The following is a 56,811-nucleotide window of genomic DNA, read 5'->3' as shown; positions in this document are numbered from 1 at the left end:
AGTACCTTGTACTCCACACGTTTGTTATCATTATCATCAAGTACTTCTAGTTATCACGTCTCGTCTCTCTCGCTGAGCTCCTGTGTGATTGTGTGTGCATGTGTGTCTGATTGAGTGTGAGAAGCATCTTCTCCCTCATCCAACGTTGGTATGAGAGCAGTGTGAGGAGCATCTTCTCCCTCACCCAATGTTGGTATGAGAGCAATGTTCTCAATGTTTGGGTTCAGTGTGCCTAGGTCTCGGAGCCTAGTTAGAGCTTCTTTTAAGTGCCAACAGCTCTATGCCGTCATTCTCTGATGTGGCTCATTCATTTTATGGGTAAGCTCTTGCACCTCATAGATCTAGGGTTTCTACCTTATTCTGTACATTGCTAGTGTCGTCATTCGTCGCTGTCGTACATCTTGGGTATGCCCTCGCACCTCACAATTTTAGGATTTTTATCTCCTTCTGTACATTCGTGTCTGTCATACATTGTGGGCATTCTGTCATATACTCAGGGCGTCCCCTCACACTACACTCAGCTCAAGCTGTCAGATGTTTTCGACATCAGATTCTAGTATCTGCCAAGTTCTTTTGTTTCTATTATTCCTGTTGCTGTCTGACGACTAGCTTTCACCTTACTCGATCAGCCATTTAGCTGCATTCGTTAGCTTGGCCTGGTCTCAGTAGATCAGCCTTTAGCTTTCCTCATTCAGCATTTAGCTTCAGCACACACATTTAGCACTCAGCTTCAATTTTTCTCAATCAGCCATTTAGCTACATCTATCGATTCTACCGAGTCAACAATTCAACCTTCACCTTTAAGCTATCAGCATTGGTCTTCTACATCTGTCAGTTGCATTCATAAGCTTTGCCTAGTCAAACATTTAGCCATTCGGCTTCAGGCTTTCTGCATTTAGCCATTCGGCTTCAGGCTTTCTGCATTTAGCCATTCGGCTTCAGGTTTTCTGCATTTAGCCATTCCGCATCAAGCTTTCAAAGTCAGTGCTCAGCTTGCTCAACTTTCCCCTTTCAACATTCGACTTTAGGCTTTCAGGAGCAATTAGCTTTTCAATGCTTGGCTTTCTGCATTCAGCTTTCAGCCCCATCAGCATTCGGTAATTGATTGTTGTGCCTTTCGTGTCAGCAGCTCGACTTTCACTCTTCAGCTCTATTCGCATTCAGTAGTTGCCCATGTTTACTTCATTGGCCAGGTTTACCGTCAGTTGGTTCAGCGCCCATTCGTTATCTGATTCAGCATCCGTCCGTTAGTTGGTTCAGCGTCTGTGCATCAACTAGTTCCGTGTCCATTAGTTAGCTGATTCTGACCTCACGACTCTGCCTTCAGCTTCGAATCTATTAATTCCATGCTAGCTTTCGACCTGCTTACTCCATGCCAGCTTCCAACCTACTAATTCCACGCTAGCTTTTGACTTGTTGGTTCCATGCCAGCTTCCAACCTACTAATGCCACATCAGCTTCTAACCTGCTCTACTGGCACATCAGCTTATGACCAGCTGATTACACGTCAACTTTCAACGTGCTGACTCTATGTTAGCTCCTAATTCCACCTGTCGATTCTGATGTCTGTAGCTTTTGACCTGTAGATTGCTAATTTGGTAAGTTTACACATGCATTGAGCAGACATTTGAGGTACTCTGAGTCACTTGAAGCTACTGCTTGTGTAAATAAAATTACAAGATTTTTTCATATTATGAAAACCACCTATGAGATGTTGAGCACAAGAAACAATACAAGAAAGCATTTGAGACCTTATAATACTATTGGGCCTCAACTATCATCTTTAACTACTTCGACTACCCCAAATTCGCAATGAAGGTGCCAACTTCTCCTTGAAGAAGAGCCTCTTTTTCCTCTTCAATAATGCCAAAGGATCTCCGCATCCCAATGGTTGTTGCTGTCACCTCTAGCATGTTCTTTATCTACACGGTCTACCACCTTCTCTATTGTGAGCTTCTTGTAGAGCTCCTGCACTTTTGAGGTGGTTGTCCATGCCTCTAAAAGGGCATCCAATCTTGGTTCTTTTTCTTTGAGGTACATGAAATATGCAAGAGCTTTAATTAAGATACTTGCAAATGTCATATTATTAGAGGGATTGGTGGATGAAGCCATGAAAATAGAGTGTATTCCCAATCTATGCCAATATATAGAAATAAGGGGTGGGTGGGTTGGGATGTATCCCTCAAATAAGAGTAGTGGAAAAACTCTATTCTATTTATAGGTTTCAAAAATATCATATAAAAAATAACTTTTGAAAGCATATAAAAATATCGAATGTCTATGAGGATGACTTATGGCACACAAAGACAACAACACAATCTCCCTCTCACTCTCTCTCTCTCTCTCTCTCTCTCTCTATATATATATATATATATATATATATTGTTAACTCAACTAACTACAATGTCATAGTAACTTCAACTACAATATCATAGAACCAAGTTAAGTGTATAAAAGTGCAACAAAATATGGTGAAAATCAACAATTTTTAGGCATTACAAGAGATGGATTACATCAAAGAGGGTGCCACAACTGATGATGGAAGTAAGGTGGCTGCATATGGGGAGCTCTACCAAATGGTGCAGGTAAGAATAGCGACCTTGCTAGTTCGAGACGTTGTGCCCATGATGAGGGCATCATATGAGGAAGCATGGGGGACATATGAGGCATTACAGGTCAAAATGGGGTGTAAAGATGGCGATGACCAAAACAGAGGTGTACGTGCACACACATGTAACTACGTTAGGGAATTCATGATGGTTCACTTATATCTAAAATGAGTACGATCCACTCTTTCACTCATTCTCATCCATCTTCAGAACAGATGCATGAACAAAGTCCTATGTAATGTTAAATTGCAGCTTTCTACCTCTCGCATTGCAATCCCCAAGTGCTTTATACATAAAATACATACCATAGTGCCGTTAGCATGTAGAAACTCTACTATAAGTATAAAGGCTGACTCCACAAGCACCTCCCTAAACACATTCCATTGGGGAACTACATGCTCCGACATGGAGAAAGCAAGATTTGTAAGATAATCTACCCACACCAAGTGTAGGCCTCCAAGGGTGTCATAGGCGTCCATGGTTCCCATCCTCGTCAACAATCCCATGAATCATTGCAATAGTGCAAGATTCCTGGAACACCATAACATATAAGCTTTTTGCACTATTTAAACTTGATAAATGGGTTGAGTAATTGGCACGGGGGAGCGATCATATTTGTGTTTTTTCTTTTCCAAAAGACCATAACATATAAGCTTTTTTGCACTATTTAACCTCGATAAATGGGTTGAGTAACTGGCATGGGAGAGCGATCATATCTGTGTTTTTTCTTTTCCAAAAGTGCAAGACGAAGGTGATCAATGTTGGAGTTCAGAACCAAGTGGAGAGGATCCACCATCAATGTTGGAGTTCAGAACCAAGTGGAGAGGATCCACCACTTTTGAATTGAAGTCTGCATTTCGACAAGAAGAAGCACAAAATGTTATTTCCAATATTTAAATAATGAACTTGTGCTGAAACAAAAAGATTTTGAGTACACTTACTGAATCCTAATAGGTCTATTTCGTCTTCCTTTGGACTCTCAGCTCTTCGCTCTCACCTTCTAGGATTATCTCTTCATCACCCCCTGCATGGGACTACCGTCGATCAATGCTCTCATCATCATCATCAGGGGAGCTCTCCTCATCATCATCTTCCCCTTCCTAGTATGGTTGTGTCCTCTTTTTGGGTGTTATGGCTACAGGATGATGGAGATGTGTTTATGGCCAACTTCTTGCCCTTGTTTGTTCCTGCATCAAACCCATATAGCAACTATACACTCCCAATATAGGAACTTCAAAGTTCATATAGAAATGCTACCATATACAATGTTAATTACTCTGAAACTCCTTAGCTTCGATTAAGGAAACTCTCCCTTAGGGTAGTCTAGCCACCATGGGCAAGATGTCCATGTCTCCTTGCCTCGTAGCTCATCGATCCAATCCTCAGGGTACAAGCCTATCTTCTCTCTCTCAGACTGCACCCGTGCATCCGACAGGTGCTTAGGAATACATACCTGATGGCACACATAATTTCTACACCACCTAATACAAAAACATTCAAATACTCTTTTGTTAAGAGATATTAACAATAAAATGAGGCCCACACTATCGATTATGCTACTACATACCTGTACAACACTTGTCGTGTTGTGGACGGCTAGTGTGGTTGGTGGTCAGTATTAGGGGTGGCTTGCATTTTCCCTTTCCACCTTAGGAATGCCTTTACAAAGTGCATCTTCTTAAAAGCTTTCAGAGCATCCATGATACCCACCTCGGATTCGCGTGTAGCTCTCTCATACATGCTTGCTATGGCAGAGGTCAGTTCTTCTCCACCTTTGTATAGAGTTGTAGCATGTACTCCATCAATTGGAGCCAATACACATGTGTATCCAAAGAAGGAATCTAGGTGTCTCTCATTGGGAAATCTCCACCCCCCCAATATATCCATGAGCCTACATTTCTTGCATTGTGAACCCACTTTATGTGTCATCACATATTAAAAAAGTTTAATGCGTCGAGAGAAAATGTGTGATCTTACTCTGTGTTTGGAATATGCACACAAGTGATCTCTGCTAGCTTAGGAGTAGTGAATCGACCAGCCTTGTCACCCCAACAATGGTAAGAGGACCTTCTTGAATAATTCTTTACCGCAGTCGGGGTTGGCTATTTGTGTCAGCTTATGTCCTCTCTTTGTAAATAGCACCTCTGTCTCGTTAAGGGCATCTCTGTAATTCTTTTCAAACATGTTTGCATTCTGATTGTACTCTCTACTCCCTCACACACATACACTCAACCATAATGAAGCCTAGCACTAAGGAAACAACAATAACAAATCTAAAGAATTATTACAACAAAAAGGTAGATGATATGGCATACACACACACACACTTTGTTTTTAGTAATGATATATTACTAGTGGGAAACCTCAGTGCGAGGTGAAAAACCATGTAGAAATATGCACTATACAATGGCAAGTCCCAAAAGGATCCATACTAGAGTTCCTCAAAAACAGTCAAAGAAAAGTGAGAAAGTCTACAAATCAACATCCTGGCTCGCGTAACAACAGTGTAGTCTATCAGAGAGCCTGAAGGAGGAGAAGGTGTCTGACATATATGTTTTCCAAACATGAATCGGTTCTGGCTACTCCAAATTGTCCACATAGCCCAGAACCGTACCCAAGAGAAAAATGTAGCATAAGGCTGGGGCATAATTTTCAACACTACAAATATCCATAACTTTTTCCCAAAAGAGTGTGTGAGAAATCTAATGTGCAAGCAAAGGAGCAGTCTAGAATGTGGAGAGGTCCAAAGAAGATGCGACACCATCTCCTGCTGTACACAGCGGTGGCATGACGAGGCACAAATACACCGCGAGTGCAAGAGCACACCCACTAGGATAAATCCAAGCATACATCTCCAGAGGAACATATGTTTTTTCAATGGCAAGACTCTTTTCTAAATCCCTCTTAAACATTTCCTCCACCATAGTAGTGGTTTTTGCAAGCTAGCAACCAATTGCAGCAGCACACAACATGAGGATATAGGCTAGCTCATCATGACCTAGATGCAACCATACTCCCCTCATAAAAGTAGAACACCAGAATGATAGAGAAGATATAACAACGGGAGAGCTCTTGCATAAGGAGACATCTCATGAGCCTTAATTGAATATGGAGAGCTTTCATAGCTCTCTTAAGGAGAGGTTATGCATAAGAAGAGCCATTAATGAATATGGAGTTCTCTCATAGCTCTCTTAAGGAGAGTTTATGCATAAGAAGAGCCATTAATGAATATGGAGAGCTCTCATAAACTCTCTTAAGGAGAGTTTATGCATATGAAGAGCTCTCATAGGCTTTCTTATGCATACCATGATGCGTTAGAGCTTTCTCTGCCCACTTACTTGTTTATAATCTTAAGTTGGCAAAGTAGAATGATCACATGTAAGTTGTTTGTTCATTTTAATCACATTAACAAGATACAAGTCCACTTACTTATTTATCATATGTAGAACCATTAGGAACTCTGCTTCCTAGCCCTGTGTTGTCATCTTGCTCGAGTACCATATCAAACTCCCCGGACAGTGATAGTTATGGGCCAACTTTACTCCAATGATCGAATGGAATGGGCTCTTGGCCTAGGAAACTCTCCAAGATAATGAACACCGCCACTATCATCTGGTTGGTGTTCTCTTCCGTGCTTTTTATCAACCCTTCGATGCAATCCTCATTTGTGCAGATTGCAAGGTTTGCGAGGAGGTGACATAGAGGCACTCTAGGAAGGTTGTGTTGATCATCGACCAAGTGATCCTTCACCCAATTAGTAGAGATGTGTTGATCAACCACTTGGCCAAGACTATCCTTTATGGAATCCTCTTCTTCGATAATTGTGGCACTGCTGGTGAAATGATTATTGTCAGGTGTTCTTAGAGCAACCCTAGCTAGAACTTCTAATGCCGATGTATTGGTCATGTTACTTAATGTGGCGAGACTTACAAATTGATTACATCTTGAGATAGTGCAATGTCCTATGAATTATCGGTGAGACCCTTAGATTGTAGTCGAGTGCAAAGAGGCATATTGCTACTTTGTTGTTGTACCAAAAAGAGAGATGCAAGAGATATGCAGGATGGCTAGATGGGGAGGGAGAGGGTGTCAGAGATAGATAGAGAGAGATAGAGAGAGGGTGTGAGAAAGAGAGAGAGTACAGGAAAGGGTGAGAGAGAGAGAGAGAGAGAGAGAGAGAGAGAGAGAGAGCCATTGATTATAGGGTGCCTACCACATTGGCATGTGCCACATGTATTATACCTGAGCACAGGCAATACACGTGGCAATTGCCACATGTATTGCAAGCGAGACTACCATGTGTATTGCCCGTGCTTGGGCATGCCACATGTATTGCTCAACCATTGACAGTACACATGGCAATTGTCATATGGTGCCACATGTATTGCCCGAGCTCGGCATTACAAGTGGCACACCACGTGTAATACCCGCGCGGACATTACACGTGGCATGCCAACAATCAAGCAATACACATGGCTCACCACGCGTACTATATATATATGTGTGTGTGTGTGTGTATTTATATTTATATTTATATATTTATATATAGATACACACACACACACACACACACACACATATTAATATATACATATACATGTAATTTATAATCTATATTATAAATTATATAGTATTATAATTTATGCATATACGCAAATCATCAAGGCCAATTTCTACTGAATCTGAGAGTTATTAGCAGATCAGTAGAAGGTTGAATGCCTGGTTTGTAACCCAATTATCATATTCCAATGCATCAAAAGGAGAAAGAGGCTCCTCATTTAATGTGAAAGCAAAATAAGATGCATGTCCGAGAGAGGCAGCGTGTGTCCGACCTGACATGGTGTCAGAGCAGGGAACTTAATGCCTATATCCTCTTCAACTACTAATGCATCACTCATGTCCGAGAGAGGCAGTGTGTGTCTGACCTGACATGGTGTCAGAGCAGGGAACTTAATGCCTATATCCTCTTCAACTACTAATGCATCACTCATGGCATCTTGTGATCAAAGTGTAGATGACCTAGAGCAATATGGGAAAGTTGGGCTGTTAAATTTATGAAAGCAGCTGAAGATTGATTTGGAGCCAAAGGAGGCTCAATGGATTTAGCATCAGTACTAATTAAATAGTATAAAGATATAAGCAATTTCCAATAGTAATGTATATATCAAAGATTACTGAATGCTAATACATCAACAAAGGAACCTTAGTCAATGGTCAAGCTGATAAGGTGGAATCAGCAATGGAAATGGGGGCTGATATAACAATCTGTCAAGTGGGGGTAGTAAGGCATACATCCAACCAATAGTATGCAATTATAAGTCATCCTCTCAATATGGCAAAATAAAAGAGATATGTAATCCCATACAGATTGATGTAAAGGAATTCCTAGAATCATGCATAGTGACAAGGCAACCAAGCTGAAGACAATGTAACATTCTGACACTATTAGCATCCATAAATACATCTAAGGAAGTAAACATTAGATCCTTGACATGGGTCAGAAATGCATCCATAGATTCACCCTTAGTCAGATGCTCAAAGTTTAGCTTTTTTCGTAGTAGGCAACTCGAGCTTCATTGCAGATCTGATAATACAAAGGGCAAGTTTATCCCATGCACTTTTAGAAGAAGTATATGGTCTAATATGAGGCATGACTTGCCATTTATAGGAGAGAAATCAAGGCATGGGCTTGCGCATATTTAGCATCACATCTGAGTTGTTCTACTGCAAGAGGAGCATGTATAGGCAGTACATTGTCACTTGAACTAGCCGTAGTGGTTCCGATAGTGGATCCACCTGACATGCTGACAGCAGATGCGGGGCTAGCAGGCCTTAAATCAACTAGAGACATACACCCACACAAGTTCTTTGCCACTAGTACATGCCTCATCATGTATGCCCACATGGGATAGTTGGTGCCATCCAACTTATCCTTAATGGACAGCATGCCAAGCAAATCACTGGTGTTTTCGGACATTTTACACAGCAAAGAAACATGCAAACTGAAGTATATCTTGGGAATATAATGGAAGTTTCATCTTTCTATAGTGTCCTTTTACAAGAGTTACTCTATGAAATTGTAGTAAATTGAGAGAGAGAGAGAGAGAGAGAGAGAGAGAGAGAGAGAGAGAGAGAGAGAGAGAGAGATTGCTCGGTCGCTAAAAATTCCTTGTCATAAAAATATACTCGTTTTAGGATATGGCTTCTATAGACTTAGCTCTATGCCAACAAGTAGGAGGCATGAGCTAATAGACCACACTACACTTAACGAGATAGAAAGGAGTGGACACCTTGTCCTCGAGTTATTAGGCCTAAATAAAAACCCAGATGACGTATGATGGTGAGCATGGAGCCTATGTTATAACTTGTGGTTAAATATTATCTTAATCAGGTTATGTAGCCAATTAGGTCCACCTAGACCAGCTAGGGTGACTTAGGTCAAACTATGATACGATCAATCCTTTATACATAGGTTTGGCACCCTTCCTTGTCATATTTTTTAGATAATTAGCTGAGATTTATCATTAAGGCATTATGCATCCTTACAAGTGTATGATATCCTGAATCTTAAAGCCTACCTAAATCGCCATCAAAGCTCCTTGTTGTTGAAGTGCATGGATGGGTAGATATCATCAATTTTGTGGTTTGTTGTTTTGCACCAAGGGTTCAATATTATCTCTTACTCTGTTTTACTCTTGCATTTCTTTCTATCTCTTATGGAAGATTCTACGATTTGTATGGATGCATAAGCCATATTTTCTTACATGGTATTAGAGCACACAAGGATTGTTGGCAAGTGGATCTTTGGTAGAAGACATAGAGAAATGGTTCAACTTGAAAATAATGTAGGTGGCTTTTGACCCTATCATTCATCAGATGGGACCCTAGTAGTTTAGGATCTTGTGGATCCAACACAATGCTAGATCAAGATCTTGTTCTTCCATGGGAGGATAAGGGATGTATATATTGTATATTTCATTATTACCATCGTTAGTGATTTTGTTATGAATTTGATTTAGACATGACTACCATAGAGGCATGGGTGGTTCAAGGAAACCAATTTGAGATAGCCAATTTGACAAGGATACATAACCTTGAGAATCAAGTAGCATCAAAGAATCTCTAATGAAAAAGGAGTATAGAAATTCATTATACGGATCAAGAATCTTTAAGATTAAATGGAAAACATTGGGATCAACAAATCAGGTGAAGGTCTAGCACACGTGAATCTGGATCTTCCCCCATAAATATGATGGTTTGGCCACTTCTTTGAACACTCAGGTGAGGAATCCTCCTTTAGCTTTTGAGGAGGATATTGATATCCTCAAGGAGATGTGTTAAGGCTAGAGATGGTGGTGACTCCTATTCTCAGCAAGAAGGACTTCTCAACAAGGAGATGTGTTATGCTTTTCAAGGAGATGTGTTAAGGTTAGAGATGGTGGTGATTCATGTTCTCAACGAGAACAAAGAAAGGTAATGAGAAGGACTTCGATAACCCCTCTTATTTGTCTAAAAGGAAGAAGAAGAAGACAATGAAATGCTTCTACTATGATAAACTTGGACATATTTAAGTAGTGTAGAAATAAGAAAGTGGATGAGAAGAATACACAACTTGAAGTCCACTAATAAAAAGGAGTCTAGTAATAATGCTGGAGATCTTTGTAGAAATCAAAGAAATTTGTGCAAAGGTAAACTATTATTTAGTCCTTGATGGTTCTTAGATAATTGATAGTGGAGCATCTTGACATATGACCATCCATAAGGACTAGTATTTGTCTCTATAGCTAGTAGAAGATGCCATCCTAGTAGCAGTCATCATGAATGATGCCAAATATCGAGAAAAGGGAACAAGTATTAGTTCTTTTATATATCAAGAAATGGTGATACTAAAATGTTACTAGTCATCCTCTATATATAAGTGGAATCTACTCTCCATTAGCGCAACCTATTAATGGCAAGGCCGTTGAAGCATGGACTAATCCACATTGTTTGTAGTGTTTGGTCCCCTTTCTTTGCTAAGATCATGCTTAGCATTGAGGGAGGGATTGCTTGGAATTATGGTCAATCCTTATCATGGAATTTTTTTGATGGTTTTGAACTTAGGATGGTGATAGAAAATCACATATGGTATCACTTCTAACATCGTTACATGGACATATGGCATGGATATGTGTCAGATTGGTGGAACTTTATCTTTGCATGTAGTTTCCTTCAAAAGGCTGACTTTTCTTAATGAAAATGATTCTCCCCCAACACTTTCAAATTTGTGAATGGAAAGTCTTAAACCAAAGAAATATATGTGAACATGTGAGATTTGTTAGTGTAAGAATTGATGTTAGCACCCTAATACATCCTTGACCAAAATGCACTAAGTAGTATACGCAAGTATGGCTAGGGTACACATGCTCGTGAGGGTAGACTAGTTGCACACTCTAACTATACATTAAGGACTAAATTTCACATTCAAAATTGTATGTACTAGTATATGCAAACATATCATTCATAATTGAATGTACTACATATCATTTATAATTGAATTTATGTGATCATCATTGGTTGCATTAGAAGGAAGAAGAAATATACTAGACAAATTATGATCCTCAAATGTAACCAAGAGAGGATGTGAAGCAATAGCAACACCAAAGGTCTTAGTGAAAAACTTTGTCTCATAGATTTTCCAAGCTAGTGTCAATAAAATTATTTTGGCAATCTTCTTAGAGAAGATTATTAGTGTGACAAACCTCCAAGAAATAGTAGCCTTTCTAAATCTAATTGAGCCATAACAAATTTGAATGATTCCCTAATTCAAGAAGAGTTTGAGAGGCCACAAGTTACACCAACTTAGCCAAACACACCCAAATGCAAGCCATTTTTTCAATGGAAAATGGAATAGCCTTCTGCAATGGAGTAAGCCTTAAAAAACAAGGAGGTGATCCTGAACAACGGCAACAACAATGCTAGTTGATTTTTAGCTTTAATTAAGGGATTTAATAACCTTACCTTCATGCTGCAATGTAATAACTCATGAACACAACCAAAGAGGGATTCTTCGTCGAGACCTTGAGTCCAATGTCTGCACACTAAAGAACCCTAATTCAAAATCTATAGATGGCATCTAGACCTGCTGCCATGTTGAAGATAGCAAGGAGCTATTCAAAGCTCTTCCTATCCATCTTGACAAGGCTCAAAACAAAGCACAAAAAGAGAATGGAGACTTGCACTAAACCATCACCCATTCACTTTGCAGCTTGGTTATCTCTTCCTTAATGCTAACCTTCACCCATTCACTTTGCAGTTTAACCTAGTGATAACCTATGTGAGACTTCCTCATTCACCACCATGATGGTTTCTTATCTCGTTTTAGATATACATCCACACACACACACACACACACACACACACACACACACACACACACACACACGTGTATGTATCTCTATTTACTAGTACTTGACCTGCTATGCATAGGCCGCTCTACTACTGTGGCTTATGCACTGCCCTCTTGGTACTACACTGCTGCCATACACTGCTGCCATGTGGCATGTGGAGAGGAGCTCTCAGACCTGCCACATGGTAGATATGGGATTAGTTTTCCACATTACTACTCTAGTAGGTGCTACATATAGTGCTTATATGTGGTAGCTCTCCCCTTGTCTTGCCACACAAGCACCCCCACACCGTGCTTCCCTATTGCCATGTGGTAGAAGAGAGAGCATGTGGTAGGAGAGAGCATGCAAGTCATGGACCCATGTGTAGAAACAAAGCTCAGCTAAACCACCTCGAAGTAATATTTCAATTACACAATGTACCAACTTGTGACCTTATATTTGAATGTGTAACTGTATGTGTGAATACACTCATAGTGTGAGATGTGCATATGTTATGGGAATATATTTTAAGCCCTCTTAAAAATATTATTCTACCCTCTTAAATAATTAGAGGACGCTTGGATTATCTTTGTGTCAAACCAAATCGTGTTAATATCATGGGTGATACCATTATAAATATTAATACGTTTGGTGTATATTGATGTATGGTTGAGGCCTTCAATGTTTGTTTCAGTTAGTTTGTATAGAAGGGTGATTCATGGGTTACTTACGCCTAGCAAACATGTGTGTAGTTATGGTTTATATACTTATGAAATATTTGTTTTACCAATTTATTGTTGGTTATTTTATAAGTGAAGAGGATTCTAAAGATTGAGGAGAATTAGCACATAATTATTACTTTGGCACACATTTTTGTAAAGACTATTTGTATATACATGTGCTAGCTTGTGCACATTTTGATTTATTTGGAAAGCCTTAGTTTATCAGGCATAGAATTGAACTTTAACGTTTTGTAAAGCGTGATATGCTTTAAATCCTAGCCTGATTTATGCATGTTTATGCATAAAATTTATCTAGAGAGATCTTAGGGTTTTAACAGTGGTATCAGAGCAATCTCTAGATAATTGTTGTTAATTTTTCTTTCTTATTGTAATTTTTAACATTTTTTGAAGTAAATTTTAATATTTATTAATAAAAATATTATTTTATTGATTTGTGTTGATGATTTACACGTGGATCATCGATATGGCGATTGGCATGCGTGTTACTACTATTCAATGGATGAATCGACGTTGCGGGGGAATTCTGTGAGTTTAATGCTATTTTTTTCTATTTTTTATGGTTTAAAATAAGCATTAATGGAAATTTTTACAAACATACCACATATTTTATTATGGATATTTTTTGTAGAATTTTTTTGTAGAATGGATTCCCTAAATGTCGAATTTTAAGGAATTTTTCCCTAATTTTTTTGGTTACAAATATATTTTTATACATTTTTATGGGTTTTTTCGCGGGTATGCGATCAAATTTCTACCGATTTGTTGAAATGCAGTAGGGGCCAGCATGTTGATGCATTGAATGCTCTCCCGTGTGCGTGGGACCCTCTTCGTCTCTCAATTTCGATTTTTCCTTCTATTTTTCTCTCATGAGTATAAACACCTCTTAAAAAAGCACTTTTTTTAAATTAATGTTAATTATAATTAGTATTTAATTATGATTAAAAGATTAATTAAAAGTTAATCTCTCTGTTAACACAGAGAGAAGGAGGGGGGTGAAGAGAGAAATGAATGGAGAAGAAGGAGAGGAGAGAGGGGAGAAGAGAGAGGGAGTCCCTCTCACCCTCTCCCTTTGGTTTTTGCGCACGTAGGGGGGGTTCGCTCTGCAGAGCAGAGCAGGCGGGCGCCACCCCCCCTAAAACATCATTTTTAAGCTTTATAAAAAAGCTTAGTAAAGTTTTATATATATATATATATATATATATATATATATATATACTTTAAAAAAAACTTTTGAAAATTTTTCAAAAAAAGCTTGAAAAAAAGCCTAAAAATTATGAGAAAATATGGGATTTGAGAAAAAGAATTCTATGGATTTTTTTGAAATTATTTTCTTGAAATCTCTTGGCTTTCTGCATTCCCTAGAAACCTTTTGGCTTTCCGAATTCCGGAAAATCTTTTGACCTTTCGGATTCCGAAAACTTTTGACCTTTCACATTCCGATTTTTTTGTCTTTTTATTTTCTCGAAACTTTTGGCTTTCCGTATTCCAGAAAAACCATAGGGATTCCGAAAATTTTTGACCGTTTGTATTCTAATGCATTCGGGGTAAATAAATTTTTTTTAAAAAATTCTTGAAAATTAGTGGAAAACTAGTGAAAAATTAGACAAAGTTTCTAGAAAATGTGGGGTTTGTGTTTGGCATGTGGTGTGTCCATTCGGGCACTCGTGACCATTCAAATTTATTTAAAATATATATTTTTTGACCCAAAAAATAATAAAATACATTAAAATTATAAATTTTCATTGGATTTGAGAATTACTGGGCGGAATTGGAAATTTTGTGAATGATGGGATTCTCAGGAAAAATTAGGAATTTTTTAGAAACTATTTTTAGAAATCCTAAAAATTGATATTTTTAAAATATCAATGGTATTTTGGCAAAATCATTTGCTAATTTTTTTTTGGAAAAATATAGGTTTGGAATGCCATAAGATAGGTTTGGTGGAATTCAAAGTTATCATATTTTGAAGCCCTATAAAATTAAGAAAAAATAGAAAAAAATCATGATATTTTTTTTCTCGAGAACTTAATATTTTTGAGGCTTATTTAATGTTGAAGTACGTTTTCTCGTGCTGACATTAGATAGATGCGGGTTATTCGCATATTATTAATACAGTTGTTCCTCATATTAGTAGTTATTTTTGTTTGGATTAATTCTAAATGATGTTTTCATGATTTTTTTACCATTGTTTAGCCATTCTTTTTGGACATGTTTTATACTTTTGATGGCTAGAATCTGCGTTCAAAGTGTGTCTCACTTTTGATATTTTTTCATGATAATTTGTTTTGCACTTATTTAAGTGTGGTTTGTGCTTAATTTCTTAAGCCTAAGATAAATTCTATCACGGGTTAGTTGATCGGTTTGTTTTGGTAGATTTTATTGGATGTTTTCCAAGTTTTATATGGACTCATCAAGTTCTACCTAGATCACTTGTATCTAGGGGTTTTTTATTTGAGTGCTACATACATGTGTTTTAGATGAGTATGAGGATGTCGAATGAGGCATCGTACTTGTGTGAGGGTCATGTCATGTGCATGGGCGTTTACATCGAATGCTTCTTTTGGCATGATTAATGACCATTAGATGGCATGCATTGATTTTTATGATCAACTAGTTTTTTACATAAAATTTTGGAGTATATTGCTTGTACTCTTGTACATATTCCAACTTGGATACCTAGTTGCTTATGTATCTAGGTGAGTTATTTTTCTACCCTAACTTTATTGTGTTTTGGGTAGTTATCATTAGAAAGGCACCAATAATTCAAAATTCTTTTCTAATGATGTACTCGGAAAGAGTTATTCCTTGATGTGGTCTCAGGAATATAGAGACATATTTTAGTATGTGGAAGTCTGGGATAAGGCCATCTTATTCCTTTTATACAAGATTTTATTCACATTTCCTAGACGGCATACTAGGGAGTTTCAAATTGTTAAGGTATGTATGGGTGGTATCATGGTGGTATGAGATGTTAGTGATCCCTCACATATATTATCTTATGGAATAATTTAGGCTCAAGATTGTTGCTTTGCTTACATCACTTAGCATGTTGACCTCAACATTCAAAGACAATCTCATTTTCTAAATTCACTAGAAGTTATTATGTGGGCATTCTCTAGATAAACTTCTTTTATCTATAGCCTACATGTATTGATGATGAGTGTAATCTCGTCGGCATTTTCACTTGTTGAAATCTCTTTCTTTAGAGTTCAACGAGTTTATCTTGTTGTGTTTGGATTAAGGAAATTTGGATTTTTCCTTTGTTGGCATTTCTTTCTCTAGTTCCATACTTTTGGTGATTTATACAGTCAACCTGATAGGTTTATGGATGAACATATGTGACTCAGCGCGAAACGTTGATGACTCTCTACGGGATGTCGATAATTCCATGTGCAGATGTGGGTACGTCGGGGTGCCGATGAATCTCTGGTTCCTACTGCTATAATGCCATGTTTTTCTACTTTATTCCGAATGGTTTACAACGAGGAAATTACTTTGAGTATGCATTCCTCTGATCATCCGCAGTCTGATGGTGGGCAAATAGAGTGTATGAATCAAATTGTAGAGGATATGCTTCGTGCATATGTCTCTGGAAAAGCATCAAATTGGAAAAAATATCTTCCAATGATGGAATTCGCCTATAACAGTTTTAAACATATACGGCTATTGGTTTTAGTCCGTGCATACTTATGTGTGGGTATCAACCCAGGGCACCTATTGATGTCGGTCTTAAGGACATCAAGCTTGACGAGGGATTTCTTGCGTGATATACAAGAAATGCTAAGACCAAAGCTCAGGATTCTATCAGGAGTGCTCAGGAGTAGGGCATGGTTCTATTCTGATAGAGGATGCTCAATTTGGCCTTTTGAACCAGGAGCATTGGTTTATTTAAAAGTTCCTAAAGATTTTCAGACTTTATCAAAAAGAAAATGCTCAAATTTATCTCCTAGATATTGTGGTCTATTTTGATTTATACATCGAATTGGCATAGTTGCGTATGGACTTAAACTACCTCCAATTGTTAGAGTTCATCCAGTCTTTCATATCGATAGATTGAAAGGGAAACTAGGAGGTGAGGATAACACAGTTACTCCTCAAGAACTCGATGAAGTTGAAGATTTATCCTATGTTCCACATGAACCTGATAAGGTACTTGAATTCAGGGAAAGGAAACTTTGTAGTTGACTATCCCTGAGGTTAAAATTAGGTGGAAAGATAGGGAAATAGAGGATTCGACTTGGGAGTTGGTTGATATTATTCAGTGCAGTTCTCCTTCTTTTCATTGCAAGAGTGCAATGTTTTGAGAGAGGGGAAGTATGTTATATGCACATTATGTGTGCATATACTAGGAGGCTAACCCACATTATGTGTGCATATACTAGGAGGCTAACCCACATTATGTGTGCATATACTAGGAGGCTAACCCACATTAGGCTTGTGAGCATGGGAGCATGGGAACAAGCTCTAGTGGTCCTCTTATATAATAGGGGTATGGGGCACACTCAAGGGGGACTTGAGGGCGTGAGGCTTGGTTATGTTATACTCTCTTGTGTGTAGAAGATCATAACTACTCACCTACCATTTCACACTTTAGCTACATGCTATTGGATTGGAGTTATACCTCTTGATGGTATGGGACATCAAGGTAGAGGTATGATGTATTTCATTTATAATTCATGTGTGTATCCCTTGGGCTCGGGGGTGGTTGGGTGGATGAGTTTATGCCTGATTATGCATAACAATTATCTAGAGAGATCTTAGGGTTTTAACACTATGGCCTAATTTGGAATAATAAAGTATTGCGTAAATACTCATGTGTGGGGAGAGGCCACACACATGAGGGGGGATGTTGCACCCAATCTTGGAGTCGTCATTTATGAGCTAAGTATTATTGGTTATTCACTCAAATATTGAACATGTGGTTTTTGATAAATTATGTGGTTTGATTTAATCAAATTCTTGCATAATCACTTGATTGAAAGTGCTGCTTTATGGTGGAATGTGATCAAGGAGGGTAAACTTTGACCTTCAACATGGAAAGAGTTCCACAAACTCTTAAAGAAGCACTTTCTACCATCTCAGGTAGTACAAGGCTAAAGTGCATCAATGATGGGATACTCTATGCCAGGTCAAGAAAGAAAATGTCCAAAAGCCTACATAGACAAATTTTGGGACATTATGTTATAGGTTCAAGTAATTGAAAAAGTCAAGGAAAAAGAGCAACGAAAAAAATTCATTGCTGGACTTAAGTCTACCATTAAGGCTGACGTTAATATGTTTTATCCACATGATCTTAGTTCTGCCATGGATCTTGTCTCAAATTTTGAACGTAAAACATCTATTTTTAGAGATTTCAGGATGTAGGATAAGTCTTTTATAAAGTCTACTAAACCTTCTTTCCCTTAAAGTACTTTTAATAAATCCAGGATGCATAAGGGTAAAGATGTAATTAAAAAAAATGATCGGAAGGACAATAACAACAAACCCTCAAATGGTCAGTCGAAGAATTGAGTCTTGAAGTGTTACAAACGTCACAATAGGAAGGACACCTTGCGCAAGACTCTCCTGAGAAGAAGAAGAACTCTGTATCTATGGCTCAACTCAATGTTATTGAAGAAGCTAACAATGATTCTTTTAAGCAAGAGGGTAACTCTGATCGAGATTATTCGGATGCAGGTAAGTTTTCAATTCATGCTTTATTGAAAATTCAAGGCAAAATAAAAGGAACATCAATTTCTATATTACATGATGATGGTAGCTCACATGATTTCATTTTTAAAAAAGCATTGAAAGCACTTAGCCTAGATGCATCGTACTCTAGTCAAAGTAAAAGTTGCATTTCAAGGTACTAAGTACAACTGCACAAAAGAGGTTAAGGATTTAGATTTGGAAATGGGTTCACTAAAAGAAACGAGAACATTCCTAGTGGCTCCTTTGCAAGGAGTGGATGTTATCTTAGGTATGCCATGGAGACATGAGCATAACCCCCAGATTGACTTTGAAACTCATACCATGTGGTTAATAAAAGATAACAAAGAAATTTGTCTCCAATGTCAGACCAAGGATGACTTAGGTCCATTTTTGACTCATACCCAAGAAAAAAGAGCTGTATGGAAAAAGGAGAAGATATTTTTTATTTTTTTCAACCAGCTTACTGCTCAGGATGATTCCAAATCACAAATGTTTCTCATGATCCTTTCATCTCTAAGTTCTCTAACTACTTCATGGATAACTTACCTCTTCGCTTAAGTCCAGAAGACCATAGAATCGAAATAATTCTTGGTAGCTCATCGCCATGTAAAGCTCCTTGTCGAGTCAACATGCTTGAGAAAAAAGAGATCCAAAGGCAAGTTGAAGAACTATTAAAGAAAGGATTGATTAGAATTAGTAGTTCTCCATTTGGTGCTCTAGTTCTTCTCATTACAAAGAAGAATAGAACATATCGATTATCATGCACTAAACAAGATTACTGTCAAGAATCGATATCTGATACCTTGAGTGGATGACTTGCTATATAAGCTTAAGGAAGCCCAAGTCTTTAGCAAGATTGATATCTTCAAGACTGCTTTTAGAACCCAAACTGGTTATTATGAGTTTTTAGTTATGCCATTTGGTTTGACTAATGCTACGGCTACTTTCAACAGAATGATGATAGAATATTTTGGAAATATCAAAATTTTGTTGAAGTGTTTTTTGATGATATCTTAATTTTTAGTAAGAATCGTCAAGAACACGAACAACATTTAGAAAAAGTGTTCTCACTTCTTCAAGAGAATCAGCTCTATGTAGATTCTCAAAAGAGAAAATTCTTCCAAAAAGAAATTGAATATCTAGGGCACATTGTTTCTGTTGATGGTATTCGAGTAGATCCCAAAAAGATTGAAAGCATTGCTAATTGGCCTAGACCATGTGATATTCACGAACTCCGATCTTTCCTTGGATTATGTAGTTACTATAGGAAGTTGGTTGCATACATTGCACATCCTCCTATGAGAGAATCCTCTGATATGGTCCCAAATTTTGCTGATGTTTGGATTAAACTTAGAGACAATAATTAGAACTCTATTGGTGATTATTCATGCCATGATGGTTATCTTTTCTTCCAAAAGAGATTGTATATTACACAACCTTTTAGACAATTCATATTGGAGGAAATGCATCAACCACCATAAATGGGTCATTGAGGTGTTTCAACTACTCTACAATTAGTCTCTAAAGAATTCTTTTGCCTTATCTTAAACAAGATGTAGCAAAATTTGTGGCTGAATGTTCTGTTTGTCAGAAAATCAAAAGCTACAAAGGTAAGACCATATCATAGGATTCTCTCATAGGAGGATGTGCAATGTATGCAACCAAATAATAAGACCATATCATAGGATTCTCTCATAAGACCCAAGGAATTCTTACTTCTCTACCAATACCTAATGAAACTTTGGGAACAAATATCTATGGACTTCATTACAGGTTTACCTACTACGTGGAGTCATAATAATGATATGATTTGGACTATAGTTGAACGTTTAAGTAAGCAAGCATATTTCTTACCTTGTAAGCAAAACTTGTAAGCAAACTTTGACGTCTCATCAAGCTGTGATTATGTTTTTATCAAACAAATCTTTGTACATCATGGATTGCCAAAAGTCATTGTTTCTGACAGAGACTCAAGATTGTGTAGTAACTTTTGGATCACTCTTTTCTCCAAGGTAGATTTTTTCACAACTTTCCATCCGAAAACGAATGGACAAAGTGACATTACTAATAGTACTATCTTGGATCTACTCAAAGCCTATGTTGCCCAACAACCTAATTCGTGGGATAAGTACATTCATCTTCTCTAGTTTTCTTACAATAATACTCCCCTACTGGTCGAGCACCTTTCAAAAATGTGTATGGAAAACCTTTGCCTATTTCGGCAACTAGACTTTCCCACAAAATCAAAGTTGCTAACCAATTCACTACTATCGATTTTAGTAGCATTTTGAATGATGTAAACATTCTATTACTCATGCTCAAGAATAACATGTTAAGAAAGCAAATCGTAAATGTAAAGCAAGATCTTTTGAAATTGGAGATTATGTACTTTTGAGAATTGAAAAGCATCGACTTAAGAGTGTTAAAAAATTTCCATCCTGGTAAGCTTGCTCTAAGATTTTATGGACCTTTTAAGGTGATTCACAAAATTAATGATGTTGCATATAAACTTGAATTACCTTCTCATTGGCAAATTCATAACTTATTTCATGTCAGTTTGTTAAAACCTTTCAAGGGATCACTTCCTACTCACCTTGTGTATGAGGAACCACCTCTTATTTAAGGTGAAGAAGAACTTTTGCTTCCGGATACTATCATTGATCATCAGATTATATCAACTCATATTGGAAATCAATATATTAAATATTTAGTGACTTTTCAAAATCATCCTTGTGAAAGATGCAAGATGGGTGCTTGAGAAATATTTTCATGCCTTCCCTAAGATCCTCCAATCTTTTCAGCAAACCCGCAATTAAGGGCAATTGCAAACTCAAGAAAGAGGGAATGTTATGGGAATATATTTTAAGCCCTCTTAAAAATATTATTCTACCCTCTTAGATAATTCGGGGATGCTTGGATTATATTTGCGTCAAACGAAATCATGTTAATATCATGGGGTGATACCATTATAAATATTAATATGTTTGGTGTATATTGACATATGGTGGGGTCTCCAATGTTTGGTGATACCATTATAAATATTAATACGTTTGGTGTATATTGACATATGGTGGGGTCTCCAATGTTTGTTTTAGTTGGTTTGTATGGAAGGGTGATTCCTAGGTTACTTATGCCTGGCAAAATAATGTGTGTGTGGTTATGGTTTGTATACTTATGAAATATTTATTTTACCAATTTATTGTTGGTTATTTTATAGGTGAAGAGGATTCCAAAGATTGAGGAGAATTCGTACATTATTATTACTTAGCACACATTTTTATAAACAAGCTTTGTATATACATGTGTTAGCTTGTGCACATTTTGATTTATTTGGAAAGCTTTAGTTTATCAAGCATAGAATTGAACTTTAATATTTTGTAAAGCGTGATATGCTTTAAACCCTGGCCTTAATTTATGGACACTTTATTTTGAGAATAAGAGAGTGTCGTGTAATAAAATGACCTTTTTGTATTTTTGGAGGCTATGGCCTAATTTGGAATAAAGTATTACATAAATACCCATGTGTGGGGAGAGGCCACACACATGAGGGGACACACACAAAGAGAGAGAGAGAGAGAGAGAGAGAGAGACGTGTGAAGGTTCACACATCTCTCTCTCTCTCTCTCTCTGTCTCACACACACACACACACACACACAAACATAGAGGCACACACACACCACACACATGTATGCACTTGGACATGCACCCTCTCACACATGCACACTCTCTCATGCTACTATAGGTATAGAACCTTGTGCTTAGATAATGTACATGTGTGTGTGTATGCACGCGGACATATATGTATGTATACATGTATGTGTATGTCAACTGTGTGCATGGCAAATTTGTACGTGTACATGCACTGCCAGTGTATGCGCCTTTATGTGTTGATAGTGTGTGCCCACGTGTTTATGTAAGTGAACCATCATATAGTAATGCCTTAATGAAGGCACGCTACCCTCATGCTCATACTGTGTGTGTATCGACTATGTGTGTGTGGCTGGCTATATATGTCAACTCTGTGTACACATGCATGCAATTATGAATATTACTGTGTGTGTGTGTGTACATGTGATGATGTGTATGCATGTGTATGTCTACATGTATATGTGCATCTATGTGCTTGTGTGTGTGGATGCATGTGTGTATGTACATACATATGTGTGTACATGTGTGCACATGCATGAACACTTGTGTGTGCATGTGTGTATGCATATATGCACATGTGTGAATATGTGTTTGCACACTCCAGTGTGTGCATGTATGTGTATGTCTGTGTGTGTTGTACGTGGTGTGCAAGTATGTGTGTTGTACGTGGTGTGCAAGTATGTGTGTTTGTGTGTGTGTAAGTGTATGTATACATGTGTGCATTTATGTGTATACGCATCATGTGCATATTTGTGTGCATGTATGTGGGTGTGTGTGCATGCACACACATGCATATGTCGATTCTATATGCACGTATAGGTGTGTGTGATTATGCATATGTCCATTATGTGTGTTTATGTAACATGGAAGTGCATGTGTGTGTCGAGTGTGTGCACATCAATTCTATGTGTGCATGTGTATGCATGAGTGCATGTGCCTTTATATGTCGATAATGTGTGTGTGAACACGTCTATGTGAGTGCATCTTTATGTATTAAAGCCTTAATGCAGGTGACTCTCATGTTACCCTCATGCTAAGATTGTGTATATCGACTCTATATGCGCACACGTATGATTGTGTGTGTGTCGATAAAATTTCATGTGTGCATGCAGCACTGCATATGCACTTGTGTGTGCATGCACTTATATGTATGCACATGTATATGTCTTTATGTGCACGTATGCAAGAGAGTATCTGTGTGCATCTGTGTGCTTGTGCGGATATACATGTGTATATACGTACATATGTGTGTATGTGTGTATGTGTGTGCATGTGCTTATGTGTGCATATATATGTGCACATGTGTGTGTGCACATGCACGTGCATTTTCATGTGTATGTCTCTCTATGTGTTGTACATGTGTACAAGTGTGTGTGTGTATAAGCATGTGAGTGTGTGTATGTACATCATGTACACGTATGGGTGTGTGTCAATTTTGTGTGCACACATGAGTGTGTGTGTGTGTGTGTGTGCCTATATGTATGCACGATTATATCTCTATGTGCATGTGTGCAAGAGAGTGTGGATTGCATCCATGTGTGTAGATGTACATATATATATATATATGTGCACTTGTGTGTGCATATGTGTCTCGAGGGATTCACAAGCCATATCTTATGGTATCACGTGAGTGTAAAGGGAGGGAGGTTTTTGGAAGAGGGCTTAAGCTTATAAGCTAGGGGATAAGGGGGAATTATGGTGGTCCGGGGGGGGGGGGGATAAGGGAGCAGGGGAGAATGAAAGTAGGAGTTTTATTTCTTCTTGTAGTTTATAATATGTGATCTAGTGGTGTAGTTTAAAAATTTGCTTAGTTTACTACTCTTTTAAGCTAACCACACATGGAGCAATTTTTGGAGAGTACATGTAGGTCTTTGTGCTTCTAGCACTTATATCCATGCTACTTACATGAGATGCAACTTGTCACATGTATAACATCAATTTCTGCTATTTGATTTTTAAACCTTAAATATAGGGGTACTTGAATTTCATAACTGGGACTCATATGATTAGAAAGGGATATAATTTATTTTTTAGAGAAACTTTAATAGGGGGTTTCATGCACGTAGGTGACGTCCCCTTTCATAACTGGGACTCATATGATTAGAAAGGGGTATAATTTATTTTTTAGAGAAACTTTAATAGGGGGCTTTTATGAGTTTCATGCACGTAGGTGACGTCCCCTTTCTATGAAAATTGAATTCCCTGAGATATGTGCATGTGTATGTTGTGTGTTGTATGCAAGTGTCTATGTGTGTACGCACACAAGTGTGTGCCTGCAAGCATACACGAGTGTATGTATACGTGTGTATGCCTTTATATGTATGTGCATCATGTGCATGTGTATTTGCACATGTGTGGGTATGTGTGCATGCACATGCATGTATGTGATTATGTGTGTGTTGATTTTATGTACACGTGTAAGTGTGTGTGTTGATTCTATGTGTTTGTGTATGCACACGAGTGGAAGTGTATGTGTCTATATGTGTGTGTGTGTGTGTGTGTGTGTGTGTATGTGTGTCTAGCGTGTGCATGCCAGCTCTATGTGTGTCAATTCTATGTACACGTGCAAGTGTGTGTGTGTCGATTCTATGTGTTTATGTATGCACACGAGTGGGAGTGTATGTGTCTATATGTGTGCGTGTGTGTCGAGTGTCTACATGCCAACTCTGTGTGTGCACATGCATGCGAGTGTGTGTGCCTTTATGTGTCAATAGTGTGTGTGTGCACATGTCTATGTGAGTACACCCTCATCTATTAAAGCCTTAATGAAGACGGCTCAACACTGAGACTATGTGTGTCGACTGAGTGTGCATGCGTATGATTATGTGTGTCAACAATGGCATGCATGTGATTGTGTGCATATAGGCAAGAGAGTGTATATGTGCATCTATGTGTGTGTGTGTGTGTGTGTGTGTGAATGTACACGTGTATGTAGATATATTTGTGTGTGTGTGTGTATGTATGCATGTGTGTATCCTTGCACGTGCACTTATGTCTGCATGCATATGTGCATGTGTGTAGTGTTGAGATTTTGGGAGACCCAAGCTCTCCATGGCAATGATGCTAATCCCACACTACTAAGTACACATGATTAAAATGACCTAAGGTGGATGGTGTCTAATTATACACATGATGATGTGTATGTGCTATAAACTCAAATCAATTAGGTTCCAAGATAGATTAGCTTGGACTCATAGATTGACTTGAGAAGTGCAAAGTGCATGAGATGATTCATTGCTTGAAAAATGACCACTTTTATAGGGTGGAGGTACAAATCTCATGGGACTTCCCTTGCATATGGGATAAATGCCTACTGCCATATGGCATTTCTCACTCCATACCTCTTGTCTAGTGCACTTTGGCATCACAATTCTCAACACCTCCCCTTGGTGCCAAATCTTTGAGCTACTTCAAGGTGCGAGTCATACAAATAAGCTTTCACTCTTTCTAACTCCCTCTATGTGCTAGGGTTGCTTTGACCCAAGATACAAATGTGCTACTTTGGCACTAACCCCCCCTTGATGCCGACATGACAAATCACAGGCAAGGGTGACAGCCTACTTTGGCCATTTCTCAGCATGAGTACATCGGTCTCAAAGGCTGGTTTACAAAATCTTAAGCACTTTTTGTAGAGAGAAGGGGTGAAGCATACATGTTTTCCTTTTTCTTCAAAAGAGTGTTTTTGAAGCATCTATGGCTTCGGTGATCTTGGCTTGTTTCTTTTTCCCATAGCAGTTTTCTTCTAGGTGGCCAATTTTACCACAATGATCACATACAAGTTTAGGCTTGTCCCTGTTACGACACTCATTGATAACATGACCAAGTTTTCCACAATTAAAACACCTTGGTAACTTTGTGCCTGAGGTAGTTGCTTTGTTGTTCTTGAATCTTCCTCCTTTGGTGAAGAGTGCAGTCTCTCCTGAGTGTGAAGGGGTGGCTTGTGTTTTGCTTCATAATCTAACAAAGAAGACTCTACTTCTGATAGAGCTTTATCCACATTTTGAAGTGTTGAAACAATGGTGTCATATGGCTTGGAGTTGTTGTTTTACCGCCTTGAATTTGTTGATGTGTGAGGCCATGCTTTCATTGTTTGCTTTGTCGAGCTTGTAAAATTGCATGAGCAACTTGATTTTGGAGTGCTTTGATTCGGTGCCAAAGACCTTGTTCAGCTCCTCCCATGCCGCCTTTGCTTCTTTGATGCCTGTAATGTGATGAATCTCGCCAAGATTTTGAGCGATTATACCCAAGGCCTTGTGATTGTTTTGAGGATTTGTTGATGTAGAGGTTGCTTCTTCTTCATTGTCAATGAGCTCCCAAAGAGCCTTCTGCATAAGCATGTACATGGTCTTCATTTGCCATGTATAAAACCCATCACCATTGAATTTATTAATCTCTTATTCCATGTTTGAGGGGTCTTATTGAGTACTACTCAGTAGTGTCTACCTCTTGATTACAAGTTAGGGATGTGCAACAATACAAGCAAGATTAATGCAAAGAATTGGTGCAATACAAATAAGAAATTTTCACTTCCCACTTTTGATTTTTGATTCCGGAGCTCTTGAGAGAAGCCCCGATGCAATATAAGTGCTTTTGGTGTCAATTCAAGGTTAATGCAAGCTTTGCAAAAACTTGAAAATGTTGAAAATCTCAACAGAAAAACTAAACAGTTTTGACATGTCTACATTGCAGAGAAGATCTAAGAAGATCCAACCATTGGATCGACTTCATGTAAAAATGAAAGTTGTTTGTACACTTTCACCGTTGGGATTTCCAAAATCATCTCTTAGATGCTACTAGGGTGCACTTTACTAAAGTCCAAATTTTAGGCAGTTTGCAGCCTGCAAACTGTAGCCTCCTTGTTGGCATTTGTTTTTTTTTTTTGCTTGCTCCAACTCACCCAATGGACCAAATGGCATGAGATTTGGGTTGTGGGTAGCTCATAACATTGCTAAACTTAACCTAAGAGGAATCAGCCTAATTGTGAGTAGAGAGAAAGAATGAATCAAAAAACGTGGATAGTAGCCCGTCGGTTTACAACATTACAGCCGGGAGGTAGAGGATAAAATTGCCAAACCCTTGGATGTGTAGCTTAGCAATAGGTTGAGGAATGTGTGGCTAAGAGGGTTTAGGCGATGGTGTGAAGGATAAGAGAATAAAGCATGTCAAATTTAGGCCGCCACATGCAGGAGAAATGGATAAGATGTGATTAATGATATGCTAATTGAGCTGTGGGAAGACTAATGAGAAGAGGGAAGATAGGTAGGAGAGCTATGGGGAGGCTCTGATACCATGTTGAGATTTTGGGAGACCCAAGCTCTCCATGGAAATGATGCTAATCCCACACTAATCACCTACTAATTACACATGATTAAAATGACCTAAGGTGGATGGTGTCTAATTATACACATGATGATGTGTATGTGCAATTGTGTATGTGCAATAGACTCAAATCAATCAGGTTCCAAGATAGATTAGCTTGGACTCATAGAGAGACTTGAGATGTACAAAGTGCATGAGATGATTCATTGCTTGAAAAATGATCCCTTTTATAGGGTGGAGGTACAAATCTCATGGGACTTCCCTTGCATATGGGATAAATGTCTACTTGCCATATGGCATTTCTCACTCCATACCTCTTGTCTAGTGCACTTTGGCACCACAATTCTCAACATGTATGTGTAAGTGTACACTTGAGTGTGTGCATGCATGTGTCTTTATATGTGTATGCATATGTGTGTGTTATGTGTGTGAATGCAAGTGTATGTGTAAGTGTGTGTGTATGTGAAAAGCATGCGAGTATGTGTATGTGCATCATGTACACGTGTGAGTGTGTGTGTGTGCATCATGTACACATGTGTGAGTGTGTGTGCATGCATGTGCATCTGGGTGATTGGGTTTGTGTTGCTTTTATGTGCACGCATGTGAGTGTGTGTGACTTTTTGTATGCATAGTCATGTGTGTGTGCATTTGCGTATGCACGTATATGATTATGTGCATGTACGTTTGCACACACACAGAGAGAGAGAGAGAGAGAGAGAGAGAGAGAGAGAGAGAGAGAGAGAGAGAGAGAGAGAGAGAGGAGAATGTGTGTGTGTGTGTGTGTGTGTGTGTGTGAGAGAGAGAGAGAGAGAGAGAGAGAGAGAGAGATGTGTGAACCTGAATGTGCACATAAACGTACACATACATATTTATAGTAGTGTTCATCCTAACAAAACATAAGCACATCTCACACTATGAGTGTATTCACACATATAGTCGCTCACATTCGAATATAAGGTCACAAGTTGGTACATAGTATAATTGAAATGTTATTTCGAGGTGATTGTTGAGTTTTGTTTCTACATGCGGGTCCATGACTTGTGTGCCCGGGGTGCCTATTTTGGTAAGAGAGGGGGAGAGCTATCACATGGAAGAAACAACACGAGCAACTAATCCTATATATATGTATATATGTACATATACATATATATATATGTATATATGTACATATATATATATATATATATATATATATATATATGTATGTATGTATATATGTACATATACATATATATGTGTATATATGTACATATGCATATATATATATATATATATGTATATGTACATAATATGCATATATATGTGTGTGTGTGTGTGTGTGTGTACATATACATATATATCCCTATTGGTAAGAGCTAACACATGGAAGCAATATAGGCGGCTCAAGCAGCAACACGAGCAACTAATCCTATATATATGTGTATATGTACATATACACACATATATATATGTATATGTACATAATATGCATATGTGTGTGTGTGTGTGTGCACATATACATATATATGAATATATATATGTGTGTGTGTGCACATATACATATATATGAATATATGTATATGTATGTACATATATATGTATATGTAAGTGCATATATACGTAAACATGTATATAGTATATGTTTGTGACATGAAAAATTAATATCTTTAATTTTTAACTTATGTAAATATTGCCAATAACTCAGCACTCTACTCTAGTAATACAAATTTTTGGAGTTCTTGGAGTGGTGGGAATCCACCAAGACAAGTCACTATCTATCTACGAATTGATTCTTCCACTACCTCCCTCATCACTGATCATCACAACCCTCACCTCACAGTTTAGACAAATGTAATATCTCTCTCTAGTGTCATCATTGATAGAGGATCTAGAGTAAATGCGATGCCAGACTTCACCTTAGAAGCTATGGGCTTTAAAATCACTAGACCTATGAATTTCTCTATCAACATGGCCCTAACTAGTAGTAGGATGTTACCCCGTAGGGCATTGTGAAACATGTTAGAGTTGATGTGCAAGACACTAGCTTATTTCTGGATTTTGTGGTTATCAAGCTACCACAAGTTTCAAGTGCTTACTTGCTTTTGGTTGGATGTCCGTGGTTGAGGCAAGCTAGAGTGTTGTATGGCTAGAAAGGAGACAAGCGATGGCTTCCTCAAGAAACTAGCCACTTTGAACTCCAACTAGAGGATGGTGTGGATCATGGTGTATGGGGAGCCAACATAGCAATGAGTCTCCATAGGAGGAGAAGGGTGTGATACACTACAGTGAGATGACTTAGAAATCCTTGATGGATGGCATGTAACAAAGTGGAATCCCATGGAGCAACAGATGTCCTTGGTGGCCCAAAAGTTGATTCTAGTCACATCTAGTCACATCTATGCTGGCAATGATGAGGGTGACACTTCTCTATCCCTAAAGGTGGGCTCCCAGCATGGTATAGGCACCCAAGCTTCACATGCACACGTCATCGCACAATGTGCCTCTACAAAAGGGTAGCCTTCAACTTTTCTCACACAACCCCCACTATTATTTCTCAATTTCCCCTTTATTTATTTGTTCCTCTTTCTTTGTCTTATTTTTCCCTCTTTAATATTTCTTTCACCCCCCTCCTATTATTTTCCTTCACCCCCCTCCTTTTATTTTCCTTCACTTTCCTCCTATTATTTTCTTTCCCCAAATATCTTCTTCCACTTCCAATTTTCCCCTACCATAGATCGTCGTTAATGATCTCATCATCATTATGTTCTACATTCATTTCTTGGCCATCAACTCCTACCGGGCCTGCTTGCCTCGTACCTACCTTTCTTGCTTTGCCCACTCTTGGTCACTATCTTCCACTCGCCTCCCCATGCCACTTCTCATGCTCGACTCCAAATCTTTTTGGCAACAATTTCATGCTTGCCTCTCTACTTGCCAATATTATACTCTTCTCCCCCTCCTCCTAATCACCTCCTTCTTCCTACTTGCCTCCACCATTCCCCCTACCATCTCCTACTTGCCCTCACCCCCCATCCTACTACTCACCTCCCACTTGTTTTTCTTGTGTTTATAATTTTGTACTCGCCTCCCCCTCCTCCTAATCACATCCTTCTTCCTACTTGCCTCATGCTCCAAGTGGGTAGTCTAGTAGATACTCTAGCATGAAGATTCCAGAGTGTATCACTCCAAGGCATTTAAGGCTTTGCACCCCAAGGAAGGAGATGTGTGCCGCTACACCTACGTGCATCTGGCACCTTCCAAAGATAGGAGATGCTCACCAATAATCTTTACCGGCATCTTCTTAGTGACTCTCCTAAGTTATAAGGCATTCTACCACATTCAAAGGGGATATGGGCTATCCTTGTCCATTGCAAGGCCTAATCTATGCTATTCCTTGTCCATTGTAAGGCCTACTCTATGCTATTCCACTCTGTGTTCACTATGTCATTCCATCCTAACCACAATGTGTTGTCCCCTCACTCTATGACCACTAATACTGAGTAGTGTGCACAGTGTAGTGTGGTGTTTTTGTAACTGCTGGTAAGTAGTAATACAAGTGGAGTAAAACATTTTGGTGCACCGTTTCTTGTTGTCTAGTTAATTAGGTGTTGATTAAGTAAGCATGTTGTGTGTTGTGCTATTGTTCCATTGTGTTGTTCCATGCTATGTGTTGTGCTATTGTTGATTAAGTAAGCATGCCATGTGTTGTGTGTTGTGCTATTGTTCCATTGTGTTGTTCCATGCTATGTGTTGTGCTATTGTTGATTAAGTAAGCATGCCATGTGTTGTGCTATTGTTCCCTTGTGTTGTTCCACATCCTACTGTTCATCCTATGACCCATGGATATAGTGTCCAAGAGTGCACCACCATTTCCTCTTAGTATACCTAGTAGGTAACCCAACTTGAGGTACATTATATTGTCAAAGAGTGAACCACCTTAAGGCAACTTGACCTGCAACATCAACATATCGATGATTGTTGGGAGACCTAGGGTAGCCCACCACTCATAGGCACACAAGCCTCGTATAATGAAGCTTGCCGATGGGAACACAACCAAACCCGTATGGCATCTTGCAAGATGTAAAAATCAAGATCTTTAGGACCAAGCTTCCTGTGGGCGATGGATTTTAAGAGAAGAGGAACATACACAGTGATCCTCAGAAGGCCTTACATGAGAGAAGCAAAGATGGTCCATGACTGGAAAACCAATCACATCTATGTACATAAGGCAACTAATCGTTAAAATTAAACTTTAAAAACAGGGAATTTTATTATTATTTTCCACATGGTCCATGACTGGAAAACCAATCACATCTATGTACATAAGGCAACTAATCGTTAAAATTAGACTTTAAAAACAGGGAATTTTATTATTATTTTTCACATGGTCAGTGACTTATTGCCAGGTACTGGTCGCACCATATTAGGTAGATAGTCACTGGATATAATCTGGTCGCACCATATTAGGTAGATAGTCACTGGATATAATCTGGTCGCACCATATTAGGTAGATAGTCACTGGATATAATCTTGTATATATATTTTTAATAGTCAGTGGTGGCAGGGCTAGTGCGGGCGACATGATGGTGGTTACACATTTTTGGTGTGCATATTGGATGCACATTTTGGCATCACTATGTTCATGGCTATATTATATTTTTGACGACATTATATTTATGCGACATTTTATGTAGGGGCTTGGTGGCCATCATTATCTTGTACATAAAATGGTAGCACACATATTTATTATGCACACTTGTTATAGAGACATATATATTCAAATGGTTTGTTTACCCTTAGTAGATGGTTCATATTAATTCATGCATGACACTGCTAAATTCAAGGCCCAAAGATGGTTCACATTACTTCATGCATGACACTTTCCCAAAGTTTAGGGGCAAGGCCCAAAGTGGAGTGTTAAAGTCATTTTTGGCTTACAAAATAATAATAAAAGATATTTAAAACTTTCTTAAAAGCGTGAGCCATCAATCAAGTGGGGGGAGATTATACCCAATGTGTGTGTTGTGCATCTTCTCTTCTTTCATGTACCTGCAAGTTTATTTCCTAATAAGCCATGGTGTTTTGAGAGAGGTAGAGTGAGCTTTGTCCATTATTTTATTGAATTTGTGTATGAGGACCACAAACCTCCTGCACACCAACTGTTACATTATTGGCCCTCTATGGTCTATTGGTGGGGATGCCCATCCGACCATTGTGCCATGATTGCAATTAGTATCGTGTGAGTGATGTCATATTAAATACTACATTGTAAGTGTGATTGGCATATGCTTTGCGGGTCTATGCTATGTATGCTATGATTGGGTGATGCCATGTGTACGCATGCTAGTGTTGTTGATATTGGTGTTTGATTGCCTCACCTAACATGTTGATTTGTTGAGTATAGGCTTGACATTTATGAGTGATACTTCACTATTTTTTGGTTGGTCGCGTGCCATTTATTTATACTCGAATATTTATGCACCCCGATGTGCATGGGTGTATTGCGTGTGAGCTAGAGCTTCACTATTATTTTTGGTACACACTAGTTGTGTGTGAATATCCTCTAGAAGGATAGATTATTTTTATAAAAGAGCCCTATTTTTGGTAAAAAGCTTCACGATTGGATCAAGGGCTATTTTGGTAATACATGATTAAATATTCATGTCGTGCAAGGAGCCAACACGCATGAGGGGGAGATTTAACCCAATCCTTGTTGATTGATGGTGATATTTATTTTGCGTAAGTTTTCAAGTCTGGTTTATCTTCCATGTTTATTTCCATGTCTATGTTTAATATGTTTAAATCTGTTATTTGTTTGGAGTTGAATATTTATTCGTGATTATTGTGTGCAATTTTGGTACTTTGATTCTCTTTTGTGTGGCAAGTTCCTGACATTGGTATCAGAGCCAACCACACTCAAAGAGAAGGCATGAAGGCATAAATCTCGTGGAGAAATTGGACAAAAGGATAAATCAAAGGGCAAATACATAAATCCAAAGACAAAGGCCATATCCAATGGTCTAAGGCATGTATGGTTTGGCTAGCAATTAATACATGCAAAAACCACTTGAAAATCCCTACAAAACCACGCCTAGAAGAAGAAAGGCGGTTTTCTACAGCTCTTCACCTTTCTCAGATCCAACTGTATAGATTTGATCAGCATCTGAAAAACCCCAAGACCCACTCTCAACTTGTGAAGAGAAAGAGCATCATAAAATTGTATAAGCAACGGCGGCTATTTTCTCTTCTCTCCCACGTAGATGCACTGCGCCATTTTTGATGAAGGAGATTAGCTTACAAAGCTTAATCAATCTTAAGCTTTAAGCATATCAAGTCTTTTCACACCATTCAAAATTTCAAGACTATTAAATCTTTCTAATTCCAAACCTTTCAAAGTTTTTTCAAAAGTTTCCAAGCTAAATCAAGGGAGTACATGCACAGGGAGGCCTCGGGAAAAATTTTGAGAAAAATTACAGATTTGCTAAAAATTAAATTTTTCTTGACAAGGCTTTCGCCAATGCCTTGAGGGAAAAAAATTAATTGTCAACGCTTTGGAAAACTCATTTGGCAATTTTGGACAAATCAAAGGCTTCAACAAATTCTCTGCGGCCGAGCAAGTGTGTGTAGTTTCTGATATCTCTCGACGGTATTCTCCGGGAGAATTATTAATGCTTAACTCGACGCTTTACGGGCTAAGTATCAATTTCTCATCATTTTTCTTTTATTTTGAATATATACATATATATATATATATACATATATATATATACATACATATATATATATACATACATATATATATATATATATATATATATATATATATATATACACACACACATATACATATATATACATATACATATATATATATACATATACATATATACACACACACACACATATATATATATAGTATTGCTTTCTCGAAATGTTTTTCAAATTTCCATTTTGCAGCTCAAGCTGACAAGATATTTTTTTTAAAATTAAAATTTAATTGAAATTCATATTTAAAATTATTTCTTGAGCTAAATTAAGTTTTAAATTTATAGAAAATTCATGTGGAAATAGTTGAAATTGTTTTTGCTATTTTTGCTTTCTTGTTTGAAATACTCACATTTTATAGCCCAACAAATTATGAGATAAGTCCTTCTTTCTCATGCTTTGAACAATTTAAATTTTTATATTTTCCAAATAATTTAATTTTTGTAGCTCAACTTTAATAAGTCATGAGCTAAGTTTTTCATCACTCGTACTCTTGATTAGTTATAAAAATTATTGCATGTATATTTTGTGTTCTCCAATTAATTATTTTGTAGCTCGGTAAATCAAATTCATGTGAGCTAAGTTCTTAAACCATCTCTTTGTATATTTTTAAATTTTGTCATGGGAATTAATATTCAACAAATTCTCAAAGATTGAATACCTTGGTCTCATTGTTTCTACTGATGGTATTCATGTGAACCCCAAAAGATAGAGACTATAGTGACTTGGCCGAGACCCAAATATATTCATGAACTCTGATCATTTCTTGGTTTGTGTAGTTACTATAGACATTTTGTAAAGAATTTTGCTCACCTTTCTCATATCTCACTTTTCTTTTAATAAAGAAAACAAACAAGTATATGTGGACTGATAATCAGGAAAAATCTTTTAATGCTTTAAAAGAAGCACTCACTAAAGCACCAGTTCTGCAATTACCAGACTTTGCTAGACCTTTCTTTATTGTTGTGACTGATGGTAGTGGTACAGGCATAGGGCAGTATTAATGCAAGATGGTCACCGCATAGCATTTGAGAGTAGGAAACTTAGACCCCCCGAGTGAAAGTACAACACTTATGACAGAATTGACTGTTGTAGTCCGTGCCCTAAAGATTTGGAAACCCTATTTGATGGGATCAGAATTCATCATTAAAACAAAGAACTAGAGTATCAGGCACCTACTCACCCAGCCTTTGATATCTGATCGACACATCAAATTGGATGCTTTTATTCAGATTTTCCAGCCTACTATTCTCTATCAGCCTGGAAAAGAGAATGTAGTCGATGCGCTTAGTCGACGGCCTAGCGTTCATCACATCACGACTGTAGATAGCTCGACTTTCGATACTATGAAAGACTCTTATAATCAGGACCCAGACTTTTCAGACACTTGGACTAAAATGAGAGATAATGGGTGGATTCCCCACTCAGATTACTCTTATCATGATGGGTATCTCTTCTTTCAGAGGAGATTATGCCTTTTAGACAGTCTGTTTTGTGGAGGAGTTACACCAACCCCCATATGCAAGACATAGAGGAGTACCCTCTACCTTACAGACCATTGCCCGAGACATTCATTGGCCATCTATAAAGAAAGATATAGCCCACTTTTTTAAAAAGGAGACCATGTACTTTTGAGGATAGAAAATAGGAGACTTAAAAGTGTAGAAAAGAATCATGTTGTCGAATTAGCACCTAGATTCTACGGTCCTTTCAAGATAGTAGACAAAATCAATGACCTGGCTTATAGACTATATCTTCCATCCCATTAGAGGATTCATAACTCCTTTCATATTAGTCTGTTGAGACCCTTTAAAGGACCAATCCCTGCTCATCCTCTTTATGAAGAATCTCCAAAGCTAGTTGATGAGATGAAGAGCAATTAAGACTTGATGAAATTATTGACCATGAGTAGACTACTACAAGAACTGGCAATGTTTATAACATATATCTTTTGACCTTCAAGAACCATCCGAGAGAAGATGCTCATTGGATGCTCAAGTGGTTTTTCCGCACATGCCTTGACTTAATCCACTCCTATCAACTGAGGTCAAAACTGAGGTCAGTTGCTAACCCGAGCAAGAGGGACGTTACATTATTAGCCCTCTATGGTCTATTGGGGACGCCCATCCGACCATTGTGCCATGCTTGCAATTAGTGTCGTGGGTGATGTCATATTAAATACTACATTGTAAGTGTGATTGGCGTATGCTTTGCGGGTCTATGCTATGTATGCTGTGATTGGGTGATGCCATGTGTACGCATGCTAGTGTTGTTGATATTGGTGTTTGATTGCCTCACCTAACATGTTGATTTGTTGAGTATAGGTAATAGTATGAGGATGCCAAATGAGGCGTCGTACTTGTGCGAGGGTCACCGAACGAGGTGTCGCACAAGCGTGAGTGTGCAAGGGTCACCAAACAAGGTGTCGCGGGGGTTTTGTCATGTGCTTGGGCGTTTACATTGCCTCAACATTTATGAGTTATACTTCACTATTTTTGGTTGGCCGCGTGAAATTTATATGTACTCGAATATTTGTGCACCCCGATGTGCATGGGTGTTGCGTGTGAGCTAGAGCTTCACTATTATTTTTGGTACACACTAGATGTATGTGAATATCCTCTAGAAGGATTGATTATTTTTGTAAAAGAGCCCTGTTTTTGGCAAAAAGCTTCACGATTGGATCAAGGGCTAGTTTGGTAATACATGATTAAATACTCATGTCGTGCAAGGAGCCAGTACGCATGAGAGGGAGATTTAACCCAATCCTTGTTGATTGATGGTGATGTTTATTTTGCGCACAGTTTTCAAGTCTATGGTTTATCTTCCATGTTTATTTCCATGTCTATGTTTAATATGTTTGAATCTATTATTTGTTTGAAGTTGAATATTTATTCGTGATTATTGTGTGCAATTTTGGTACTTTGATTCTCTTTTGTGTCGCAAGTTCTTGTGACAACAACACTGGTGTCAGAGCCAGGTCCAGAAGTGCTGCAACAACAACCAATCCTCGGTAAGTGTACCACTTGTCAGGAAAAGAACGGGTCCTTAGTAAGTGCACCACCTCAGCTGTGCAAAGAAGTAGGCTAGAGACATGTTGCGTGTGAACGCAGTGAGCGCCAGCCCAGCTTGCAGAATCGAGTACACCCAATAGTATCCAAGTACATCATAACACGAGCCCCAAGGCCTTGTAGAAGATCAAGGTCATTAGTAAAGAGCAAGTGAGTAAAGCCAACAAGCTCTCTCTCTTATCTTTCACCTCTTGGATACATGCAAATGAAACCAACACACTATATATACCTCTCTTCCCACTTCCCATGTTTTGGCTTATGGGATTTGTCATTTTCCTTCTCCCCTCTCCTCATTCATTGTCTCACTTTTTTATACACCCACCTCCCCCCCCCCAAAATTTCTTTCCAAATTATACTATTTTGCTTCTAAAATCCACATCGCACCTCTAAATTTACCTATGTAAATTCTCCCCTCTTCACCTTGTCAACCTTGTCGTTTTTTGAGCTACTACACCCCTATTTTATTTTCAATAGCAATAAAAAAATCATTGTTAATTCATGTGCAAAATGATTTGCAAGCTTCATAAGCAATGTGCTTGTGAATGTCAGCCTCTCCATTAAAAATTTCCCTCTCAAATCAATCCTCTTGCTTCATCAACAATAATGCCTTCAAATCTTTCTTTTGCAGTGCAAAAGCAAAAAAATGAAGCAGATTGGTCGTGGAAGTATTACCTCTCATCCTTGATCTATTCAAATTAAGGTGATCCTCTTCGCACATTCAACACTCCGCATTTCTTTTCTTAGCCCGATTGTGATCTGCACTGTGCAAACGAGGTAACCAATCTTCTAAATTCAAAATGAATTCTTCTTCAAGTGATGATTTACATATGGACAATGCTCATGGCTTCACCAATTCTCCACTTCTTGAGCCCACAATTGACCAAAGACTTTCTTTGATCCAAGCTCAAATCAAGAAGAGCAATAACACCGCATGCACATGGAATTCTTATTGGAGCATGAGAAGCATGCGCGTGCCAATAATTCTCCAAAAGATGATCGCCCCTCACCAAGATTTGCAAAGCAGTTTTTGAAGCCCAAAACACACACAAGGAATCAAAGATAAGTCGTTGCTCTTTCACTTTTACAAAATTTGATGGTAGAAAGGATGGCCGCATTATTGTTCTTTCATGGTTAAGTCAATTTGATGATTACTTTGCTAATGAAAGCTTCTCCGAAAGAGACAAAATTAAATGTGCCACTAATCACATGGTTGATAAAGCATCTCTATGGTGAAATGTACTTCACAATGCTATTGACAAGCCAATCACTTGGCTAGACAAAGCCAAATAGTCTTTCCTTCCACCTCTGTTTCATTGTTTGCAGGCACATCATGCATGGAGCAAATTATCTTGGAATGATTGTGACAATGTGTCACAATACACTAAGCATTTTTGGCAAACATTATTACATCTTTGCATGTGCATGATGACACTTTGCAACAAAAGTATGAGGATGGTCTTGAAGAAGGCTTGCAAGCAGAGGTGAATATGTTCAAACATTCTTCTCTCTATGAGGCTATTTCTCTTGCTCATGATGTAGAGAAGAAGCTTCGCTCCATCGGCAAGTTTGTTAGGCCTATGCAAGGGCCTAGTCCAACAAATCGGCAATCATCTTTTGTGGGTAATAATTGTCCATTTAGACGATTTGTTCAACCTAATTATTTCATTTCAAATCACACTAGCAATGTTCAACATTCACATACACCCACATTTCCTCCTAAAAATGTATTTAATGGGGCAACTTCAAAGCCAAATTTTGTAAATTCAAACCCCAAGCCTAATGACAATAGTGCTTACAGTCTCATCCAAAGCACCTAGGCCTACTTGTACTTGTGTGATGTTTGCCTAAAGCCGGTCCATATTGCAACAAATTGCTTCACCAAGTTACCACCTCCAATGATACTAACCACCACGGTCCACTACATTGAAGAAGAAGCTCGCGAGGTCAATGATGACACCATTCCAGAATGGACGGGAGGACACTCTTCACACGGCAAAGTTAATCACAAATTAAACAACCCTCCAGATATTCCTCAATCTATCCATTCATTATTATGCATGCAAGGTTCTATCGATGGTCATCAAGTTTTTGTTTTGCATGATGATGGAAATTCGCATGATTTTATTTCAGAAAATCTTGTAAGGAAATTACAACTACACACATCTCCCGTTACATATAAAGTAAAATCTACATTCCAAGGAACTAGTTACAATGGCACTTGTGAAATTAAAAATCTTGAAATTCAAATTGGGTCATATAAAGAGCATCGTGATTTCTTGATTGCACCTTTACATTTCATGGACATCATTTTAGGAATGCCATTCCGTCATCAACACAATCATTCACTTAAACGTTTTCCATTCATTACACATACACAAGCAAAAAGAGCACTTAGAAAAGAGCAAAAAGCATACATGATTTATGTGGCTGGGGTAGAGAAAGTAAATCAAACGCTTAGCACACATCTACAACACTTTCTTAATTCTTTTCATGATTTTCTTTAATGACTATCCCCCTCACTTACCTCCTCCTCCCCCGAGGACCATAAAATAGAGCTCTTTCCAGGAAGTCAACTACCACATCGTGCATCTTATAGACAAAACCCTTTGCAAACGGTAAGAAATTCAATGTCAAATTAATGAATTACTAGATAAAGAATTGATATGAACCAATAGTTCACAATTTGGAGCACCAATCTTGTTAGTTCAAAAGAAGAATAAGACTTATCGCATGTGCGTTGATTACCGTTCATTAAATAAAGTGAGTATCAAAAATCGTTATCCTATTCCTAGAGTAACATGTGGAATTAAGGAATTACTAGATAAAGGATTGATACAACCTAGTAGTTCACCATTTGGAGCACCAATCTTGTTAGTTTAAAAGAAGAATAAGGCTTATCACATGTGTGTTGATTACCGTTCATCAAATAAAGTGAGTATCAAAAATCGTTATCCTATTCCTAGAGTAGCATGTGGAATTAAGGAATTACTAGATAAAGGATTGATGCGACCTAGTAGTTCACCATTTGGAGCACCAATCTTGTTAGTTTAAAAGAAGAATAAGGCTTATCGCATGTGTGTTGATTACCATGCATTAAATAAAGTAACTATAAAAAATTGTTATCCTATTCCTAGAGTAGTCAACTTGCTTAACAAATTGAAAGGTGGTTGTGTTTTTAGTAAGATAGATTTAAAATCAGATTATCATTAAGTGTGCATGGATCCCACTGATATTTATAAAACTACATTTTGCACTCAATTTAGTCACTATGAATTTCTAGTAATGCCCTTTGGCCTTACAAATGGTAGTCTCATACCCTTCAAATCTTGACTCCTCATATTGAAAAACTTGTAAATGTGAATGTTTCAAATTGAAACATAACCATTTTAACACTTGAAGGAAGATAATTTAACAAGTGCGAATTTGACCTTGGGGTACACTACTAAGAAACCTTATGTATCACGTATGTTCAAGGGGTATTTAAAAAACCCCTTACCTGTGAATTTTTCATGAATAAAATGACCCCTTTTCTTTATGGACTTACGGGTTTTTTTTTTCAAAATCCATTAAAAAAACCCCTTCTATAAATGTAATTTTGTAAATCTACCTTAAAATCTTGAATTAAAAAACCCCTTCATTTGAACTCACGTGCTATACTTTCATATTTTTAGGTGAATCCCCTGAGGAATTTGAAACAAGTGAAAATTTCACTCACATTCCTTTGTGTGTGTGTGTGTGTGTGTGTAGAGAGAGAGAGAGAGAGAGAGAGAGAGAGAGAGAGAGAGAGAGAGAGAGAGAGAGAGAGATGGACTTTGTCAGTGATATGAAGAGAGAGAAAAGAATCCATTAAAAGTTAAAGCTAACTACAAAGGCTTGTAACCTCTCTAACACTCTTACTAACATCATTTATGAACATAAAACTAACATTTCAAAGAAGGTTGAATGCCAACACACACCAAACCCCTTCCCTCCTCCCTCCCTCCCTCCCTCCCCACCCCCCTCTCCCCTACACACAACATCTTCATGTAGCGACAAAACTTTCTTATTTCACTCCCTCGGGCAATCACTCTATACAAATGTACGATATCACATGACTAATAACTCAATAGGATATTAAATCATGTAATATATATAGTACAAATAAGGGGTGTATTTATAGGCCTCCTTTAGAGTACATATACAAGTGGGGTGTCTAAAATATAGGAGGATGACAATGTACACAAATTAGACCCTCTAATTAAAAGGACATTTATACATTAGGAGGTCCTAACATGTCTTAAAAATATATAAAGGGTTTATTTGTACAGGGGCTTGAGTGTAGGTGATAGGAGCATTTCTTAAAAAGTGATCGCTTGGGGGTGGACTATTATGTATAAATTCATATTTGATTTTCTTTTTGGCACTTTTGCAAGAAATTATACCCTAAGGAAAGGCTTCCTTGTCTTAAGGAGAGCAAAATAAAAAAGGGAATTACCTAGAACAAATATAAGTGTAGTAGCGAGTTTTGGGTTTTAAAAAACATGATTGAAATTTTTTGATTTGGGAGGCCCCTTGCTAGAGCACATTTTTGCGTTTTCATAGAAAGGCATGTAGTTGGTTGCTGAAACTTTATATGAAGGGTTTAAGAAACAAATGCATTAGATAATGCAAAATGCCTATGCAAAATATGTGCAAGGATAAATTATTGTTCATTATGCAACCAATCTCATTGTCTTGTAATGTGCTCATGTGTTAAGAGGTTGAGACTTTGAGTGCAATGATAGAAAAAACATTTTCACCAACCAGTTAGAAATAAAGTGAAGTTACCAATCTTCCTATACAAAAATCTACATTGCGAGAGATTTTATAACTAAAGGTTCCCAAAATCTCAACTATTTTAAAGCAAAGGCACTTTTAGTTAAATAACTAATTGATGTGTAGAGTTTTTATTTAAAAAAATTGGTCTTGTTCCAACACTTGAAAAATGCACTAAAGGACGACGACCTTGGGGGAAAGCTCTTTTTGATGCAGAGAGGACAATCATTCGAAGAAAGAAATCATGAAAAAATAGTGTCGTGATAATAATGCCCACCTATGGCCAAGGCTGAAATTTGAAGGCCTATAAGCTAACCTTCAATTAATTTGAAGACCATAAACTAGGTTGAGCTTTAAAATACGTATGTTTGTGTAAAAGTGAAAGAGAAATTTGAAGGCCTATAGGCTAACCTTCAATTAATTTGAACACCATGAACTAGGTTGAACTTTAAAATACATATGTTTGTAGTGGCTTATGTGGCCTTCTTTTTCAACCATGTTTTATCAGAGGCCTTCTAGAAGGTTTGACTTCTGAAGGCAATAGGGCACGAGACATTGAGGCCAAGTGGTACACTCTTTTCTTTCTCTCTCTCTCTCTCTCTTAAAGAGACACACACACTACACTACACCACAGGCACCACGCGCGCTGACCCCAAAACACACACACACACACTCTCTCTCTCTCTCACCCCAAAACATACACACACTCAGTATAGATCATATTTGGTCTCTTACACACACACACTCAGTATAGATCATATTTGGTCTCTTGGGTTTGTTCCTACTACGTTAAAAGAGCTTCTTCTTCTTCTTCTTCTCTCTCTCTCTCTCTCTCATCACAGCTTGTTGGCTAGCTCACAACCATGATCACCTCACCCACAGTTACCCATGTTACTTCGTGTCTCATCACCCCCTCCACCTCCACCCCACCCCACCATATGTTCCTCTCAGCGGCGGACATCGTCTGGCGATGGTTCCACTACAACCAGCGCATCCTCTTCTACAAGCTCGATCCCAGCGTGCCCGAATCATTTGGGGTAGCCGTGAACTGCCTCAAATCCAGCCTCTCCGATGTTCTCGTGGATTTCTACCCCTGGGCGGCCCGACTCTTCCAGCAAGCAGACGGCCGCCTGGCCATGGATTGCAATGATGCCGGCGTCGAGTTTATCGAGGCCTCCATTGATGTGCCCTTTTCTACCTTAGAGAACGATGGCTTTCAATACAAAGGCTTCTTTAAGCACTTGGCCCCCCTCGGAGATGTCCTCAAATGGACCGGCCCCGAGCTTCCGCTCCTTTCTATACAGGTAATTCTCTTTGGAATCCTCTTAATTCTCAGGTTTCTCTTCTGGCTGTCACTGAGTTGCACTTAGTTCAAATCTTGGGTTCCACTCAGTCTCAGTGCTTCTATTTTTTTGGGGGATGTTTTTGGAACATTTTATTTTTGGTTTAAAGGGTTAGGCGGTTAATTGCATAACGCATCATAGAAGCTTGCGTGAACATTGAGTCTCAACAGCATTTCGTTCCTCAGCAGAGTAACAACAGAAAGGAGTAGTGCTTTGAGCCATAGCTGAATAAGAGGCAGAAGAAAGGAGCACACACTTGATTTTCTCATTGATGGTGGCCTCACGGGCAACAGAGAATATAATTGCCTATGTGTGGTGTCTGACATATGGCAAAAGGTTTTGGATGAGTGCCATAAGGAGTAGTGCTTTGAGCCATAGCTCAATAAGAGGCGGAAGAAAGGAGCATGCACTTGATTTTCTCATTGATGGTGGCCTCACAGGCAACAGAGAATATAATTGCCTATTTGTGGTGTTTGACATGAGGCAAAAGGTTTTGGATGAGTGCCATGCTCCTCCATAGCATGAACCCTGAGTCCCAACAGCATGTCATTCCTCAGCAGAGAAACGACATGAAGTAGTGCTTTGAGCCAACAGCACTTGAGAGGGATTCTCCTTGGGAGGTGATCACGCCTGAGGGATGGAGGTGTGGAGGAACGTTCGACTACCACCATAATTTAGTGTCTGTAATAGATAGTATAGATATTATCCTGAGCTAGATCATCTCGTATCCATCACAAGCTGGAGTATTGGAATCTGTGCCATGAAATTAGTGATCGTGATCCAGAAGTTTCCAAAGCCTGGCTTAGCTAGCCAGCATGAGCTAGGCCTAGTCTGTTTAGCCAACAGTATGAGCTGAGCCTAGCTCACCTAGCCACTGAGCTGTCAATAACATGACCATCATCAGTACTGACTTTATTATGACAATCAAAATTGAGCTCACAACTGAGGCTCAGAAAACACTAAAAGAAAACAGAGTCCTTTCTACTGTCCAGGCAACAATGGCTTCCTGTTTAGGAGTTCCATGCAACAGACCACGTGTTGATGGCTGCCGTGTAGTCTGAGGCATTGAGCAGCAGCTCCAGTGCTCGGGACCACCTGGTCACGACATACTCCATCATAAAATCTGTTTCGGAGGTGGTTTGAGCAAGCACACAATTGGCATTGACCAACAAATTGCTGGGCTTGAGATCCCTGTGAAGGACATTGGAAGAATGGATGTAGTTGAGTGAGCCCTCTCAGCAGTTGTTAGAGAAAATACTGCAAGGCAAAAGTGTTCATCAACTAGGGATAGAAACAAACAGAAACCATCATCTTGAGGCTCTGATGGAATGCTTACGGCTCGTTGGCTAATAATTTTGTATCTTATTAGGGTACTTTAAATGACCTAAATAGATAGAATTCCAAAGTTGTAATGTAAGGCAAGGAAAACTATTCATCTTTCATTTGTTTGTTTGTTGATGCAAATGTGGCAGGTCACAAGGTTTCCACAAGACGAAGGCTTTGTACTGGGGATAGCGCACAGTCACGTGGTGGCCGATGGCAGTTCATTGTGGCACTTCATGAAGTCCTGGGGGGAGTGTGCAAGAGGCATGCCCATCTCAATGCGCCCACTTCACGCGCGGACTGAATTCGCCCCAGAAAAGCTCATACTCCCGCCTGGTCCTCAAGATCCGCAAGTGCGGTCGATCACACGGGGTGCCAGCTTTGATCTAGGCCCGCGCCAAGAGCTCGCACAACGTGACTTCCACTTCAGCGCGGACATGATGAAGAAGCTCAAGCAAATCGCCTCCCAAGAAAAGCCCCATTCTTCTTTCCAAGCCCTTTGTGCTCACATATGGAAGCATGTGACCGCTGCCAGAGAGGTGAGCGAGACCACTGAATCAGGCATTTTTGTGCTGGCCAATATGAGGAGCCGCCTTGTGCCTCCATTACCCGAGGCATTTTTTGGTAATGCGGTTTTCAGACATCCAGCTACAGCAACAGCCGGAGAATTGCAAGAGGAGAGCCTAGGAGCAACCGCAGAGCGAGTTCAAGGCCTCATCGTCACCTCCTTGACTGGGGAATGTTTCAAAACCTTCCTTGGAAAAGTAGAGGCTTTGGACCCCAAAGTGTTGGTGGAGGGAGTAGATTTTCGCGTGTTTATGCTGCAGGTATCGAGCTCGCCGAGGTTTCCAGTATACGATGTGGAGTTTGGGTGGGGCAAGCCTCTCTGTGTTCGTTCTCCACATATACATGGAAATGGCGAGCTGGTATTGTTTCCAGGGCGAGAGGGAGGAGGAAGTGTCGACGTGTCCTTGGCTCTAAGCCAACCTTTCATGGAGAGGTTAGAACGAGACAAAGGCTTTCTCTTTCTAGAATAAACTTGTTAGCCTTTGTGCATCTTTTATGTTACGTTGGCCGCATATGTTTCTCTCTCTCTCTTATTGAATTACCCTTTGTGCACTGCTGGTAGAGCAATTGGTGAAGTTGGCCTAAGGTCTCGAGTCTTACTTCCAGCTCTCATTCTTAAGGACATTGCTTGGTACAAATAAAAATCTTGCATTACAAAATAATTACCTTTTGTGTATCTTATTTTTTTGGTCGCATATATCTCTCATTTTTTGGCTGCAGCTCTCTCTCTCTCTCTCTCTCTCTCTCTCTCTCTCATACACACACACACACACACACCAGGATGCATGTGGAACTCTCTCTCTCTCTCTCTCTCTCTCTCTCTCACACACACACACACACACACACACATAGGGGTGCATGTGGAACTCTCTGATCCCTCTTTGTCTCTCTCTCGCTTAGAGAGTTCCACATGCACCCCTATGTGTGTGTGTGTGTGAGAGAGAGAGAGAGAGAGAGAGAGAGAGAGAGAGTGCTACACATGTACCCCTGCCCACGCATGTGTGTGTGTGTGAGAGAGAAATGAAATGTTATATTAACGTCTTCAAAAGGCCAAAGTGACCTATGAGACCAAAGTTACAACCATGTGACATCTGAAACACTGTTTGGAAAAGAAAAGAAAGAATTAAGTATCTAGCCCTACAATACATCAGTAGGGGAGCATTCGAAAGCAGCAACTAGGGAGAGCGGGAAGCTAATGCTACTAGTCAAAATGGGGTACATGGATACATGAATATGGGGGAGTATAAAAGTGACAGTGAGTACAACAGTATATGGCTGGAGTGGTAATCATCCTAGGAGCTCTAGCATGGGTCTCTGTCGGATGGCTTGGATATCTGTCATAGTGAGATGCTTGGTCAGACAAGCTCGATGACTCGCAATGATGCTCTGAATTCTCTGGTGTAGGCATCGTCTCTGATGTGAGGAACCGCGAATCCTCGGGCGTCTGGATCTACCTAACTGGATAGCTCTCTCAACTAGAGTCCCACAAGGTGCGTGCTGCTGGGCTGTTGGTTGTGTGTCCTCCCGGGTAGTCCCTCTAAAGAAGTCAGTAATCTGTCTCTGTGTGGACTCCCTGCTGCTGGGCTGTCGGTTGTGTCCCCTTTGGGTAGTCCCTCTAAAGAAGTCAGTAATCTGTCTCTGTGTGGACTCCCTGCCAGTCGAGCATCTGCTCTTGATAATGGACTCTCTGAGCCTGCGGATCTCCAGGAGATAAAAACCCAAGCATCTCTAATCACAATAGTCCATGACTCTAGCCAGTGGTCCAAATCCCTCTTTGAAAAGGCAATGGTAGAGGGAGAGGATAAATTTTGGAGCAATCCTTTGAGAGTAATTTTACAATGTTTCTCACCTTAAAACTATATTTATTTTAACCATAAGTCATGCCCAAAGAGTATAAATCTATAAAAGCAAGGTCCTTAATTGATCCTTTTAAACATAGCAACTAAGAGAACTCTCTTGATGTGGTGCTAATGTTTCATGGATAAATACTAATGAAAATGCAAGCCAAAAGACTTAAAGATAATGTGTCCAACGAAAGGGAACTCAGTTTTAAAGCTCACAAATTTTAAAGCATAACCACCAACAACAAGTTAGTTTAGGCTTAAGTTATAAATGTTTTATGTTCATAATAAAAATTGATAAGTTATATGTTGTTGGTTTAGGTTTAACTAATAAATGTTTTATGTGATATGATCATAATGACTTTATAAAAATTGATTTACTACTAGTGCCTTTGTTACAAGTAACGTAATCACATATAACACTCAAGTAAAGGACTATGAACAATCAATTCACCTTGAAATTTCATAATTGAAAATTGAATAGGTGTAAATGGTATTGCATATCAAGCTTGTGATAAAAAATAAGTGTTTATGCAATACTCCTTTTTGCATACAATTTTTTCCAAATAACATTGGAGATACATTCACATATTTTTTGTTTTAAAGGTGATTTTCTCAATTTTCTTAATGTTTGATTCAATAGTCATTTTCAACCTAGAAAAGGATTTATCATTTTAAAAAAATCTCAAGAAAAATCAAGAAGTCAACAGATTGTTAGGTGTAAAACATCATCTTAGTAAGAAGGATGATGCCAAATGAATAGTTTGACTAACTAATCCCATATGTAGACAATACTTACACTTTATTCTATAGTTTTTATTCTTAGATTTAACTCTTTTCTCTTGATAATTTAAATGTAATCAAAATGAGCACAAACCTACAAGCATCTTTATTTTATTAATGCTTATATAGTCTCATTAAGATCTAAGTTCTTACCACTTTGTAGAAATAATATCTCTAGAGATCCTTTAAAGAGATCTATGATCTTAGAACTTGACTCGCCTCATTGAGTGTATTGCGCTTGGCTATCTCTTTACTCATATCTAGTTGGTCTCATTGAGTGTATTGCACTTGGCTTTCTCTTTTCAAGCATTTGCACAACTTGCATTAGCCACCTCTTTTTCTATATTTCTTTACTATTTGGTCTTTGTTTGTGCTTTGTAGTTATCACAATCTTGCCAATTACATACAACAATTTCCTATAGCCTACAACATCAACAAATAGTCAATCTTCATACTAGTCAAAACACATCAAACTTGCATAAGAAAAAGTTGTTTTTTATTTATGCTTGATTGTATCAAGGTTGGTGACATACGAGTTCTAGTTCACCATGCACGAGCATAGAAAAGATCTAAAAAATACATACATTGTTCTTAACATCTTTCACACGTCAAAGTCATAATGCAAACACTATTTTGGATGTAGAACCCAAATGACTATTGTCAACCACTTTGGTTAACATGAAGTAATTCATTGATAAAGATCTACAATAATCACAATGTTCAGGATGATTTAGTCAAAGATGTCTTTTTCATGTTATCACTATATTGTAAAAGTGTCTTTGTAATGTTGTAACTACCTTAAGGATGTTTTCAAGCGCGCGAGCACACACACACACACATAGGGTAGACAAGCACACATGAGAGAGAGATGGCTGAATTTTCTTCTATTCTCTTCTCTTCTCTACAACCATAGCATAAAGAGATAAGAGTACATACTTCAAGGGAAAGTACTATTTTACTATGGCATACAAAGGTTGATACATAGTGTGAACCCAACTACATGAGCTAGTGCTATAACTATGCCATAACTTTTACACAGCCATACCATAAAGAGATAAGAGTACATACTTCAAGGGAAGTACTATGTTATTATGGCATACAAAGGTTGATCCATAGTGTGAAACCAACTACATGAGCTGGTGTTATAACTATGCCATAACATTTGTACACCAAAGTGGCTGTCACACAGCCTCTAAACCACTGACCATGTGAATGGCACAAGTGCGAAAGTTATCACCCAAGCAAGCTATCAATGTCCGCAGCTCTAGTTGAGCTTGATATCTCAACACTTCTCCTTAAGCTCAACTCCACACTCTACACTCTAAGTAAGCTCCTAAACTTGTGAAGCTTTTTTATACCCAATGCCTTCATGAAGATGTCAGTCATTTAATCCTTTATGTTAACATATACTAGATCCAAAATCATCTCCCTTAAAAAATGGTATTGTATCTAAATGTTCTTCATCCTAGCACGATAGACTGCATTACTAGCCACTTGTATGCTACTCATGTTATCACAATAAATGACAATAATCATATCCACGGACTCACCCATATCACCAAGTAGCTTCTAAAACCAAGCGACCTCATAGGTTGCCATAGGAGTGCCCTTGTACTCTACCTTTGTACTCGACAAGACAACTCTCGGCTGTTTCTTGCTACTCTAACTCATAGCAGCACTCAAAAGAAAATATCAAGCTGTTGATCACGTTGTCTACTGAGACACTACCAGCCCAATCAGAATCTGTATACCCATGTAGATGTATCTCTCTACTACTAGTCTCATATAAAAGTCCATAATCAATAGTGGACTTTATGTATTTATGAATCCATCTAGCCACATTCATGTGTGGCTTCTTGGGAGCCTGCATAAACTAACTTATAAGTCCAACAACATAGCTCAAATCTAGCTTAGTAATGGTCATGTAGATCAAGCTACCCATTATGTTCTTATACATAGTGGTCCCACCTGTATCTACAAAAAGCTTAGTATTTTGCTCTAATGACACTAAAATAGGCTTATAGCCTACTTAGACATGTCCAAGCCATACTACCTTTGTAATAATAAAATTAGGGGATCTCACCACCTCTATACCAAGAAAATACCACAAATGATGATCAAGTTATCCACGTGATCTCTCTATCTGTCTTTTTCACATGAAGTCTGCATTGGATAACTAGAATCCAATGGTAACAAGATACTCCCCGTTCTTATTTGACCATGCTATATGCGTGCTTCAAGCCATACAAGGTTTAGAGTAACTTGCACAAAATTTAGATGTGCGTCACTCTCGTAACTTGGTGGTTGCAGAATGTAAATTTCTTCTTATAAATCATCATGCAAGAATGCGTTCTTTACATCCATCTGATTTAAAGACCAGCCCTTCGCTTTGTAGCCATAATAATGTAAGCTCTCATGGTTCCCATTCTCGTAATTGGGTTGAATGTATCCTCATAGTTAATGATGTCATATGTCTGCACATAACTCTTGGTAACCATATACTCAGTGATGCCTACAACATTAGAAAGCCTTTGGACATCTTTTGGGATCTTTGCTAATGAACCTCATTAGCAATGGACCAATAGAAAGAGAGTAGTGTGCACATTTGGTCTCCTCCAAAAGTAGTGGGTAACTAGGCTTGTCTTCCTCATTAATACAAATATAAGGGTTGCCACCATTCTCCCTACATGGAGACCCAGCACTCACTGGCATTACGGGATGATCATGGCTTGTGGGTGCTATGTAAACTTCTCGAGCACATAGCCCACAACGAAAAACCCTTCAAAAAATGGCTTAAAAGATTTGAATGTATGACGGCACTCTTAGATCACTTCATAGAGCTTGAAAACAAACAAGTCCGCAAAGGGAATATTGGCCCGCGCTTCCTCTCGTGGTGGTTGGCATGTTTTGTCTTCCACATTTTCGAAGGAACTGAGGAAGGTGAGATTGAGCTCCCCTAGCTACACCTTGGGGGGTTTGTCTCACACAAAGACAAGGTAGCCGCTGTCGGTTCTAGTGAATCAGTTTTCTCGTCCAAAGGGACTTCTCGGAGGGTGCGATGGGGTTGGCCGAGAACCCTCACCGCGTCAAGGCCAGTGCCAGCGTGGCAGGGCAATTGAAAAGGAAGATGACTCTGCCCCCATTCTAGAAATAGAAATCGAAAGTTTATGTCCATTGGTGGTTGGAGGGAAGCTCTTTCTCTTTTTGCACATCACAAAATCTTGTGGAATTTGTGTGGATGAGTGCCTTAGCATGCTCAAAGTGAAATGCGAATTTCCTATAGATGATTCGGGTACAAGCTACCTTGAGGATATCCTCTTGCCACCATTGACAAATTACATGGAGGACATAGTGGTGATCGTGCTAGAGGTAGCAAAGAGCACGGAACAAGCTCATGTAACTAAGGAGGAGTTTCAAACTGCCCAGAAAAATCTCCAACTTTTTTTTGGATGTGTTGTGCTGAGGATGGGTGGCGGAAGTTCAAAGAGGGCATATTTGGATGAGACGAAGTCCAATATATATTTCGAAAGCAAAGCCGACGAAGATGAAGGTGAAAAGCAGGAAGGTGTGGTGGAGGTCGACAGTTGGGCCGTCACGAGGTGGAGGGTCGGGTGGTTCCACTGGCCCATACCCAGCCCTAAACCATTATATTCCCCATCTCCCTATGGATAATTTTGTAATAATCCATAAGGACTTCACCCTCTCTTCCACTTTTCCACTTTTTGCATTGAAAGCGTTGTCAAAGCCGCTGTGTGTGGCCATTTTAGGCCAGTCAGTTAGCTATGTCATATAAGTTAAGAAATCTCTTGTAATGACTACATTTGATACAACTATAGAGGCAAGGTGTTAGCCCAAACAGGAATTGCACAATCCGCAAGCCAAAACTTGCCCAAGGACATAGCGGAAGCAGTCTTAACAGGGGAGCTACCCATAGTTAAAAAACATCGGCGGACAGCCCTTGTATCCTAAATCCCACCATCTCATATGTAAACTCTTATGTAAACGATCTCTTTCATAATGTTATGTTGCAATCTCTATGAATTGTTGTCCAAATGTATTACAATCTCTATGAATTGTCTTATGTGGAGTTTGTATATGATTCGTCTTTTTATGTTCTCTTCTCCGTGCGTTCGAATTGCACAAAACATCAAAATCCAAAGGGGGCAGAGGGGTGCGAAAATGCCCTGTGCGGGCCTCTCGCACAAGCCTTTTTCGCACCCTTCTGGCCCACTTGTTTTTTCATTTATTTGATATTTGTTTACTCAAAACAACCTACAAATTGATTTAATTGGTTTCATTTGTTAACTTCAGTTTAACTCATAAATTTTTGGGTGAATCAGTTAAATTAGTCATACTGTAAAAATTAACATTTTATGTCTTATGTTTAAAAATTTTTAAAAACTTATAGTGCGTCTTAGGTTAAAATCCAAAGAGACTAGAGGGGTGCGAAAATGCCCTGCGCGAACCACCCGCACAAGCCTTTTTCGCACCCTTTTGGCCCACTTGTTTTTTCATGATATTTGTTACTCAAAACAACCTTCAAATTGATTTAATTGGTTTAATTTGTTAACTTTAGTTTAACTTATAAATTTTTGGGTGAATCAATTAAATTATTCATAGTGTAAAAATTGACATTTTGTGTCTTAGATTTAAATATTTCTAAAAATTTACAGTGTGTCTTAGGTTTAAATCCAAAGGGGACAGAGGGGTGCAAAAATGCCCTGCGTGGGCCTCCCGCACAAGCCTTTTTCGCACCCTTCTGGTCCACTTATTTTTTCATCTATTTCATATTTGTTTACTCAAAACAACATACAAATTCCTTGAACTTGGATTTAATTTGATAATTTTTGGTATAAATTAAGGGCTGAACACCAGTGAACCCTAACAAATTCTAAAGAGAGAATGAACCCTTATAGTACAAGTTAAATTTTAAACCATTCTCAATGAACGGATATGTATTTAAACCTAAGATTTTGGGAATATGAATAGAATTGACATGAAATTTTGAGTTATTTAAGTCTTACATAAAACATCGAAATCCGAAGGGGCCAGAGGGGTGCGAATATGCCCTATGTGGGGCTCCTGCACATGCCTTTTTCGCACCCTTCTGGCCCATCAATTGGACAAGTCTTGCTAGTAAAACCTCAATTATCATGTGGTTTATGTGACATTGCTTTTAAAAAAAAACTCAAACAGTGCAAAGAACATCGAAATCCAAATGGGCCAGAGGGGTGCGAAAATGCCGTGTAAAGGGCCTCCCACATAGGCCTTTTTCGCACCCTTCTGACCCACTTATTTGGTACAATTAAAAAAAAACCAATCAATTGCATCAAACACAATCGCAAACTATGAAACAAAGACAAAAAAGTTATCTGGCATTGACAATTGCAATAATGTTACATTTGTACTTGATAGGCCAATTACATTAAAAATCAGATGGTCTATCTCTGCGGCTCTTTTTCTCCGCAAATTCGCCGTGCTAATTGCATGTCCTTCGTCATGATGGTCACTCGCTTCGCATGAATTACGTAGAGGTTAGTGTCCTCAAAAAGAGTGACCAGGTAGGCCTCTGCCGCCTCCTGCAATGCTTCGAGGGCAACAGACTGCATGCAACATTCCATCTTGTAATCCCATAGAATTTCCTTGCATGTACATGCAAATGGAGCCTTGCGGATTAGCAACTCTGCCGACTTGTGGTAGTGGCATATCTCCTGGAATACTATGAAGAGCTTGAGCACGTTTTGCGTTGTGGGCCATGTGTGTGGGAGGCCTAAAAAACTTGCTCTTATGGGCAGAGGTGTTGCGGAGTAGCCTCTAGCCATTCGGACTCTTGGGTAGTCTCGGTGGCCTCTGGCTGCCTAGGAGGGGCACGACCTCTGGGCAAAGTCTTCCGTGGCTACTGTTGGGTGTACTGGAGTCTCCATGCCAGCCGATGAGGGCTCCCCCAACGACCTGTTGTCGTTTGATTGAGTCCTCTCCGAATTGGAGTCACTGCTCTGCGTGCTGTCAATGCTGCTCTGTCAGTGTCATCATCGACAAGAACCCTCCTTTTTTACTTCTGGAGGCATTAAATTCCTCCGCAATGTCCTTAGCAACTGCTTCCCTCCTCCTTCTGTGAGTTTCTTCACACTTTGCTTAGTGCGCACCATGGCCTTGAATGTATAAAAGGCTTAAAGAGGATGTATGCTCTCAAATGTATGAAATGGCCAACAGAGGAAAATATCCTTATATAGAGCTCAAAAATACGTCATCATTGCAAGAAACCATAATTTTAGGAGGCATTTCGCACGGACCACTAGGGTGTGAAAATGCCCAGTCTGAGCACCTCGCACAGGGCATTTTCGCACCCTTTAGGCCTGCATTTTTTGTTGCTGAAAAAACTCAATTCTACAATACTTGACAATCTCCCTCGCTTGATAATCCACAATTTTTACATCAAATGACTATTGGAAAAACTAAAAATAAAAATTGTGGCAAATGACACTTGACTCCATAAATGGTTAAAAACAAAATTATCATTTATTGGTATCATATTACATAGAGGTAGAAGTTTTACAAGCTAAGATTTGCCATCAAAATTCCATCCCTTATTACAAGATCCTAACTAGGGAAATAGCTTAGAGCTACACTAGACTTAATTGTGCTTGAAATAGCAGGGGACTCTAGCACTTGGACACTATTATGCACCATAGATTCCCGGTGTTGTGAAATATTTGCGGCATAGTGCAAAGCCAAAGGCTTGGTCTTCTTGCGGCACTGTGGGATCATTGGGGGCTCTACCACCTGTGACGTGGTGGAATGCACTTTGGTTTACAGTGCAAACCTACAAAACAAGTTTTTCAATCATAAAAAATTTACACCATGAAACAAATGATGCTCTAAGTCTCTTACACATTACTTACCCAAGTAGTATGGCCAATGCGACCGCCAAGGTTTTGCAAGTCTTGGATGTGGGAACTCTCTCCAAGCGTGCTTCCTGGGATAGGGAGGCGGCTTCCTCTTTAGTTAGAATGGGTAGCTCTAGGTCAAGCAAATATTGTGCAAGCTCCTCAACGCGCTCATGGTTTCCATGCAAGCAGCGCTTAGAGAAACAATGGAATGGAAAATGAGAGGGAAGTCCCTCGGAGGCTATTTATAAGCATTGGAATAGCCAACCCTGTAACCTAATTACCCTAGACCATAAAACCAAAACCCTAGACGTCAATAGGCCCACGCTCCTTCGTGTCATCCTCCATGCAACATGGCATGCAGGTCCTTTCCCCGCTCTCCACTGTGGTGCTTTCTTCCCCTTCTCTGTCCGCTTGGCAAGCTAGGCCAATTTGGACCGTTGAGCCCTCTCCCTTGAAATGTTTTTGCCAAAGGTGTATCGAAAGAACCAATCAAACATTTCCTTGAGATAGTTTGTGCGAGTTTTACCGCCTCCGTGTCGTGTGTTTGTAAAGTACACTCCTCTTGCACAGTAATGACTCTTCTCCATTCCTTCAACACTCCACATGTCAAGCACCATGAGCGTATAATATGTTGAAATGAGGATCTAGGGAGGATCAAAGATAAACACAACCATTATGATGTAATTAATTTAATTACAAGTTAATTAAAATCACTATAAAGAGGAAATAAGATAGACACAAAATGGCTTACATTCTCATTAGCTTGAGGCTCTTAAATAGCCATGAAATGATACATCAAATGTGACCATGTTCATCCCATGTTCATCTCCTTGATTCACTCCACTGTATCCATAAATATCTCCACATCCCTTGATTCTCTCAATCATCCCATGTAACTTATCTTGCCTACATCATCACTTACATCAAGCTAGGAATCTACCCTGTGACTTTGGCATTCATCCTTTTACTCCTCCTTACATTTACGCTAACAATAACCTTTGAGATTGAACTTGGCCAAGAGGATGTTCATGTGTGCATGTGATGGAGCATATCCACACCCTCCTTGATCCATACATGGAACATGAAAATGAAAACATAATGCAATAGCATAGCTCTACATGAAAAAAATGCATGAGTCCTAGGTACAGTGTATCCCTACAAAGCCCCATCATAGCTCCATGAAAACATAGTGCCTCATGTGCACTATCATGGGTTGGGCATGGAGACCCAACACTCCCATCAATATCCCCTTTGAGGGCTACATGCCCAAGTGAGAGACAATGTCAGCAGACATATCACATAACCTACATCGTAGGTGGTTAGAGGTGATTTTACATGTGGGCAATGGAGAGCATTACACGGCTTTAAAAATCCTATGATGCCTCTTCATTATCATAAGAGGCAAAAACCATGAAATTACATTACATTTCAATCATAAAATATTAAAAAGATTAAAATTTCCATTTTATGAAGATTTCCTTGATGAGACGAATTCGATGATGATGCTACCATCAATGTCGATGATGACTTTCATGCTAATGGAGACTTGGTGGATGATGCCCTTGAAAATTTGCTCATTAAACACATATGCACAAGAATTTCCACCACCCATGTGAAACACCCCTTGTGAAGGACAATTTACACCATTAAAAAAATATATATTTTTTGATAAAAAAAATCAGCTGACAGAGGTGGCCGTTTTCTTGTCACAGCGCACCAATCGGAATCTTGCAAGGAGGAGACCCGCTGCTTCTCTTTCTCTCCCCCTTGAGCTCGTGGCTGGAGCCTATGCACATTGTTGGCAGTCGTTGTGCACTGCTGTCTACTGGCCCTAACTATGGGCGATGGCGACCTTCTTTTGTGCACAGCTCTGTGAAATTTTGCTACTAGGTACGAGCTAGGTATTGCTATGCAAGAGCGCTTGCTTGTGGCGTCGTAGGAGATAATCCGCTCACAGAAGTTGTACTATCATGATGCAATTGCTGATGGAAGCCCCGTGAGTGGAGAGCATATAAGCTGTCGGTGTTGCTTGCTATAGCAGAAGAGCAATATTAAGGAGTGCCGTTTGTAGCACACTAG

General features: G+C 38.9%; 1 protein-coding gene across 1 annotated transcript; it reads left to right on the top strand.

Annotated features, from left to right (window-relative positions):
• The first annotated feature begins 42,725 nt into the window (after nt 1-42,725).
• Nucleotides 42,726-45,877, top strand: LOC147605829 (BAHD acyltransferase DCR-like). Its single transcript, XM_086792714.1, has 2 exons — nt 42,726-43,289; nt 44,801-45,877. Exons 1-2 carry the CDS (start codon nt 42,849-42,851, stop codon nt 45,686-45,688), a joined length of 1,329 nt encoding a protein of 442 aa, XP_086648840.1. The 5' UTR covers nt 42,726-42,848; the 3' UTR covers nt 45,689-45,877.
• The last annotated feature ends 10,934 nt before the right edge of the window (nt 45,878-56,811 follow it).

Source organism: Cibotium barometz, chromosome 58, assembly GCF_041138505.1.
Source record: "Cibotium barometz isolate CiBa-2024 chromosome 58, ASM4113850v1, whole genome shotgun sequence".
Taxonomy (NCBI): Eukaryota; Viridiplantae; Streptophyta; class Polypodiopsida; order Cyatheales; family Cibotiaceae; genus Cibotium; species Cibotium barometz.
The sequence above is the reverse complement of the archived record's forward strand: the minus strand, read 5'-3'. Positions and strand labels throughout refer to the sequence as shown.

Bases quoted from the DNA above. Each gene is read 5' to 3' on its own strand.
- LOC147605829 (XM_086792714.1), top strand. From the start codon at position 42,849: ATGATCACCTCACCCACAGTTACCCATGTTACTTCGTGTCTCATCACC. The intron at 43,290-44,800 runs GTAATTCTCTTT...CAAATGTGGCAG, and splicing joins TTCCGCTCCTTTCTATACAG to GTCACAAGGTTTCCACAAGA.